The sequence below is a fragment of the Cebidichthys violaceus genome, unplaced genomic scaffold (assembly GCF_023349555.1).
Source record: "Cebidichthys violaceus isolate CVI_PGR_0920_01 unplaced genomic scaffold, fCebVio1.0.p SCAF_14, whole genome shotgun sequence".
NCBI lineage: Eukaryota > Metazoa > Chordata > Actinopteri > Perciformes > Stichaeidae > Cebidichthys > Cebidichthys violaceus.
The window spans coordinates 7,419,730-7,491,818 of record NW_027176307.1 but is presented as its reverse complement, the minus strand read 5'-3'; the positions used below and the strand labels follow the sequence as shown (position 1 = coordinate 7,491,818).

Sequence of the window (72,089 nt, the reverse complement as noted above, 5' to 3'; positions counted from 1 at the left end):
GACTTCAACAATGTCTACGTCTAAACCTTCTACCTGTCTCTTAGACCCTACACCGACTAGGCTGCTTAAAGAAGTGTTACCGTTAATTAGCACGCCTTTATTAGATATTATTAATCTGTCTTTACTAACAGGCCATGTACCTGTCTTTCAAAGTAGCTGTAATTAAACCTCTTCTTAAGAAGTCCACTCTCGATCCAGAGGTGTTGGCTAACTATAGACCGATCTCTAACCTTCCCTTCCTCTCTAAGATCCTTGAGAAAGCAGTTGTGAATCAGTTGTGTGACTTTCTGCAAAACAATAGTATATTTGAGGATTTTCAGTCAGGATTTAGAAAGCATCATAGCACAGAGACAGCTCTGGTGAATTTTATTCACCTCATATTTGCTTTCATCAGGCAATATTATCAGACAAAACTATATAAACTTTAATTGTTATACAGATGATACCCAATTATATCTTTTGATCAAGCCAGATGAAACCAACCAGTTCGCCAACTTCAAATAGCCTTGAGGACATAAAAACCTGGATGAACTGCAACTTCCTGATGTTAAACTCAGACAAAACTATATTGATTCTAGTAGGCCGAGAATACTTAATTGGTCTGGCACCATCATATCTTAAGGAGCTTATAGTACCCTAATAGATAGATATCACTCGAGAGGTGCTCTCCCTGAATGTGGGTTTACTTGTGGTGGAGTCTTAAAAAGTAGGATGGGAGCCAGAGCCTTCAGGTATATAGTTAGGGCTGGCTCAGGTTTATAGTAAGGGTTGGCTCAGGTTTATAGTAAGCTTTCTCTCCTCACAGGTTTCCATGGATCGTGGTTTTATCTGGACCCTGGTCCTGCCTCCTGCCATGGCCCTGCTGACACCCTGGTACTATCATTATTAGTAATAGTCACATTACTATTACTATTACCTATACCATTACTGCTTTTATTCAGTGTGGCTTTGTGGCACAAGGCCTGTGCCAAAGCACACTGACTGTAATCCTACGGGCTTATTCAGTGTGGTTTTGTAGCACAAGGCAGTAAAACTGCCTGTGTCAAAGCACACTGTATATAATCCATCGGGCTTAATCTTTAATGTTTATCCAGAAAGTTTGGCACGCTTCTCCTCACACAGCGTTGCCAACACCTGCGCAAAAAAACCCGCCAAAACGTGCGGCCTGATCGGGAATGGTGTGCAATGACTTTTCGCCCAGCGGTTTTCCCAAAAATCCCAAAAAACTGAGCAAAATTTCCCCATTGACTTGAATGGTGTTTTGTCATGAAGAGAGCTAAAAAAAACACTTAACTTTGGACCCATGTTGACCAGCCATACATTAACGTAGAAAAATTATTCAAAGTTTAAAACGTGGACATTTTGATAGCTAGCACAGTTTTCATGAAGTCACAGATTAAGTTTCAGGAAAATTTTGGGTCCGTTTCAGATTTTATAATGGGTGTGTATTGCGCAGCTCGTTAAGTGCTAGAGTGATGACATCACGGTCAGAGTGGAGCAGAGCAGGAAAATATTCTGTGATTTTTACTCTTTATACACCATTTTTGGCCAAAAAGCTTGGAAATGTGCTGGTCGCAGCCAAGTGTCTATGGAATCCAACGGACTTACACATTTGGCTCAAAGAGCCGCAGAGCGACATGAACTCCAACCGACTGCTCCATTAGACTCCATGTTAAGTAATTTGTCAAAGAAAGCAGACGGTACCAGTTTTGTAACTTGCGCTGGAGCTCACATTTTTAACACTACAGACACAATTTTCACAGGATCTGTTCTTCAAGTCATCCTTCCTCTCCAGTATTATTATCGGAGCAATAGGAACTATGGTTATGGGTTTTTTTAGGTTTTGTTTGACAGGTGTTTCCCAGTCTTTTCTCCTTGAAATGGCTGCAAGGACACAGGTGTAGCTAATTAGTGATGTTGATAACCCCCCCCCCCCCCTTCTGTCTCTCTCTCTGTGTCTGTCTGTCTGTCTGTCTCTCTCTCTCTCTCTCTCTCTCTCAAAGGTGTATATATCTCTAATACAGGTATGACACACACACACAAATAGATTTAACCATGGCTGCTAGCATGGCGTTAGCTTTGGTTAAACAGGACAAAATGGCTGACACATATTGTTTAAGATTTTACTCTGTGAGACAGGCAACCTTTAAGAATGTGCTTGTGTTGTGTGTGTGTGTGTGTGTGTGTGTGTGTGTGTGTGTGTGTGTGTGTGTGTGTGTGTGTGTGTGTGTGTGTGTGTGTTTGTGTGTGAGACACAGCTTCTCTGTAAAAGCAGTTTTTTTTTTTTTTTATTTCAGTTCGCTCTCTCTCACACACACGCACACACACACACACACACACACACACACACACACACACACACACACACACACACACACACACAAAGAGCCTGTCATTAAATAACTTCTGTTTGTGTGTGTCAAACATGATTCTGTCTACTCTCCCCCTCTCTCACCCACCCAGTCCCACCCTTTCAAAATAAAAGCCCCACAAATACAAGATTCAATCCAAGAGTATGAATCTAAAATGCAGAAACAAGAGAAGCGATATCTCAATCGAACCTCAACGATACTACCGGTAACATCAGCGTGTATATATTTATATATATATATATATATTGCGACGTCTTCGGGCATTAGAAGCCACACTGTCAAAATTTCTTGCAAAATGTTCTAGTTATCGTTATTATTCTACTATATATCTGCTGTTAATATTAGTCGTTTTTCCATCATTATTCTGCTTACTACTCTCATTATATGAATAATTTATGTCATATGCATTGAATGTGTTGTTACTTCTGTTCATTCTGTACACATGACATCTATCACACTTCTGTCCATCCTGATACAGGGATCCCTCCTCTGTTGTAAAGATTGTAAAGCCCTCTGAGGCAAATTTGGGATTTTGGGCTACACAAAATGTATGGAATTGAATTGAATGAGCACATTTCCATCCATACCTGAATCTACTGCTGTCATTTACTGCTGCTCACTATACTGTTGGGTCTCATTATCTCTGTTCTGTGTCACTGACCCTGGACCCGCTCGGTGCCTGGTGCTGCCAGGCTCTGTGACTCTTGGCCTTTGTTTGCCCCTCTCCCGTGATGCCCCTGTCCTGAGGCTCAGTGTGAGCCTCTAAACGTTGGCCTGCAGCAGCTCTGGCCCTGAGCTGAGCTCTAACCACAGCCTGGTGAGTTCACCTGCCCTCACCAGGCTACACCCACTCTATTATTCATCAGCCATCTCAGGTGACCTTCCATAAACATTCTGTTATCGTTTAGGATCCAATGTCTCATTAGCGGTCCATTCGGCTTCCTCAAATATTGCTTTTGTGACCGCTGCCCTCACCCGGCCGATTGATCCCTGGCCGTCTGTCATTTGCCAGCTGGCGCCGGCACTGGTGAGCCGTTGTCATTGGCCCCCGTCAGAGAGGCTGGTCCGGCGGAAACTAAAGACGCCTCTGCCACCAGTAGCAAGTTTCAACAGGCCGCTGCCGTCGTCTCGGGTTTTCATCTTCTAAGTCCCCCGTTGATGAAGTGCACTTCTTCTCCCCCCCCCCTTATGTGTGTACATACATTGCCCAGGAGAATGTAGAATAAAAGGATATTTTTAGTTCTACATCTCTGTGTGTTTAGCCTTTGACCCTCCATTAAATCTGAACTGGCTTCGCCGGCACAGACCTTTGTCCGCTTAGATTGGGCTCTCGACACTAAACACAGCAGCTCCATTACTTTCCATTTTGCCTTGAGCAGTGACATAACGTATGCTTTAAAGCTTTTGTAAAGCCTAGCCTAGTGTGTGTGTGTGTGTGTGTGTGTGTGTGTGTGTGTGTGTGTGTGTGTGTGTGTGTGTGTGTGTGTGTGTGTGTATGTGTGTGAAGACTATTCAAGAATTACATTGTGCTTGGCACTGGTTAAGACTAGAATAACTGCATCGCGGTTGTTTGCCTCTGTCAACCAGTCAAATTGCAGTTTACATTCCTGTCCAAAATAGTATCACTTTATTATTTTATCCTATTAGACATTTGTATTAATCTGACATAATCATCATATGAAATATTTCCTCAAATTCGAATCAGTTCATCCTTGAGATCTGACTTTCCTGAGATATCAGGGTCACAAGAATGGGATGGATGGTGCTGGCACAAAAACGGAAAAAGTATATTTTCCCCTCGCAAGAAGACTCAATATTCTCTCAGAAAAATAACAAAAACAGTGTGACATGTTTCTGACCTCTTCCTGTTCCTTTCCTTATGCTCCGTCTTTGCTGTATTGATTAGTTTTCCAGAACATTTCCAATTCTTGGTCCCATTAGGCCTCTGTGCCGGCGACAGCTGTGGCTGAAGGCATAATGCTTTCTGGTTGTCTGTCTGTCCAGTCCATTCTCATGAAGCAGATCTCAGGAACTAATGGAGAGAATTTCTTCACATTTCGCACAAACATCCACCTGGATTCACGGATGAACTGATTAGAATTTAGTGGTCAAACCTCACAAAACACTTTTGGTTATAATTTAAGAATGAATATGCTAATTATCGAATAGTATAAAATGATGAAGTGATAACATTTTGGACTGTGAGATGGTAATTCTAGTTCTTGTCTTAGTGTTTGACCATCGTATGTAAGGAGCTCCACTTGGAACCAGCCATTTACACATTAGCTTTGTCAGTCTGCTGCTTTATTGCCAGCAAACAATGATGTACTGTACAGACTACTGAGCACTACTCCTCTACACACTATACAGTAAATGCCAAACCACATGCGATGACTTCCCCCACCATTTTGATGTTGGATGGCCTTTAATTGTCTGGATGTTAGCTAGGACTGAGCCTTTACTAGATGCTCTACTCTCTGCCAGTGTTTTCAAAAAACAAGCAAGATAGGCTGCTAATTAATGGCCTGGCTGCTGTTTGTATTTAACGAAAGAATCCTCCTCATTAGTTTGCCAGGTAGTAATTAGAGAGAAATCAGAGGGGGGGGGGGGGGGGGGGGTGAGCAAGGAAAGGGATGAAGACTGACTCCACTCAGCACTAGGCACTGTACTGTACATCAGTGGGTGTTTAATGAACAAAGTATGGTGTTATGTATGGTGTATAATTGAGTAGAAAATGCTGCTCAACCTTTTGGATCAGGTAATATCAATAGATTGAATAGATTAGTTGTCTTTGACTACGAATGATACAACTGAGCATTAAATAACAACGAAACAGGGCAGTGTTACTAAAAAAAATAAAGACTCTAATAGATTGGAAGAGCTGAAATGATTAACGAGGTTTCCTTTTGTCTAGACAGTCAAACAGATAGAAGCTTTGACGTATGATGTATTTTTTAATAAATAAAAAGGAATAAATGAAATTGAATTAAAAACAGATATTTTCCTTTTGCAGAAAAAGTAATTTGAACAATTCAAACAGCAGCTCTACTTTGAAACTAACATGCATTTGAGGATCTCTATGAGCTGTTATAACCACATGGACAAGAAGGGCCCTCTCGTGTTCAGTTCTTCACTAATACTTTTTAAGATTTCAGTGGAGTTGTTCAGGGTCAGTCCAACCAGAGACACTTGTTTAATATGATGGGAACCACTTAGGGAGGCTTTAAATGCTGCCTTGTGTGATTGTTTTTAACCCCATTGACTTTTTACATTACATTTACATTAACTGCGTCTGTTTCCATTTGCTCGAACGATGTGAGAATGAGCCATGGTCTGACAGGCCTCCCAAGCTCACAATGACTCATACATTTCTCGAAATTCTTAACCATCGCTTTGAATCCTCGGCGAAGGATCATCAAAGGAGGATGATGGCATAACTATTTATATCAAGGTAATTCTCTGCTCTGAATCAGTCCCTGCTCATCTCTGTGGCAGGGGTAGATTTGTGTGTGGAGATGAAGAGATGGAATCATCTTCTTTTGGCTGGAGAAACCATACTCTCTCTGTTTCCAGTGGACAGAAGGCCTCAGCTGGCCAATGAGAGTGGACTGCCAGCCGCCCACCTGGTGACTAGGCCTCTGTGTGGGTGGACACGGCGGAGAGGACACTGCTGCTTTCCAGTCCTGTCTCTGTGGTTGCATGTACAGACACACATTTGCTTTCATATGCAGAAGACCTTAATACAATTCTGTGCTATTCAAAGCAAATAACTGGATTCGCCCGTCTTCATTTGTTAATGTGACATATTTGAAATTTGATGGGTAGACATTTCAAGTTCATTTTGACAAAACAATCAAGGTTGTATGCATTTTTTCACGTGTATTTGTTTTTCAGAATCAGGTTCAGTATCAAAATCAGCCTTTCACCTTTCTACAGTCAAAATTTACCTCCAATGGTAAAACCAGAGATTTTATAAAAATATTAATACTACATTAGTATTCATTCAGAATACATTCTCTGGGTCATTTGAATCTGTTTTAATGTCTTCAAAGCTGTTTTGAAGGGTTTTTGGGGCTACTTGGGAGCAGCAGTACAAGCTGTAAACACAACAAATATAAGTCCAAGTTGCTCTATGTTCCACTATGTTCACCAGTTAGTTGCTACATTTGTCTGTTTAATTATCCTGCTATCATATAAATCTACTAACTATTTTAACCTTTATACCTTCTTTTTAAAATCTTTATGTTCTGTGTAATTATTGTGGGGTTTCCACTTTCTTACATAACCTACACCTGTACAGTCCAATGCGATCCAATACAATAGCTATAAACCCTACATCTGTGAAATTTATAATGTTTAGTTTGTATTTACACAGTGTCAGAAAAGTAGTGATTTAACTCTATACATTTTATTAAAGAGTGTTTCTAGTAATTTATCCACACCATATACACGCAGGGCATAGAATACTGAAATTGTAACACTGTTTAGTATATTTTACCGTCCACAACCACCACAGTTTTATTTTATTTAAAACCTCGGAAAACACATTGAGGGAGAACCCTCATTTACTATGGTGCTGAGGTATACATGAAGTAAATGACACACAACTAAAATCAAATAGCAATAAAAATAAAGAATGCACCGCTATAACATTTAAAACAACAATAACTTTGAAGCATATTCCAAGTATATGGTGCACAGTAACAAAAATAAGATGTAATTCATGACACCTGCAGGGTGAGACTGAGCGGGTACAATGGTTACCAACGTTTTAAGAAAGCAGGGCTGAGAGCTGGGAGGGGGGGGCTTTTGTAGAACAGCTTCATGAATAAATGGGTACAAATGCTGCTCCCTGCTCACTGAAGTGAGGCAAGCCAGTTTTTGTTTCTATATAGTAGGCAATTGGGTGTCCCATAAGTATCTCCATCTAAGTGATCAATGTTGAGGCTCAACCCAATGCATGCCCTATACACTATGACATTTAAGGCTTTTTATGCAAACTATATATAACTTATTTATGACTTCTTTTGTGACATACTATACTATGATTTTTAATGACATACTATATTATACATTTTTAGGGATTCTTTAAAATGTATTACACTATGACATCTTTATTGACATTTTAATATACACTATGACTTTTACAATGATTTTTTTAGAACATACTAACCATGCTATGACTTTTTTAATGACTCCTTTATGACATATTATACTATGACTTTTTATGACATCGTTATGACATCGTTTTTACATTTGAATGATATACTATACTATGATTTTTTGACGTTTTAATTACATACTGTTTTATGGCATTTTTATGACACAAAGTATATTTAATTTGCCATTGTTCATGTTGTATAATGAACAATATCAGTTTAGGGGAATTACCTAATTTCATTGGTCTACTTGTGTTAATGCAAATGTGTTAATGCCTGTGTTATTGTCCCATTGAATGAACACGTGCAATGTAATTCAGTGCAACAAAACGCCAGCTTGTTCCATTGTCCAATGCCAATAACGCCACTAAGCTGTCCCATGTAAAACCCTTCACACGGGACTTGAAGGATTTCACATGGGATAGCTTAGTGGTGTTATTGTCATGACAACAGAGCCAGCAATAATGTCAAAATTCAAGGTAAATCAACTCTTTTTACAGTCAGACTCATCACACGTCTCATATACAGCCTGAAACATTCACCCAAACAGTTTAAGAAGCCTTTATTTCAATAAATAAATTGTTAATATAATGAATCATTACATACAAATAATTCAGTGTTTGCGCCCTTTGATAGTTTATTCACGTTCAATCGTGGGAAAGTGGCAGGAATATGACTTTATCACAATTATATTATGTTGATTATTTAGGAAATGTGTTTATGTATTTAATTTAGCTCTCCATAAATTGATCGCTGGAGCAAACACGTTTGAAAACGCACGTTTACTTTGAAGGCGAGCTGTCTCTGTCTCTGTTTCCAACTGTCCTTTAATCAACTTTCATTATTAAAGTTAGATAATAGAACAAGCTGATGTTTTGTTGCGCTGAAATGCATTGCACATGTTCATGCAATGCGACAATAACACAGACAAAGCGTTTACAGCTTTTAAGCAGACTTGACTTGAGCTTTATGATGCTGCTGCTGAATTTCTTTGAAGACACCAGTCAGAAAGGAATCTAACAGTAAGATTGCAAACAAGACTGTGTTTAATTTAGTTTTTAATTGTGCAACAGAGCTTTACTGGATTTATTCATTTTGAACCTAATTTTGCAAACTAATCTTGGATTAAATTGATTAATGATATGCTATAATATGACGTTTTTGATATTTCAATGACATAATAATCTGTGACTTTTTTATGACCTTTAATGAAACAGTTTAATTTTTTTTTATGCACTATACTATTACTTTTTCATGATATTTTCATGACATAATATACTATTACTTTTTAAGCTTTGAACTGCAACTTCCACCATACAGTACGTGTCAATGCTGAGAACCAATGCAAGTATGTGATAGTGCTTGCTGTTATATTTGTGGGGCCATAAATAAATAACATAATATTTTCTACAAATTATTTAGAATTTTCTCTTTGGATTGAGACTCAAGAACCATACAGGGTCATCTGAGCTTGTGGGCCTATTCAAACCTGCAAAGAGCCACCTCCCATTTCTGCTTCAGGCCTTAGGTTATATGTGGCACGTGTTCCTGCAGGGCCATGCTATTGTGCACAAACACCTTATTGTGGTTTTGAGAACAAGGCTTTTTCCCTTGTTGACAGTTGGCTCCCTGTCAATCAACACAGCTCTGCGCTGACGGCTGGCTGACCGCTCCATCCTGGGAATGAACGCTCTGCCCTTCCCACACTGTCGCCTGTCAGCACCTTTCACATACAATATTATACAAATGCAGAGCCTCTCCATTCCCATCACATTTTTCCCCGCTGTCTCTTCCAGCTACCCCTTGACAGCAGGTTTTTCTTTTTTTTACCCCCACAGCACAAAATGTGGCCCACGGCTCGTCACAGCAGGACAGAAAAGGTCTGAGTCGGCTAGTTGCTTCAGCTTTCTTGGCACTCTAATATACTGTCAATGCAGGGTGAACTGACAGAGAGGGAGAGGAAGATAGAGAGGTGGTTGGGGCTGAGGGGTTATACAAAGACGAGGAACAACGCATAAACCAGGCTGTCAAAACACGCTGTCTGGCTAATTGAATTGTTCTTGGCAGCCTTGAGAGAGCACAGACCCTTTTAAGTTTAGCTTTATTGAATTATTAAATCAGAAAAGGAGGACGTTAGCATTTAAGGGAACATTCTCCAGACTTGTCTGCTGAGGAAGAAGGGAATGGTGTTGTGACGCTCTGACTGTACGCCGTCTAACAAGACTTGAAACAAGATTACTTCCGAAAATTGTATTACTCCAAACTGCGTCAGCGTAGATTGCCTTGTCTACATTACCTAAACCCCGGCCTATTAGCAGTAATGACTTCTTTTGTGTCAGGGTACATTTGAGCCATTTGTGTTTTGTTCAGGCGGTGCGTATATTGGTAATGAATAATTGAGCAGTTCGGCATGTGTGTGTAGATGGTTGTAGATTGAGTGTGTGCATAAGATGATGAGAGTGTGTTTGTGTGTGTGTGTGTGTGTGTGTGTGTGTGTGTGTGTGTGTGTGTGTGTGTGTGTGCGTGCTTAGAGGAGGGAGGGGTGGAAGTTGGATTTGGATGTCGTGTCAAACTAATTTGTTGTGTGGGACTGCAGGAAAACCTCTGGCCATTCTCACTTACATTTGCAGCTACTATTGCACATTTCCATTGCGTACTAATATGTAATTCATAGTATACGTCCATCAAGGTCAAGGGTGCGTTTCAAGCGGAGTCCCTCGTGCCCATGGGGGCTTGGAGGAACAGCTTTCCCTTGGACGTCCTTGCCCTGTCTCATCTGCAATGCCTCCCCCAGCACCACTGCATTATGTTGCATTTGCATTGTATTGCCTCTGCATTGTCTGCCCCCCCCTCCCTTCCCCTTTCTTCTCTTGCCCTTTTATATCTCCTTCCTTTTTCCCCCTCGTCATCCCTCTCACCAGTGTCAGGTGGATGGGGTTTGGCAGTGAGCTGTTGTGCAGACAGGGCAGGATGGCTCAGTGGGTCCACAGCAGCAGCAGCAGCAGCAGCAGCAGCAGTGTTTGAAGTGATGGTAGTGGTGTGTAGCACTTGGGTATTGGCAAGGAGTACGCAATGAGCCCAGGAAAGATTACGTTGCGGTGGAAAAAAAAGAATGAGGGGGGGGGATACATCAGAGGAAGGAAATCCCTAGCAGGAGGATCCCAGCTCAGCTTTTCTCTCTGACAACCCCCCTCCCCCACCTCCTTCCATCCCTCTGCTTCGTTTTTTCCCTCCCTCCCCCTTTTTTCCTCATTCCCTCCTCTGCATCTCTTTCCTGTCTCTCTGTATTGGTCCCTCTGCATTGATCTCTCTCGCTTTTTCTCTCTCTCTTTTTCCTCCAGTTCAGTTTTTTTTCATAACCATTGGAAGAGCTGCTGATGCAATCCACTGCCACCAACTCTCCCCTCCACGCCTCACGCCTGTGCATGCAGTGTGTGTGTGTGTGTGTGTGTGTGTGCATACATGTGAGTGGGCGTATTTGCTTTTTGCATGCGTATGCATTTGTTGTGTGTGCATCAGAGGGCGAGGGATCTCCGGAGCACAAGCAGGGGAAATCTAAAGCTTCACTGGCCCTCTCTACATCACTTTGACAAAGTGAAAAAGGAGGGTTTGCACGACTGGATGTGAACTCCCATGCTGACGATTGTCCCCACAATGCTGATAATGGTGGGTGTTATGTAGATAAGCATCGCGGTGCAAGGGGGCCCCGTGTAGCAAACAGGTACATGGGTGCTGGGGCCCACCGATGATTTATGTGTGAGGTCTCTCTGACCAGAACCAGCTGACTGCCCTCCTGATACTCAATAGGGAGCAGGCTGTTCTGCCTGTCCGTTATTAAAGAGCTGTTTGTATTGCCTGCTGTTTTTTCATTAGCAGGAATCTTATATCTTCGCCTCTGAATATTGCATGAGGTTCAGGGAGGCTTGGTTGTCGTGACACCGCCGTAATATTTCACAACAGTCCAAGATGGATGAGCCCATTCTTCTAGGTAAATAGAGGGAGGCCTGGCACCGGTGAGGAGAAGCCTGAAGACAGTGACGGCGACACAGAAGCGCCGTAAGGAAGAAGAAGAAGAAGAAGAAGAAAAGAAAAAACTAGAAGAGTGATTGGAGTCCATACAAATTAAAATACACTGTAAGACAAATGCAGCAGGCAGAGACGAGAGAGCAGGGTAAATGAGGGGGAAGAGAGAGAGAGAGAGAGAGAGAGAGAGAGAGAGAGAGAGAGAGAGAGAGAGAGAGAGAGAGAGAGAGAGAGAGAGAGACAAGGGAGGGAGACAGAGCTAGAAATCAAGACGGTGGGAATGACGGAGCGAGGAGAATAAAAAAGCGAGAGATGGGGCTATTAGAGGTTGAGAGAAAGAGTTAGTGAGAGACCCACGCTGCTCCCAGTAATTGAAAAGGCACTGGGACTGATTTACAGTGGAGCTTAGCTGGGTTTGTTGGGATGGTGTTGGTGGTGGTGGGTGACACACTGCATTGCAGAGTACGAGGAGCGAGAACAGCCAAACCCCCTGCAGTGCTTTGCAACACCACCTCTATCGTCATCATTAGCAGGACGTGGTGAAAAGGACCCTCCACAGCCCATAATAAGCAGGGAGGCTGCAAAAACATTATGCTTGAATCCACACAGGTTGATTACTGCTGTACAGTGAAATAAGGAGTAAGAAAGGACGGCTTAAAAGGAAAAAATATAAAATCAAGTGATGAAGTGGGAGGAAAGTTCCTGTGTTGCCCCAAGTGAGGTCCATAATTACACTGAGATTTTCAAGTAGATTAGTGTGTGTGTGTGTGTGTGTGTGTGTGTGTGTGTGTGTGTGTGTGTGTGTGTGTGTGTGTGTGTGTGTGTGTGCTCAGGTGCGTGTGTGTGTGTGAGTGTGTAAAGATCAAGCTGCTTGTGACACTGTACCCCTTAACTTTAGCGGGAATTGGTCCATTCCTTTAAAATGTTTACATTTACAGAGACCAGTATGAATATGCTGGTTTAGCTCTCTCTATATATATATATGTCTATATCTATATATATATAGATAGATATACAGTATATATATATATATATATATATATATATATATATATATATACCCTGCTGTATGTCATGGGCCTGGCTCATACATGTGCCTGTTCTTTCCAGGGGCGCTGATACATGATACCTCTGCTCAGTCAATCTGTCTCGCATTACTGCCTCCACAGTGTGCTGGTTCATTTACAGTGAAATATTGATGTTCTTAATTTAACCCCCAGGGTGCTCAAGTGTCCTTTCCTCCCTGAGAGGAAGAGAGGCCTCTTTCAGGGAGCCCGCAGCCTCAACCAAGCCACACCCTCCCCGTCTCGGATTGGTTGGCAGGGTGCTTTAGGTTTTTTCCTCATTGGTTGATTAGAGCGGTAGCACAAACCTACCAGCACAATCCTAGTGGGTTTGTCCTCTGTGTGATGGCCCACCTGTTCTCTGTGTGTGTGCCTCTTATGTGATTGTATTGTGTATGCGTAATGTGAGTGAGTTAATGCTGTAGTTGTGGGGAGTTAAGTGCAACAACAAATATCTGAACTCTGGTATCTTCATCTCTGAGTTCCAGTAGCTCAGATAGTACTCTGATTATGGAAAATAGCCTTTTCCCCAGCATCTATATCCCTAAATTCAAGCCAAATTGATTTTGTTCTGTAAAAGAATATGGAACTTTAACTTTTTTCATGTATACCTCAGCACCATAGTAAATTAATTGCAAATGACACATTTTGAAATAAATAAGGTAATTAATATAAAATGAAACTAACATGTAAACATTTTTTGACATTGTATTTAATATATGTTTTTATTGATTTTAATTCAATAATAGAAATGTCACTTTCCAGGACGGGTGTCACTTGTTTCCGTACCTTCACCTTTCAGCCAATCACATGCCCCTGCCTAGCACATGGCACCAATTTTGACCAGCTGTAGCTAGCCATGGTTCGAGGGAGCAACAGCACTAAATAATTCCAAATAAACCAACTAGCTGCTGCTGAAAATAAAAGGAGTACAAAGACACAGTGAATTCTGCTTTTTCCTAGTTTAATGTAATAAAATAACTTATAGCATAGTAAGCCTTTCAAATTGTCTTAAAAGTCATAGTATAGTATGTAATCAAAATGGCAGAGGGCAGAAGACCTCAACTTCATGGGTCAAGAGGAACAATAAAGACGTGCTCTATCGTGTGGACACATTTCCTGTGTCCCCTGCTGTTTTTTTCTTGAATAGAGGGTTGTGTTTGTTAAACAGGTGTTTTGAAGTGGGGTTGTTTGAGGTAGGCTACTTATCCATATTCAGTGTATTACCTACATAAATGATAAATCCTGTAACTTCACTCCACTTCTCTGGCTTTGCTCTGTTGCATTTACAATGCTTTGTTTTCCCGGGCTTTTGCTACTGTGATTTCCATCTGCATTCTATGTCATACACTGAAGCATTTCACACACAAATGTTGTGTGTTATGCAGACTGAATCAAGAGCAAACATTGTTGTTGTTAGTCTAACCTATCCATTTATCAAAATGGCCCAGTACCGAGGAAAAATGTTGGTGGAAATGGCTTTGAGACGCAGATACCCAGACACAGGTAGGACATGCTGAAAATAGATAAGAAGATTATAGCAGAGATTAATAGCTAGTGAGCCAACGTACGGTTAGCTAAGAGGCAGAACTGGGAAACTGCTCCCATGCAATCAGAAATTAGTTCAGGTTCAACCAGGTTCTTATAGTATATCATATATTTTTCTCAACATGAGCTAACATTATGCCTGTCTGTCTAATTCCTACCATTGAGTACCACACAGTATTTTGCTTACTGTAATCAAGAACAAAGTATGGGACCAGTTGGAAGTTAAGGCCTTTTGCCTTGGAATGGCCCCTTTTTATTTTAGACAATGCAAAGGCAGACTACCTTAAAATGATGGTTGATAATGTTCTTTACAAACAGTTATTGTTCCCGACAGCAATCAATAAATCTAAAAAACTAAAACAAAAAAGAAAAAGAATGCGGTATCTGTGACTGTCACAAGACATAATAAGTCTGTCTCGGCACGAATGAAGTGATTGGACGGGCTACCTACCTGTCTTCCTGCCTACCTGTGTGTGTTCTGCCTGTGCACTCATTGCAAGTCTCGCACAGCTGCTATCTTGACAGCAGTGAGTACTAAAACAGTCATGTTCCCTGTTGAGGTTCATAATGATCATTTTGGGGGAGGGGCTTTGGAAGGGTGTCAGTGTTGCCGACTTGGCGCCTGTCTTGCTAGCATCTTTTGGAGCTAGTGCTGCTAGCTGCATTCATTGGAAAAGAGTTGACAGCACTGGGCTGGGTATAGGTTGGATGATTTTTTTTTTGATCTAGCTGACTCTAGCTAGTTTCTCAAAATTACCAATCCTGGCTTTGACTTCCGATTAAGGGTCAAAAGTCAAGTTTGAGCTAAGGTTGATAAATTCAACTTCATTAAAAAAAAAAAAAAAAAATGTCACATTTGGCCATGTGACTGGCTGAAGTTTGACTGTCATTAAAAGTTAATTAATGAAATAAAAGTGTCATTATGCCATAACTTTTAAAAAAGGACATTCTGATTAAAAAAAAAATCATAATGAATTAAAATTCAACTAAACCTAAAATTAAGATGAAGTAATGCTTCACACTAATCGATTTACTTCAATATTCAACTGAATTACTTCACAATTTATTGGTTAATTTATAAATTTCACTTTATTTATTCATGACTATTAATTTCATGTCTTATGCAATAATTATTTTTTAAATGTTGAAGACACTGGGGCTTGAAAAAGGAGCTCTGCTATTGTCCTACTAATATAAACGTCAAGGTTTGAGCACCTGAGTAGAGCAGTCAGTCCCAGCTGTGGATCAACTTCTCTGCGGTTCCTATTGGCTCGTCTGGTGCTGCAGGGCGGGGACAGCTGAGGGCTTTAGTTTAGTTAGTTAGTTTCCTTCAAAAATGAAACAGCATGGCTGTAATAAGGGGACGATAGACATAACAGGTATTGTTACTGGCAGCATTTGGGAGGGTTTACCCTACCTACCAACTACTTCCTTCACTGAGCCTTTGTTGATGTGATTCAAATCATGACATAAATCAATCCAATGGTATCTAATCTAGAACAAATCTACAGATAATGAGTGGATGAGAAATGCAGAGACTGTTCTGCATGTTTCCCCTGAAAGCAGAACCCCTCCCCAGCTGTGTAAAAGGAATAAGGTGTGTGTATCACTCTGTACAGGGCTATGATTAAGGGAAGTGCTGGCTTCATGCTGTAGGTGGGTGGAGAGCTGTCTCGGCTATCTTTGCTTCTTTCTGAACATGGTCATATTACAGTCCAAATATAGTAAAACAATGCAGCTCTTACTTGACTTTTAAGACATTTAGGTAGTGTTGTGTTAGAGGCATAGTGGAGACCTTTTTGTGCTGTACTCAAACTGTGTGTGTGTGTGTGTGTGTGTGCTGAATAAAAGTGCACATTGCAGTAGCGTTGTGGCCTGGTTTGCCTTACTAGGACAAGCCAACATGGAGTCATCAGCAGAAGCAGGAGGGTTTATTCAAACTCCCACTTGCCTTTTCAAAAAAAAACAACAAAAAAAAACATCCCAGTTACAGCATGTTCCTGTTGCCTAGCAACCAGTCAGGTCTTGAGAGAGAAGAGAGGCGTCATAGATGTGTATGTATATCCACCGCTGAGCACCAGAGCAAACACTCTGCTGCCTCTCCCTCCCCTGTGAGGAGCTCTCTCTCTACAGCTCTCTGCCATGTAATAGGAGTCCTACAGGGACGCTGCTCTTCATCGATTCATTATTGACACGTTTGTCTTGTCGGTGGACATCATACAACACTTGTTGTTGCCATCTGGATCATTTCCACACTCAAGCTTAAAAAAAAAACGACATGAGAAATGATAAAGTTCATGGTCTTTTATTTGAAAAAAAAAAATAAAGACTAGCATGTACAACTTGGAATGAATGTAAACTGAACTCAGACGAACAGTTGCGAAGACTGGTGTGCTGACACCCCTAATAGCATGCGCTGCGAACACAGAACACCCCTCACTACGCTGCTGTCTGAGTCGAGAAACAGAAGAAGAAAAAGAAAAGTGAAGGCCAGTGATTCTCTCTTGCAAGAAAAGAGGACAGACACTCCATCTCAGCGAAAAAGAAAAAGAAAAGAAAAAGAACAGAAAGCTCACCGTAAGACTCTTTAAGTCCCCCCTCCTTTAAAAAGGGCAGGACGCACAACTACTAAGATGGCCGTCCAAATAACATAACAAAAACAAAACATGCCAAACATTTGAAAATGTATTTTTTGTACATTGTTTTTTTTCTCTTTTTATCTAGCATACAATTAAGTCCCATTCCACTTTAACGCTAGAGTCAGAACCTGGTATACTTGCTCATCTTAACAGTACAGGGTTCCTCTCCAAATACAAAAAACTGTACCAAACCAACAAGAGGACAGCTTATAGTGGAATCAGCACGCTCTGGTAGCCCGGAGGAGGGATGGGGGGGCAGGGGGTTAGTGCTCCGGTCTCAAGCTGCATGCATGAAGAACAGAAAACAGACAGAGAAAGAAGAGATGGCAGCCCAGACATTTACCACTAGCAAATGGGACTGGAAGGAGTTCGCCAAATGCTTTAGCTTTAGTCTGAAGGTAGTAGTTACAGGGTTTGTTGTTATTATTATTTTTACTTGTTAAGTACTGATGCTAAACTGATCTCCGGGGGGAGGGGACAGGATCACTAACCATCATTTTCATGCAGATATTTTTGTATATTTTTATATTTTTCCTGTGTGGACAGAAGGATATTTTATTTCAACATTCAATTATTTTCTATACAGAAACAGTATGAATAAATGAACATTTTTTTTTTCCCAAGAGGTAAGTAAAACATTTTATTTTTTTTTCCTTTTTTTTTTCTTCTAAGAGGGGACAGGACGGGGTGGGCAAGCTTCACTTTGCAGTCATCATCTGTACAAACTCTGCAGAGGGAGAGAGGACAAAAGACAACAGGGACGTCAGGGTTAGGGCTTGCCTGTGAGAGCAGTCACCTGTTAAATGCTTTATTCATTTGTTTTAATCAACCTGAGCAGGTCCAGAACACACATCCTAATTAGTGTCCCCTTTCAAAACAGCTTCCATGTTCACCTCATTGAACCCAAAATGAATATAAATAAATAAGAGAAGGCTCTCATTGTCTGTTGAGTACATATTCTCCATTGTTCCTTGGTACAATGGGAGTATAGAAGCGGGGCACTTTTCAGCCAGAACTTATGGACTGTTCATAATATATCAACAGCCTTCTAGAAAATGAGCGCAGTCCCTCGTGTAATGTTCCAAGGGAGCGACAGTAGGGGGGAGGGAGCGAGGAGTGAAAAGGCTCCCGGCTCACTGATGATAATTCAGAAGGATGGCTTTCTCCCATCTCTGTTTCAGCAGCCTCCATCTAATAACTAATATTATGTGTGGCTGGCTTGTCTGGCGGTCACCCTCAGAGAAATACACAGCTTGGAAAATGAAGTGCTCTGGTCCCCCTGTTTAATAAAAGCTTACGCCATGGCCTGGAAACTAAAGCTATTTGTGCACCGTGGCGTTTGTGTGCTTCCTTTACTGCCGTCTTTCTCTTACCTTCATAGTTGACCTGTCCATCACCGTCGATGTCTGCTTCTCTGATCATCTCGTCCACCTCCTCGTCCGTTAGCTTCTCCCCCAGGTTCGTCATGACGTGACGGAGCTCTGCGGCGCTGATGTAGCCATTTCCATCCTGGAAACATCCGGCATTGGATCAAATGTGTTTAAACCAAATAAATCCCACAGGATAACAACTTGTGGAGCGAAGAATTCACACCAGATTGATAAATGAAGAGCCATGCTGACAGGTGTTAGGCGGGCAGTAAGTTGGAAAACTTAAACTTAAGTTATTTTTGACTCATTAGGCTTATTTAAACAGATTCCCAGATGACTTGACATCTTGCTCCACATACATTAAAAAGGTCAAAATGAAGCAAAAACGTTTGCCAAGCATGGTAACGATTCTCTAATTTCCTCGTTATACTTTGAAACCTTTATTTACCTTGTCAAATACCCGGAAAGCCTCGCGGATCTCCTCCTCACTGTCTGTGTCCTTCATTTTTCTGGCCATCATGGTCAGGAACTCCGGGAAGTCAATGGTTCCATTTCCTGGAATGGGTGATCAATGAGGCACATTTTAATCAGCAAAAAATTGCTGCAATTACTTAAAAGCAAACCGGGATAAGTAGAGATAATGTAACCCAGCATTTAGATGATGAGAAGCAACAGAGAAGTATGTATTTAGTCGTCTTTTGTGGTCTCTAGTTATGACACCAGCGTTTACATCCTACAGCTTCTCTCCAGAGGCGGACCTGGCACTGCAACTTGAGACGTGAGTAATCGCAGCCCTAAAATCATATAAATATAAACCTTCCTTCCTGTGATAAACACAGCTACTGCAGGCTGAGAGGGGGGAGGGGGGGTATCTGTGTGTGTGTGTGTTCCCTTTCTTCCTCAGGGAAAGCCTGGGAAGATGTTGCATATGTTATACACTAGGCAACAGGATAGCAGGGGGACCCGTGGCCAGTCATCCATAATGCAGACATATAGTACACTGTGTAGCTCGGCCTTCAAGCAGCCTGGATAAACCTAAGGCTCATTTCCTGGTGCCTCTGTCAGAGGCTCTGGCTGGAGGGGAAGGGAGAAGGCCAAAAAGAGGTTGGGGAGCTTCAACCCAGATCTATCCTTCATGTCCACTTATATCCACCCTTAAGTCCTCATTTGTCCCCCTTTCCCTTCTACATTCTGACACTGTGTTTTGGTGGGGCTACTGGCAGCTGCTGTGCTGCGACCGGATCAATATCCATGTAACTGTTGTCAAGACAGGATTACCAGGGGATCAGACCCTCTTGACAGAGGACAGATCTATGAGGAACTCAGCAGCACACCAACTGACACCACAGGAGGGAGGATGGGACGGCTGGAGAAGGATCTAATGGTGGTGAGCTCTGCCTATATGGAGACCTGGAGATGTTGGGAGTATGCGTGGCAGTGTATTGTAATTAAAAACTGACAAAAAAAATGTCAGGGGATTGAAGAGAAGGTCAGGGACACCGAGGGCAAAGCACCCGGGAGGATTAGCCACGGGGTGGGACGGATGGGGTGGAGGGATTGTACGCAGATTAACCAATGACAGAGCACGCCTCAGCGAGCCAACAAGAGAACGGAGAACCAGAATGGATGTGTGTGTGTGTGTGTGTAACGAAAAGGGATGCAGTAATGTGATGGGGCAGATGGTGATCTCATAGCCTGGGGTAACAATCTAAGGACCTGTTATCTAACACACAGAGGCAGCCAGCAGCACCGAGGGAACACATTCTGCCACTGAGGGGTTGGGAGCCGGGTTTGGAGAAGGGCAACTGGAAAACCATCATCTGAGGGGGACAACGACTGGAGAGGCAAGGCAGCCCTCCGGCCGTATCTGCTCAACTGCACCGCAAGCTGCTACACTGGAGGAGGGAGGGATGGAGGCAAGGAGGGATGAAGATAGGGAGCAAGAGAGAGAAAATGGTGGGAGGGAAAGAGAGAGAGAGAGAGAGAGAGAAAAAAGAGAGAAAGAGGGGGAGGGAGCGAGTGGGCGGTAGAGAGGGAGATGGAGATGAGGGAGCTGTGAAGAGGAGAGAATATAAGGAGTGAACCGAGTGGGAGACGGTGCGATTACACATAAGAGGTGCTGACGCAAACTATGGAAGGCTGAGGCATCTCAGCGCTCTTCAGTGTGTGCTCATTGCGCTTCCTGCATCATAAAGCCAACTTCCATCTCTGAGAGGAGAGCGAGATGCAGCGTTGTGTAATGATGACGAGTGATGTGCTGTGACTAAAGCTAATATTTATGTCATGCAGTTATTTGATCCCTATTTAAGTCGTTCCACCTTCTATTATACGTCAGGAATATGAAATCCTGTTTCCTGTAGCAGGTGCGCTGAGCTTGTTTCAGGATCTGTGTGCTTGTGAGATCAACAGCAGCTATTCCTTCTGATACTGTAACCCACACTGTGTAGCTTTCACAATCTAATAGCCAAGAGACTAGTTCTTTTTAACAGCTCTCTGTCCGTCTGAGGCCGTCTGTCCTCTCTTCCATTCATTCTACCTCTTTGCCGTAGCCTCCTTGTTTGGTAAATAAAGCACATTTTCAATAGGCCAGCTGACATCCCATGGCTGCTGCTGTGGGTACTGGATGTGCAAAGCGCAGAGAGACCTTATGTAACCACTTTTATTTTCCATTACTAGCTTCATTGCCGTCTGACCTAGATTGCATCAGCCAAGGGAGGCAGAGGCAGAACAAGGGGATGTTAGTGATGGTGTGTGTGTGTGTGTGTGTGTGTGTGTGCTTGCTCCTGAGTGTAACAGAGGGGGAGGGGGCCCTGAGGATGGTGGGAGGACGTTTCAATGAAGGGGCAGCCGTGCTGCGGTGCGATCGATTTCTCCTGATCAATGCGGCCCCATTTACAAAATCCTATAAGCTGACAGAGCAGCCCACTTACAGCTCACATCCTCCACTCTGCCGCCCCAAGGACGGTCAGCTCAGGTGCAAACCAACTTCTACGACTCCACTCTCTTTATACGTTTTTTTTTCTTTCATTCTCTCTATCACAGCACCTTTGGGAGACTCTGCAGTGGAGGATAAAGATCTGTGTTCATGCGGTGACTAGAGGAGTCTGCCTGAATCACGGTCCTGAGCTAACACTGACAGTCTTTTGACACTTGGCCCGCTCTACTCAGAAGCACTGAAAGTACGTCCTGCACACCCAGATCTCTGACACTATGATGGAGCTGAACACTCAGTGACTAAACTGCTGACACAGAGGGACACGTCATCTGAAAGTAACACCGGCCGGACAGTTGGCCTGGACAGTTGGCTGACAGTTGGTAGAAAAGGGAGGGAGGTGGGCAACAACACCGAGATGGGGCAGTAATGGATGCTGTACTTAATCCATCATGTAACAGAGCTTTTATCACCGAAGTCATGCAACAAAATGGTTATGTGGAATTATGGTCCTATTCCTCTGAAATGAACCAAAGGACTGCAGCACCTAGCACTGAGGTGAGGTTGGTCATTACACTGATGAAAACGGGGGTGTGAGCAGGAAAGGATCAGTTGAACTGCCGATGGGAACGGAATGGCATCACCTTATTAACCTAAATATTAAAACCCTTCCTACTTTGTAAAATGTGAGTGCAATTAACAAATTAACTGCTGATTATCCATCTTTCAAATACATTTTCCCAGTAAATGTAGACACAGAGTTTGTCCTGTGACATGTTTCAACTGCCTGGATGGAAAATTTCTAACAACCCATTATGAGTTAGTCCTCCCTTCTGTTTAACTTTAAATTCCTTGATTAATATAACAATAATAAAATCTAACAAACTGGTCTGATTCATATTTATTTTATAAATCTTAAAAACAAACAAATGTAACAAGATGACAGGCCGTATTGTCAGATGCCTGATCAGAAAAATAATAGTTGACATAAATTCAGAAGGACTGCTATCACACATTAATTAATAACTGTATGTCATTTTAACCCTTTCCCTGAACTGTCTGAAAAACGTTGACTCGTGGATTGTGGGTCAGGTCTTTTAGCAGCAGCTAGTTCTCTGGGGGAATGTTTATTTCAGCGAATCCTCTCAGCCCTTAAATCCAAGTGTGTATACTGACCGTCAGCGTCCACCTCATTGATCATGTCCTGCAGCTCTGCCTCTGTGGGGTTCTGGCCCAGCGACCTCATGACGGTGCCCAGCTCTTTGGTGGTGATGGTGCCGTCGCCGTCCTTGTCGAATAAGGAGAAAGCCTCCTTGAACTCTGCCGAGGTGGAGGTAAGAGTGGGAGGTTAGCGCACCGCTGCTATGCGGTTACAGAAATGTTAGGACGCTGCAGTCAGGTTGCAAACTTTAATCAATCCCTTGTGACTAAAGTTATACTGTGTTAACTAAGTTCATGCTTGTCTGTAAATTGGCCCTCATGAGTGTGGACAGGGGTGAAGTTGTAAATGTGCTGAGCTCTGAAAACCACACAGTGATCTTATGTCAGACTGTGAGAAGACAGAAGGATGCAGAATCCTGGAAGTGATAGCAGGCTTCTAAACTACGGGCCATAAAGAGCCATCCAGGGAAGTCCAGGAAATAGTGAGCATTAGCCTTGGAGCCTTAGCACAAGCTAATTAGCCACAAAGGGGGTTTGCCTGAGAAGAAACGGTACAGCCTCCAGTTTTAGTACAAAGGCCACATAATTTATTTATCAAGAATATCAAGGTGCCTCAGTGAATGAACCTGCTCATAAGCTCACCTGGAAAAATGTCTATTTAATGTTGCCTCATGGGTTTTACTCCTGGCCCATGAAAGGCTGTAAATGCTTCTTCCTGTTCCTTCCTGTTCAGTTTGAAAAGCTAATGATCTACCAAGTCCATCAATGTTCTATTTCACACCATGTTCAAGAGTGGTGGAGGCAACCAGAGCAGCTAATAAGGGATGTCAGCTTGCTAATGTGGCAGAGGAATGTTATTGAATAACACGGTGTGTAGCCAGTGTGTATGTGAGGAAAGGAGTAAAGGAGACATCTACCTGCAATCTGCTCCTCTGTTAGTTGGTCAGCCTGTGGTTGGAAAAAAAGAAGAAGAAGAAGAAGGGGGTTACAAACATTAAAAGTTTCTCAACAAGGCAACCATTCCAAACACCAAACTGTTGCATCACTACATTCCTCGCCGTCCTCGCCGTCCCCGCCCACCGATCACCACGTGGCTCAACACTGGCCACAGTGTTCAGGAGAGCTGGGAGTGTTGGGCCATCGCCAGAGGCCTCAGCTGGAATCTGCTCTCAGGACGGCTAACTTTTACCAATGACAACAATCCCACATGAACGACTAGCCTCATTAGCTAGCACCCAATGCACCAGGGATGGGAGCGCCAATCAGTTAGAGGACTTGTTTCAATATTAATAATTTAACTTTTCCTTTAAATTTCTGATCTAAATGGCATGTTCTTCTCTGAGTAGAACTGTACCATGCTACATTGATTTGGTCCCTGTCATAGCTTAATGCTGATTGGATCCCACCTTGACTGCAGTCTGATTCTGACTGTTATAAAGTTGATACTGATGCTTAAAATCAGTAATCAGACTTGGACGTTTTAAAGCTCTGATATAGAGAGCTCTACAAAAGGCACTGCACAAGATTTTGTTCCCAGCTGAGGAGTGGCTCCATAGGATCCAGTCACACCATGTTCAAAAAGTAGGCTACACCATGGCGGTCCACACAAGAGGGACCGCTTGGGCAAAGAGATGCTGCAATGAAACGGATGAAGTGCTGCCTCCAGACCAGGAGGGGTTGTTCCAGGACATATCAGCATGGTCAGACCAACAGGAAAGAAGGCCTGCTGGGTCCCATGCCTGCTCCCTCCTCTAGCTGGGGCTCTGTGATGGCTGATAGTGACTCACACATGCTAGAAGTGGTTTTTCAGGCGAGCGTCCAAAGCCAGGCCTTTTACATAGAAAGATACAGCTTCTTTGTGAAGGAGCTACTGTTTTCAAACACACACCCTCAGCAGCAAAGTGTGAATACAAAGCTTGAGGCGCAAATAACTCCCACATGTTCCCTTCCATCCCCGCTTCATATATATATAAAAAAGATTTTCTTTAATTATTATTGTTAACAGACCACACTGGCCTGGCAGCAAAGGAACACACACAGATAAAACAAGAGTAGTCACAGATGTGCACACTAACATATATGCGTGTGTACTCTTGCAAACACAAACACACACACTGAGTTCCTCTTAATGGCATTCTTCCTCATCACCAATACTTTCCATCCCCATGTTTCCTGTGAATTAGTCAGAGTAGCCAGTTCTGCCTCAAAGCGCATTCCTCCAGCCTGTCGGTGTTTGTTCAAGCAATCTAGCCGTGGATACCGCCAAGCAAACATCCAATAACAAAACCATCCTTAAGTCCCAAATTAGAGCCTTGTAAAGTCCATGTTTGGAGGTGGAGCTTCTTTATTTTGTAAAACTGAGCCAGTAAATTGAATTTGATTGAGTTGGACTGGACAAGATTCAGCAGATGACACACTGCGAGCTGACATTTGACTTTTCAGAAACAAGAGGCCTCTCTCCACGGCTTGAGTAGCAGCAGCCACAGGATGGATTGATCCAGCCTGCTTCATGGACAACATCGGCAGCGCTCGTACAATTAGCTGACATGATTCAATGCTTTTCCTCTCCCTCCCTCCGCGCCCTCTTCCTGTCTCCAGTTCCATTTATGAGAATCGGAAATGTCAAGAGACAAAACAGCTCTGCCGACCGCTAACGCGTCGCCCGCCTTCACCAATATTCTCTTTCTCATTTGTTTTTTTTCTGATGCCATCTTTCTTCTGTCCCTCTCATCTCTTCCTGTTAATTTATCACCCCCTCTCTGTCGAGAAGTTTGCATTCCTTTCTCTCCTTAGTCACCCTCTTTGTCATGCTGAGTCGCTACTGCGTCTCTTTCTGTCCCCTGCTGTCTCTCTAAGTGGACTGGGTGTGGGGTTTGGTGACTCAGTGCTATGGATCCTCCACTGGCTTAGGCCCAAGCTGTTGGAGCCTCACGGTGCTGCTGCACCACCAGGCCCATCCCTTCCTTTTCAACTCTTTCTCTGGCACTTGGACTTCAGCCAATACTAACTCCTCCTCCTTCTCCAGACCTTATCCCCTCTGTGCGTCTCTTCTCTCTCTCTATATGTGACATACAGTTCAGAGGAAACTCCCTGTGATTCACCCTCCACAGCGCTCTATAGACGGGCTTGTTCACTGCCAGGCCTCCAGCCTGATAACAGCTTGTAGAGGTGTGTTCGGGGATCGGGGCTCTGCTGGCACCAGTGGGTCAACCACTCCCTCCGTTGCCCGGGCAGCCGGCCCCAGCAATGTGCTCCAAACAAGACTGCGGGAGGCAGGAGGCAGTTCACTGGGCCAGCGAGGATGTCATATTACCCTTGTACAAACATACTGCATCGCTCACTGTTCACACTAGCTTTAACTTGATAGGGGATGCAAAATGGTGGAAGAGAACGGCAACGATTATCTTCGTCTTTAGCGACGCTGTAGGCACTTGTTGAAAACAATTCCTGAAGAAGCTCGCTTCTCTATATTCACCGAGTGAAAGACGCACAACCAACGCACAGTCACTTCGACAGATGGGTGTGACACACACACACACACACACACACACACACACACACACACACACACACACACACACACACACACACACACGCACACACACTTCCATTCATCCTAACACAAGCACAAACACAAAGAGTGAGTGTGGCAAACACACTTCCTTTCTATGGAGCGGAGCTCCACAGAGCGCTGAACGCCTCTTCTCTTTGAGGCTTGGACAAAAGACAGTGAGGCCCCGGGCTGTGTCTGAAGGGGAGGAGGGAGAGAGGATGGGTGTAAACAACACCAGCCTCTCCACGCCCTGTGGACAGGGCCGGTCCACCATATGGCCTGGTGGTACTCCTCCGCACCGCAGAGAGCACTTAGTGGCTCCTGGACACCGGGAACATGGGACATGGCTAGGTGTTGCCGCCAAGCATATCAATTATTCATCGCAGCGGATCAGATGTCCGTCAACTTACTAAACATGCATCAGCAAACAAGAGCGTAGCAGCAATAGGATAGGGCCTTAGCATGGTCCCACTACATATTCGATACTTCCAGCTCAATGGGGGAGGCTGTTTCCACTTCAATGGCGGCATTGATGCAGACAAGAGGCTTACGCCTGTGGATTTAACTTTTCAGAGATGCTGATACGCAGGCTAACTCCATAACAATTCCACTTTACACTCCAATTACTGCACTACTGTTGCAACATGAAACTGCATTGCAGCTCGATACCATACATGGGATATTTGATCAGAGGCACAGCTTCTTGACTCCCTCGGGGGCCATTAATGATCTATCAGGCTTGATAATCAATGGATTAGTTTGAAGGCCTCTTTTCCACATGCAGGTCATTTCCACCCGGTAACCTCTCCGTGTGTGACGTAGCAGGTTTCATTAGCTGGTTGCAGATGTCAGTGTGCATGTGAGAGTGTGTCTCCAACATCTGGCTAGAATGGCGTGGTAATGTGCATGTTAATGTATTTTGCAAAGTCACTGAGGCCTATTGAAACACTGTCTTTTCTCAGAATGTAAGTTGCACCAGCATACTACATAAGCTTTTAAAATATGTAAGTATTAAAGTGGCATCATGGTCTTGTGATATTCGAATTTGGTTTGGAGAAAGTCGACTAAACTCCACAGCTGTTGATGTTTTGTGGTGGCCAGAGCAGAGAGAGCTTCACGGACTACTCTCACGGGAGCAACATTTGCATGGCATCGAAAATTTGCAAAGAGGCAACCAAATAAGCCGACATAAGACCAGCAGATAGCATAGCCCGAGATAAAACCCCCGGAGCCGCAGTCAGGGCGGAACTGCGTCTCGTGCCGTTTGTAGTAGCCTTTACACTGTAGCTATAACCGTGTAATTACAGAATATGGTCCGTTTCCGTTGCGGAACACTGACGAGATACAACAGTGTCGTTACCCATCATGGCTCGGCTCGAGCAGCAAGATGGTGCAACAGAGAAAAAGGGAAGCCATACGCAGCCAGCTCGTTCTCCTCATGGGGGGGGGGGGGGGCGGACGGCGGAAACAGAGAATAAAACCTGTATCTCTCCAACAGACGAGTTGAAACATGTCGGCTCCGATAGAGAAAATGTCCACGTATGGTTCTGCCGTGTCTCTAGCAACGTTGGGTGGGCTCAACACGCCTGCGCTCTTAAGGCGGATTGTAAAATACACCCTAACGCATTTATGGCTGTAGAATTATCCTGTAATGACCCAGAATAGCTGGCTAGTTATTCCCATGCCACTCATTCTAGTCCAAGAATTAATTCGAGTTGCACCTTGCAGCCGCGAACCAGCTACTTGACCCGACGTAGACCAATACCAAATAATGCCGTATTGCGCAGTTATGAGGAAATACGGTCCCGTTTGGAAGGTGGACATTATTTCAGTCATTAACCCACAAAGACCATAGCAGAGCTGCTTTTCACCCCATGCACTAGCTAGAACATGTCAAATGCGGTTAGCGGGCGTTTTCCGTCTCCGTACGGATAGCTCCTATTGGAATCAACGACTGAATAGCAGATATGAAACATGCAGGAACGGAAAAGCATCCATCTACACCGCGTTATTATTTGTAGGAAACAGGCTGCGCTAGAATTAAAACGCATTTCCTCACCGCACAGAATGAATGACAATACATACCATGGCGGATGGGTTGTGTGCTTGTTGGTCTGTAGAGGCAGACTAGGAGTGTGCTCGTTCCTTAGATGGAGTTCCACTGGCGGGTTAGGAGTGTGTATATTGGCCGTGGCCAGAATGGGGATTGCCTGTGTATCCCTCCGCCGCACTAGCACTGATCACTCACTTCCTTATTTCGATTTGAGGGTTGCTGCAGCGGCGCAGGCCTCCAGCAGAAGACATGAAGACAAGCCAGTCATCGGGGCATCCTCACACTCACATGAAAGTACACAACTGGAGATGCACTGGATGTTTGGAGGATTATTGTTAACACTGTCTTTTCAATGTTTACATGGTGTACATTAAGAGTGTTGCCCATAAAACATCCCTGCATATACTAAACACTGATGATCAAACCTCCACAGTTAATATGTTGCTGTGCTGAGTTTGTCACTGGCCTCCATCACCAGAAACAAGGCCAACGTCCTGTAAGGTGAACCTGAATAAGTGTTTTTAGATGAAAATACTTTTATTGACATAGATATTTGTTCTATATATTCAGCAATCACCTTTTGATATGTTTCCTTTCGAGAAGCAGTATTTTATTGTTTTTTTTAAGGTAAGCCCCTTGGGAGCTTTCAGGCCAGGTTAGATTAAGTGGCAGTAAAGCTGCAAATTAAAGTTAAACCCAAATAGTTATTGAGGCGTTACCGGTTTACATAAACACTGGAATTAACTTTGAGTGGGCAAAAAAAACTACAGCTGAACTGAGCCACCATCTTTATCATCCCATATGTAAATGTACAGGGTACATGAAGGAGTTTTGGTAATTGTCACTTACTGTATCTAGAAATATATATTTTTTTAAATCGTCTTATCTGTGAATTTCTCCCACTTTTCACATTCTGATAACCATCACAAGTCATTGTAAAATAAGGATAGTCCCCATCATGGCAAAATAAATCAACAACCAAATTCGTGGAAGACAGTGGGCATTTGTAAAAATTACAATAATCATAAATATAATTTAGACAATTAAAGCCTATGGCTTCAATATACAGTCTAGCAAGTCTAATATGTCTTAATGCAATAAAGGTCAATTCATCAATAATTGTATTGCCATGTGTAGCAATTCTGATTACCGTAATCAAACTCATAGGCTTAAAAAAAATGCAGACTGTGCCTTTAAATTGTAGCATATAATTGTCATAACTCTCAACTTCACAGGATTTAACTGAAGATCAACTTCACTTTTGAAAAATCAAATCCCCAATAACACATTAGCTACCATCCATCCATCTGGCTTCTTATTAATCCAAAAAGAGAGTTAGATTTCCCTATCCAGAGTACTAGTTTTCAAGTGCGGAAGGATACTACTAGTGTAGGAAGCAGCCCGGTTGACACTGGAGAATTTGCCGTGACGGTGTGTGATGGCGTTTCTGATTGGCCGCTGCAGACCTGCAATATTATACTCCATGTGTCGGCCGCTTTGATTGGCTACACGGGACCTGCATTGCACCAGGCTGTGGCACTTGACGGAAATATAATAAATATAAATACAGGAAACGTAAAAACCAACGCACCATCCAGTGCCGCGTTTCCAGAGATTCATCAATGCGTGTAATTGTTTGGATTTGTTTGGTCGAGACGGGTGGAAAATGCGACAGGTTTCCATTGGTGCGGGCTAAATGTTTGATAGGCTCGATATGGGAAGTGCGCAGACTTACTATTGGCTACTACAAAGTGTGGTAGGGCTACGTGGAATTAACAATGAAGCGCAGCAGGGTCGGTGCCTCCGTATTTAAGCGGCACACAACTGTGGCGCGTTGCATTTCACGACCAAAACGAGCCTGTCGTGTCATTTACTGAAGCTAACATGTCTGCCTCCTCCTCAATGACACGCATTGACTTCGGTAGGTAGAATGACTCGGCAGAATAGAGCAGAGCAGTTGGTATCGTTGTGTTGTCATAATCCTCAAACACAAGTCCTCCAGTCTCTGTGTGGTGGATCTGACACAAGCTCCACCAAGCGGACAAAGTGTAGAAGTCATGAGCGGTTGTGTCCAGAAGCCAGGTTGCAACGCGGAAGGAGGAGCCGCCAAACCCTTCAACAGACCCGGATGTGTTCTGGCCGAAACACACACACACACACACGTCTAGAATTCACTGCAATGTGTTAGTGACGGGTGGGTTGCTTTAGTGTTCCCCACTCATTGCGTAGGTTCGGTCTTTCAATGTGTTTACAAGGCTGTACGAAGGGTTGTGTGCATCACTGTCCTTAACACGAAAACTAGACCGAGACAATGGATCACAATGGAGCTGTCCCACAGTGGGCCATTCAGCAGAGTAATTATTATTCATCAGAAACTCCCTGAATAGTGTTGCTTTAAAAAAAAAAAGTGATTTTCTTATGTAACAAAATGGGAATACAATCTTAAGTTTCACTGTGCAACCCTGTTGACAAATAAAACAACCTTGAACCTTGTTTTAGTTGAATAAAACAAGAATATAATAGGGAGGAATAATCTATATTGCATTTGTAGACTGCGTATATCACTGTAGTGTGTGTGCTGCAGTACTGCTGCTTATATTACAGACAGGCCCTGTAGCTTTTATTGCATTGTTTTATGTGCATGTGTATATGCACATGTACGTCATCAATCATAGGAACCATTTTCCCGTGGAAGCCAGCAAGAGTAGCTGCTAAACTGGTAAGAGCTCATGTGGATCCACTGAAGAAAAACCAACTTCTTCATTTTCCACATTAACTTGTGGAAGGTCTCCGTGAACATTTCAGCACTTTATTTGATCATCATAAATCCATCCTATACAAATAAACTATTTTGTTGTTAATATATCCAGCACAACGTTAGGTTCCGTCACATGTTCCTCATCCCCTCGTGTATTATGGAATTTATGATCATGAAAACAAGACATCAAGTAGAGCACAATGTGACCACACAGTGAATGGACGATAATTTGGATGTGACCTTTCAGAGAATGCCAACACCATGTTCATCCCTGTGCTGTATCATCCTCCATCAGTATCTGTGAGCTCAGGGGGGGTAGGGACACCCAACCCACAGTTTGCCTTTAGCTGACAGGACAAATGCCTCATTACATCACACACCCCTCTTCTTGTAACCCTCCCAGACTCTGGCCCAACTCGCCACGCTTGATTTAAATGTTTTTTTTCTCATCCATTTGCTGAATGCGCTCCGATGTAGGAGCTGCAGTTGAAATGCGTGACTGATTTAATAAGGAGTGTTTCCGAGGAGGGGGGCTGCAGCAGTGGCTCCGTTCTCCCAGAGATGGCCCTGCCAAGCGGCTCGATGCTGCTGCATGGGGCCACTTTCTGCTGAGCACCGAGTTACACGTTGCTCCACATCAAGAAGAATTAAATCAGTGCTGCTGCTCTCCGCATGTCAAGACTGCAGCAAGGGCAGCTTAGCTGGAGGGACTTAACCGCGCTGTAATAACGTAACAGCTCATTTGAATTGAAGACGGCAAAATGAAATCACAGGCTGCACTCATCCCGCTGCCACAGATGTATGAGCATGTGCAGAAGTCATGTTTTTCCTCTCTCTATTGCTCAGGCCATTTAAACATTTAGGAGTGAAGCATCAGTGCAAAGACACGCTGCTGCTCCTGGAGGCAACGTCAGAGTAAAATGCTAGTCAGGGTGTGTTCAGTCCGTCACTCAGATTTATATATGTGCACGGTCACAAGTGTGTGGGAGTCATATGGAATACTGAAGTAATTAAGAATGTTTCTACAAATGAGCAGATTGGCAATTCTTTCAAACATTTGTCTCGCCTCTGAGCTGTCAAAACATATCTTCCTCTGAAAGTAAGTTTGCATATTGTTATGATGGATTCTGTTTGTGACACCAGGGGAGACCACACAGAGGGGAGACCACACAGAGCCTGAACTAATAGAAAAATGAATGTGATTAATGATCTTTAGACATTACAGCACAGCGATGAACTCAACATACAGGAATCTGCTGCCTCTGTACAAACAAGAAGGCTCCACAAAATAAAACAAGATGTCTAACACACCACCATCATTTTTCTGTCCTTTTATTCACGTAACGGTAACAGGAGATTGGGATAAGCCAGACATGACATGCACAAAATATATCAAAACTCTCTCTGGAGAGACAGACAAGTCACTGCTGCCTCCCGTCTTTCACACGGCGATAGATAGAAGGGTGAGAGAAACATCAAAGGTGAAGGTTAGAGGTAGAGCCCCTCCGGCGTGCCCTCCTGCTTCTTGTACAGGACGTTTTCCTTGGACTTCTTGAAATCTTCGTTGGTGACTTTCATACGGCGCTCACGAAGCGCCATGAGGCCTGCTTCTGTGCAGATGGCCTGGAGGACACAGTGAGAGGAGAGGTGAACAACAGAATGACGGCTGCAGCTAATCATTTTATTCAAGTGATTATATCATTTTGGAAATTCTAACATTTTGTTTTCAGTTAATTTTTGGACTTCAAACGGCTCTGTCGGGAATTTTTATTATTGGAAATGTTTGTTCACACAAGTCTGAAACAAATCTACGTAGAAATACAAAGATACATTCTAGGTCAGCACGCTTCAAACTAATCCATAAGTCAAAGCGATTTAGGGAACAACTAACACGTCTGTCAGTGTGTAGTGAGCTGCTTGATACAGTTATTAATAAGAGGAGCAGCTGTGTTAGAAGCTATTTAGAAGCCACTAGTCCCACTTTACCGTTTCTTTACTGTAGGGAGACGACCACGGCTCTCAACTCCTATTATATAATAATAATAATAATAATAATAATAATAATAATAATAAACTCCTCCCTGCAGGAATGTTCTCAAATTTACATTTGTTGTTGGCATTGAAATAAAATAGTCAACAATAGTGAGTTATTTAAACATTTCTGCTGTTGCCGTTCAAGAGAGACTATTTGTTTACATATGAATATAAAGCAATGTTCATTGTTTCTTATTATTTGTCTTTTTCTTTCACTAAATAACCAAAAAGAACCGATAAGAGTACCGACGAGGAACCGAACAGATGAGCAGCATGGATAAGTTCCTACCGATAGCCCTCCCTACATAAGAGACACTCGTGCTCCCAGCCCGCGGTCGCTCACATGCTGGTTTGGGTTGTAGCATAGTACATCCTGCAGCCAATGAGCTGCTGCCCGTAGAAGCCCCGCCCCTGCTGCTCTACAGAGTGCTATTCACTTGTTTATTCATATTGAACGTGTCGAGTGTCCAGCGTGCACCTAACTCCACACAGCACTCCCTTGGTGCACAGCCATAGAGGGATGGTTACTGAGATATGTGAAGGACACACCAGCATACCCACAGACACATTCATCGCTTCATAGTTACAGACATTTATCACCAATAAACTAGAAATGGCTGTAGCAGGCTTTTATTCCATTATGACAACTTGTCACAATTACATTCATTCAAAGACACAGTCAGACGAGATTTAAACTGACCACAGGACAAATAAAAGATAAAAATACTGGAAACCATTTGAGTGGAATTCTGTCAGATCCCACATGAGGGCGGCAGAGTCGAGTCAGTGAGAAGTAAAGAGTTAAATGTATAGCACATTAAGGATTCCATCTTTTTGAATGGAGGACGAAACACAATTAAATTAAAAGTGTTGATACAATAATCATTTTGAAAATCAGCCCTTGTGTCTTCCCCTCATCTTGACTCCCTGTTTCTGCTGGGTGTGAACTGGCTCGCTGCCAACACCTGTTGAACTCACAGAATCTATACATGGCTGAGGCAGAACTCATCTCCAGTCACGATGCAGCCCTTACCAAACCCATGCTGCTTCAACCACTTCTATGTTAAAACACAGTGTTCTTACAGACACTTACTCTGTGGGAGTAAAGAAAGAACACAAAAAGAAAAAACCTCACTGGAGCAATTAGCTGTAGCCATCATGCAGTGTGTACATTTTGGTTTTATTTGCCTACCCGTTATTTGAATGATCCAGCTACTGTTATCAGAGAGAAAGCCAGTCTGCAGCTGCGAGCTCTTACCTTAATGTCTGCTCCTGATAGGTCATCCTTAGCCAGGATGAGCTCATCAAGGGTGACATCATCGGCTACTGTCATGCGGCTGGTGTGGATCTGGAAGATCCTCCTCTTGGTCTTCTCATCCGGCAGAGGAAATTCGATCTTACGGTCGATTCTCCCTGAGGAGGAGAGAAGAAAACCACGTGACAAACTGGTCAATGGACTTCTATAGAGAGCCTTCTAGTCTTCAGACCACTCCTTGTCTGTACACATGACATCTATCCTGATAGAGGGATCCCTCCTCTTTCTAAGGTTTCTTCTTCTTTTCTCCCAGTGAAAAAGGTGTTTTTGGGGGAGTTTTTCCTGTACTAATGTGAGGGTCCTAGGACAGAGGATGTGTACAGATTGTAAAGCCCTCTGAGGAAAATTTGTGATTTTGGGCTACACAAAATAAACTGAACTGAATGTCATAATCCACACATTCAATCACACATTCACACACTGATGGCACAGCCATCCACAGCGATTTGGAGTTCAGTATCTTGCCACAGGACACTTGGACATGTGGACTGGAGGAGCCGGATCATCTGCTGCTGTAAACAGCTTCTTACACATTTCATTCAGTAGACTAATGCCAATAACTGTCACTCAAACTACTGGATGAATAATAATAGCAGTGCTATTGAGCAAATGTTAGTTCATCAAATATGAATCATTTTACAAAGCAGTTCAGCAAGCTCCTTTGCGATGATGATTCTGCTCACACTTTACTTTTACAGTAAAGCATTTTAAAAGCAGATCTGATCGATGATCAGCTGACCATGTGGTCAACAGTCTCTTAAGTAATCAATAAATAACTGGCATCTTAACCAAATGAATAACTGATTTTTGAAATTAGCAAGACTTTCAAAAATATCATCACAACATTAATCAAGAGGAAACTTAATTAATAAAGTCTTTTCGCCATCTTGGATTTTTTTTTTTTTCAACCAGTGAACAGAGTGTCCATATCTGGACTGAGGAGGAGTGCTATAGAGATGCCGTGTACGTCTCTGGTAGAGACCTGTCAATCACCGTGTAGCCCCGCCCTAAAGCATACTCTGCTTTATGGTCTGTTTGACTCTAAATGGACCATAATGTACTAAATGAACATCATGCTGTATTGAAGACTTAAAACTAGAGATTGAGACCATAAAGTCATGTTTACTGAGGTAATAAATCAAGAAAGAAGTAGAGTCATTTTCTCATAGACTTCTATACAACCATCCAATCAGACTCCTACTGACCAGGTCTGATGAGGGCTGGATCCAGGGTCTCTATCCGATTGGTGGCCATGATAACCTTCACGTCTCCCCGGGAGTCAAACCCATCCAACTGATTGAGCAGCTCCAGCATGGTCCTCTGGATCTCCCTCTCACCTCCAGAGTTGGAGTCATACCTACACAACACAGACAGGACATATACATTCTTCTTCAGAATTTAAAGAATCCACTTCGCTGCCCTCAGATCTACATCCTCAGAGTCCAAGTGCATCCTACTTGCAGTCCTGTTGTCATTAATCCATTTAACTGCAATGTTTGCTGCCTTTTCTATGTGAGGCCGAGCCCGGCAACACCTATAAGCTCATTTATTATGCACGTCAACATCCAACCAGGCTCCTTCATGCAAGTCAGCCAATATCCGGCCTAACAATGTTTCTGTCTGTCGCCACTGGTCCTGTAACTGTCATACCCTTTCTCAAATAACAGATAGAAAAGCTACCGCTAGTGGTGTAACGGACCACGGTTGATCCGTTATCGGTACGCAAATATGTGATCAGGAAATTATTTATGCTTTTATAGTCGCTGATCTCTGATAACGTTCCAATGTAAACAACCACTCCGTGTTTAAATCATCAGGAGAATGGAGGTTCACTTCAGTTACATGATGATGCCTTCAGGCTCTGTTCAGTGAAAATGAGTACTAGCTGAAGGTACATTAGAACGATATCATGATGTGTTCACATGTAATCTGTAAAATGTAGTTTTGATGAGAAACTTGAATAAATCCACATAAATATAAAATAGATATTAGAGATGAATTATGAGCTGTTTAACTTCCTAACACTAGCTCTAAGAAGATTATTATACATTAAAATTAATAATGACTAGATTTGTTTTAATCCATAAAAATACATTATTATACATCTATTATTGAAGTAAGTAAAAGGATAACATTTAGAATTGTTTATGCTTTACAGACTTCAGAGTGGTTGAAATGATTTTTAGTCTGGAGCCTTGTAGACCAGCTGCTATATTCAAACAACAATATGGATCATCAATGATCGGCATTTGGTATCAGCGGCCAAAAAACCATGATCAGGGATCTCTAAAAGTTATATTTGCTCCTTTTCTTTGTGCTGATCCGATCTGTGATCCGATCTTAGAGTTTTATGATCCCTTGCACCACTAGCTGCAGCATTACATCATGCCCACTTGAAAAACAAATGTCATCCTCCTGTAGTTCAATGTGGTGTTAGGTATTGCTAAAAATAAAGCTGTAATATATCAAGGCGTAAACCAGTTACCACACTTACTAATCCAACACCTCAAAGGTGTAGGTTATCACTGCTCTGCTGCTCTAAAGTTCTCAGTCTGAAATACTTTTTGGAGACGTCTGTGTACCTCTTTGTGCCGATGGCATCGATCTCATCGATGAAGACGATGGAGGGCGCGTGCTCCTCTGCTACCCTGAAGAGCTCTCGGACCAGCTTGGGCCCGTCTCCCAAGTACTTCTGGATCAGCTCTGAGCCCACGACGCGCAGGAAGGTGGCTGATGTCTGATTGGCTACGGCCTTGGCGAGCAGCGTCTTACCTGGCACATGCATAACATGACATACATTCATTCTGTGCCACATGTTCAAGTATACTTTTAGCACGAGAACACAAAAAACTACAGAGCTGTAGCACTAAGCGAGAGTGGAAAGAGACAAGTTAGTTAAGAGGATCCCGACATGAACAGCTGAGCCCTCGTTCACTCCAGGTCTATGTTCTAGTTGCATAACATCCAGGTGGATATTAGTTATCAGCAGAGTAGAAGAGCACACCAACGCTGGACTTGTGAGATATTTAAATCTATCAGTAATGAATACATTTGTATCAAAATAATCACACATTCATCTAAAAGCCGGTATTAAAAGGTCACACACACACATCACATTGTTTCGTCATAAGTGATTAGAGCCCCCAAAGAAATCAATACATGCGCTATCTGCAATACTTAATATATGTTTTATGCAATAAGGAGGGCTTTACTTCATTTTGTATTATTATTGCCTGGTTAAAAGAACTAGTGGCATCTCTTGATATCAAAGACTATAAATGTCTCAGTGCATCTATTGTGTTACCCTTGATCAAAATAAAGAGTGATATTATATATTGTATCATTTCATAAACTAGCTTCATAAAAAGGTGATAAAGGTTTACAACAATGCAGAGTGCCACCAGCAGCACTGAATAAAGCCGGGCTCAGACGACAGGGTTTAAAATTGGCTTGCATCTCACACACACACACACACACACACGAAAAGCTTTTCTAATCTCAACATGCACACACTGCAATAGTTCTAAATAATAGCGCATCACACACTAGAGGATATCATTGACATGATCGTGCCAGAGGGAGAAACACACCAATTCAAGTGATCTTATGAGAAAGCAGGTGTAAACAGAAAGCAGGCCGACATGGTGCTATGACTTGCTATAGTGATGCTTTGCAGTGAGAAAAAAACAAAAACATTAGCTGAAGGCTAAATGAGTCCAGATGAAAAATACACATTATCTATGAAAATGTTGTTCTCTTCTCAAGGACAACAACAAAACAGTCACTGACATCCACAAAGATTAAGCCTTTAAAGACGATTTATCCACTTGCCTTTGTGCAGGAATTAAACTGTATTTCTAAGCTACTCTATTTGTAACAGCAATTATGTGTAACTACACATAGTTCTATAGAAATGCACTAGGCCCTTGTATTGAAATTCACCAATCTGAAATGTCTGTATTTTCTTTGTAAATGAGATATTGATCAATCAGCAGGTTTGATTTGTATATTTGTAGAAATGACTTTTTTACAAATGGCGTACACTGTGACAAAGGTTGAGTTCACACAACTAATCACAGAGGTCCATGGCTAATTATACTGCTATAATGAAACCCCCGCTAATAAACTGTTTTTTTTGTTGTTGTTTTTTTACAGATTTTCACATTTTGAATCATTACAACTGTGTGACACTGGCTGTAGAGCCCTTTTTTTCCCCACACAGCACAGAGGCTGGTGACAGTCTCTCACCTTCCCTGCTGTGGTGCCCTTTAAAAAAGTCCCTAATGACCCAACGGGATTTGCCTGTGACATCAATCTGGGGTAAATACACCTTTATCTCTGAATTTCACTTGATTAAACCGAAAACTTGAAGGTTAGGTAGTACCACATAATAGTGAAACATTATCAGTGCTTCATAAAGGGGGTACAATGAACTGGGTGGAAGGTAAAGTAGATTCATAAAATGTTACACTTTTGCTTCCTATAACTGCCTATGAGAGCCACTGTTGGTCCCATGTTTAATGAAGCACTCACCTGTGCCAGGAGGTCCATATAGGATGACACCTTTGGGAGGCTTTATGCCCATCTCTTCATAATACTCTGGATGTGTGAGAGGCAGCTCCACTGACTCCTATTAAAAAACAGAAACTGCACCGTCAACCACAAGGAAAATATGTTATATACATAAATAATTCAACCTTCAATTTGATGTAAACAGGTCACTGTGAAAGCTACAAAAAGCATTATCCATGCTGTGGTCAATATTTGTGTTTAGAGAACTAGTAATGAAGATGGGGAGTAGAGAAATGATTTATGCTTGGAGAGAATCTGCTTTGAGATGGACGAGCCGTTCGTGTAATATTTACTGTACCTTGATCTCCTGGATCTGATTGTCCAGCCCGCCGATGTCAGCGTAGGTTTCTTGTGGGGCCTTTTCCACTTTCATCACCGTCACCAAAGGATCAGTGTCATCCATCAGCACACCAATCACAGCATGAACCTGCAAGCGCCACACAAACACAAGACAAATGTGAATGGTATTACAGTTGAAGGAGGTGGCAGAGATTATAAAAGTGTTTTGGGGAAATGGCGGATACTTGTTGACCCTAGATTGACGAATAGTAGAGCAGTGTCATAGTTAAGTTATGTAGTTAGGAAGTTAACTGTAATTATTCCATGTTACTGTCTTGAATCGTACTCTTTCAAATAAAGGTATTTTGATAAAAATTAATGTATTTCTAAAACGGTAAACTTAAATAAGGATTCTCACTAAATATCACCTTGTGGTTGAGCAGGACAGAGCAGCCTGGTTCCAGCAGATCCTTATCCACAAAGGACAGGATGCTGACATAGTGCTCTGATCCCACTGAGGTGGAAACAATGGCGTGGTTGTCATCGATGATTTCCTCCAGAGTGCCGACAGACATGGGGGTCCCCCGCAGGTCGTCCACCTTTGACCTCTCCTCCTGCAAAAGAGATAAGACTAGGATTACTATAAAAGAAAAATAGTAGGAGAAGTTAAGATTTGGTCTGTTCTATAGTTTGACCAAAGTTCAATAAATTGTATATACATAAAAAAAAAAGAACAGGATTATTGTACCTAGATTTTACCGAAATATAACAGCGCAAAAGCAAGTTAGGCAAATGTATAACAAGGGCTGACCTCCTGTTTCTCCTCCAGAGGCTTCATCTGCTCCTGGTTTCTGATGAACTCCTCCTCCATCAACAGGTAATCCTTGATCCGCTCCTGCTTCAGCAGCTTCAGACGGCATTGAGTGTGAGGGGTGACTGGAAGACAAACACAGGCCAGTACATTTAGAGTGTACATTCAAAACTGACATAAACACAAACTTTGTGATCGCTCTATCAAATTCAATCATGCCAAAATAAAGTCAGTTGATTCTATTTACAAACTCTCTACCAGCTATGTCAGGGATAAATGCTTAACAGTATTCACAGTTGTATCCAGTGAGATAAAATAGAGCTCAGCAGGAGACCTAAGAACTGAGACAGGCTACCAGACAGATAAAACACGTCTTCACAAGACTCTGCTTTTTCAGTTCCTTACCTAATGGTAGTTTACTGGCAGCATCTGGTCCCTTGGTCTTCTTCTTTCTCTTGCCAACTCTGGTGGGAATTGGAGGCTCATATTTTTTCTTCTTATCCTTCGATTGGGACAAAGTGGGATGACACATGTCAGAGAAGGTAATAAAAAGAAACCCATCATATACAGTGTTTAAATACCTTGGCACAAACATCCTTACAAGATATGGTAAATGGACTGTACTTGTATAGCGCCTTTCTAGTCTTCCGACCACTCAAAGCGCTTTAACACTACATGTCATCACTCACCCATTCACACCCATTCATACACTGATGGCAGGAGCTACCATGTAAGGTGCCACCTGCCCCTCAGGATATTCGCCTACATTTAGTACAGAAGCGTTTAATACTTTTCACCTAAGCTTTTGAATAAAGCCAGTGGTCTACACCGGACCACAGTGTTTAGCAAACAACATGTGTGGCTGGCTGGACAGATAGTAAGAAGAAAAGAAGCAACACAAAAAAAGTCTTACAATACTATATTGAGTAGATAGATATCAGGCAATTACCTTCAGTTTGACCACATATTTCAGGTCTAATTGTGATTTAAACCAACCTAATTATTAGTTAAATCATCACAAAAGAATAATATTTGGCTATCATAACAGTTTCAGACGTTAGCTAGCAGAAGCTGTGTCATTCTCACCTTGTCGTCCTTCTTGCCTCCTCCCGGACCGTGGCCTCCACTCTGGCTTTGACCCTAAAATAATATCAGACATGCGTGAATAAAGATGAGAGGAAACGCATCTATCAGTGCATTGTGACCTTCAACGATAACATTCGCTATTTCTCTTTCTAAATAGCTCATTAGCTGAGCTGTTTATAGTAAAGTTAACGTTAGCTTACTTCGCCGTTAACCATACCTGTCAGAATAGCTAAATTCAACACGCTACATTGTATTACTGGAGAGACTTCAACATTGTCATCAACGATATAACGTCGCTCACTTAGAAAAAGGGAAAAAGCTACCTTTCTAACATGAATGACTATGCTAGTTAAGTTACAGCTAGGACAACGACTATTGCCAAACGATAGAAATATTAATGTAGCTAACGTTAGCCTTCGGCTAGTAGGCTCTAACCTACTTTTAATTCCGTTGTTACATCACAAATAAGACATAAAGCCACCTGAAACAATATGGCAGCACAAATGTTAACGTTTCAAGTACTATGAGCAATGCTGTATCAACGAATAAAACGTTTAAGAAAAATAAAAATACGAGCCGCAGAGAAAACTGCTTGCTCACTTACCATTGTTACTTGTCGCACTAAAGTGACGTCAGAGGGTAAGGCAACACCAAGGGACAAAAATTAAGAGGAAAAAAAACTCCTGTGGCAGGACCTCTATATGCTGGAAGAGTCTAATGTGAAGCCACCAGATAAAGATACTTTTACAGGCCTACAACAATACTATCCAGTTCAGGTTTGAGTACCATTATAAAAAATATTGTGTGTGCATATATATATATATATATATATATTCATTAGAATAACACACTGTGTGGTTGTTTTTCTTTTAACTTTATTAAACTAATCTATCACATCTCATGTGTTGTCATGGTGAAATTTCAATTATTGCACATTGTGCGTGAGTATTTATGAAGGTAGATTTGTGTCTTTATTACGCAAACAAAAAAATATGTTTTGAAAGCAAATTTCTGCAATCAAAAATCAAGTTTGTAAGTGAAAATATATAAACTGAGAATAAATGATTTGTTAGTTTTGCTTATGAAACTATAATGTTTGGTTGCAAAACAAAAACCTTTGCTTTCAAAACGAAAAGCTACGGTTTCAAAACCAAAAGCTACGGTTTCAAAACCAAAACCAAAACGTAAAGCTACGAGTTGAGTTTGGACGTAGTGGGCGGGGCATACGCTGCTGAATGAGCCAGGAGTTTCTATTGGTGGGTTCGACTTACGTTACATGCACGCAGAAAGTGAAGCTTCATGTCAACAACACCTCATGTCGTTCTTTAAAAAAAGAGACCCTACGACACTAACAACATGAAAACAAAGTGAAGTGCTAACAGAGCAATATAATGTCAATTTACCTCCATGCCGCTCATCACAGTAACCTCTACAGTGGAAGTAGATGCCGGAATCCAAGTCGAACCCACCAATAGAAACTCCTGGCTCATTCAGCAGCGTATGCCCCGCCCACTACGTCCAAACTCAACTCGTAACTTTACGTTTTGGTTTTGGTTTTGAAACCGTAGTTTTTGGTTTTGAAACCGTAGCTTTTGGTTTTGAAACCGTAGCTTTTCGTTTTGAAACCGTATCTTTTCGTTTTGAAAGCAAAGGTTTTTGTTTTGCAACCAAAAATTATAGTTTCATAAGCAAAACTAACAAATAATTTATTCTCAGTTTATATATTTTCACTTACAAACTTGATTTTTGATTGCAGTGCGAGAAATTTGCTTTCAAAACATATTTTTTTGTTTGCGTAATAAAGACACAAATCTACCTTCATAAGTATTGGTGATTCCTGAGCAGTTAAAGAAGCGCACTATCAGTTGATTCCTGTATTTTATTAAGACTTCATGGCATTTATTGTTTGCCATGAAGTTCAGCAAATGAACCAGAAAGGTTAATGCCATCTAGAACATATTAACACTGAAAGATTCAAACTTAACCAAACAGGGTTGAGTTTCATGTTTATCTTTAATGACAGCATCCTCAGTATTGCACAATGTCTCAAACATGGGTGCTCAACAAGAGGATGGACTAAAGCTGCAGAAATAATATTGTCTATTTTATTTGGAACAAATGCAGTGTTCACTGTGCATATTTTGGATAAGCACCATGTGCCACCTGGATCTCACAGCCTTGGTTTTGTCAAACACTATTTAATTGGTTTGCGTGCTATTTACCGTCCCCAGTCACACTCATGCACATGATCAATAATTATACACACAACATTGACAATGCATTCCACCCATCCTTATTAAGTCATTACGATAATTAGCTAATTGCGCAGGGCTGTCACTATTTATGTGCTACAGCTAATGCCTCTGGTCAGACATGGCTGAGCTGAACTGGGCTTAACAGATATAACATTGCATCTTACAATTTATATGTAGTATATAGTCATAATTAGAAAATATGTCCACTTTCATTTATTCTCAGAATTGCACATTGGGGTCACACATGCATCTTTACTCAGGTACAGTGTTTTCACACCTTCTGTGAAAATAATAATGAAGTGTATTACCGCTGAGCCATGAATGGCGGTGTAAACTGAGACCCCATCTGCAGCACAGCAGAATAAAACCACACTGTCAAATCCCACACGACCGTTCCATTAGAATGTGTTTCAAAATGACTCCAACGCAGTGGGAAGGACAGCAGTAATTCTTTGGGAGTTGCGGTGACTCAGAAAAGAGCTTCAACAAAGAGTCTTTGTATGTCTGCATCTGTCCGAGTCCGTCCTGTCCCACACACATGCACTTGTGCACACACGTTCACAAACAGACAGTAACAAACAGGCATTTGTTCAAAGCTACAAGTGTAGCGACAGCTTCTCGGACATATTCTCTCTATTTGGCTATCTTGTGTGTGTGTTTGTGTGTGGGAAGCGTGCATGTGCATGGCAATGACAAAGCAACATCTTTGCAGTTTGTGTGTCAGATTCTGATTCTGAGTCTGAGTCTGAGTCTGAAGCGGAGATCGTCTCCATGACAAAGAGTGGAGGCTCCTAGATTCAAGTTATTTTTGTCAGTTTTATTATATAAGTATAAGATATTGGAGTTCAGTGTTTGAGGATTTGTCCGGCAAGCTAGCTAACTGGGCTAAATGTAAGCTCAATGAGTAATGTTTGAAAAGGCTTTCTCTGGCTGACTTTGTTTACAGCAGACAATGAAAAAAAAGAACCTTGTATTAGATTCTACTTCAAGACTAGCCTACATGATATTGTGCAAAAAGACTGAGGCTAAAGCTGCATGCATGGCTAAAATTGAAACTTCCTTAGATTGTGTTTCTTTCTTTTTATACAAATATATTCTTCACTCTGCATATGTTTCATTAATGCCGTGTGCAATCGTCTGAATCGCACTTCCTTCTTCTCAGTTTGTGCTGTGAACTGAAAAACATTTCGCAACAGATGTCTCACAGATATAGTATTCCCACAACAATTGGAAGTCATCCTGAAAAAAAAAATCCATGCCGACTCTTTACAAAAATATTATGGCACATTCTTTCTTTGCAGGTTATCTCTCTGCTCTTGTTCTCTGGAAATCAGACCCTCTTAAGTCGGATCTACCAAAGCTCAGCTGGTGACATCAGAGGTGGAGCCTGCAGGATTCTCACCCTGTAATTTCCTTTCAGACAGAGAGAATGAAGATGTCAATACAATCTCACTAAATCAAGCATAATGTAGTGTCCACTAGTGCTCCTCCTGCTTGGCTGCTTGCAGGTTCCACCAAAGGCAGTCCCTCCGCCGGCATGTTATGAACAATGTCTGTCTTTTGTCCTTTTGTGTACTGCACCTGCGGTGAATCCAGACTACAGGTAAAAGATAAACCTAATGCCACTGAGCTAAAATCAAATAAGCCCCGGAGCGACTTGTATCACTGCATTTATCAACACCAACGGCCCAAAGGCCTGAACAGCAATGTTAACATAATGTTCAGCAAATGCCAAAGTTAACAGGTGTCATCTCAGACCCTGAACACCACCAATACAGCCAGAGATAGGTTTGTTTTGTCTTCTGTTTGTCCTGGTAATGAATGAAAGCAATGCCAAGAGGGAGGCTATTGAATGGCAAATAATATGGATGTGAATCATGTGTGTCTGAGTCACGGATGATGCGAATGAGATGGCCATTGATATATTTATATTTTGCCATTTGAAATTTGATAATTGTAAAATGAGGTGTTCTGCATTAAAGGTAAACATCCAACCAGCTTTATGTAATAACTAGACATGAAACCAAACAGTCATTTGAATAAAGCTATTTTTATATCAGACGCGGTTTGGAAGTGGGTAAACCCGTGAGTATTGTGAAGTACGATGGATGAGTGGAAGTTGAGCTGTGAAGTAGCATGTACTGCATCATGTTTTTAAGGCTTGGATACAAGGGCTCTAGGCAGGCTTTTTTTTATTACCATGGAAACTGACTTCCTCACGGGAGAACATTCCGGCACACTGAGCCTGGTCCAGATGTGAGACTCCAGCAAACTATCATGCATCATTCATGTAGCCATGTTCTCGACAGGGAAGTGGGTTGCTGCTGGAGGCCAGCTTGCTTGTCGATGGAAAATATGAATTAGTCATAAATTCAATCTTGTACACCACCCAAGTCTTCTGTTTTCCAGGAAGTGTCAATTTGTCCCTACATGTCTTATTCTGTCCTCCTTTTGTAACTTTTAAAAAGGATTCAGGCTGTTTCTCTATCTGTCAACGCTAGTCTCTGCCAGCCGGTTGTTCATGATGCCAAGGGCGCCCACCCCTCCTGAGAACCCGTTCTGGCGTGAACTGGAGCTGGACTGGCGAGGGTGCCCGATGGCCATCTCCGAAAGCTGCTTCTGCATAATGGCCAGATTCACCTGCAGGAGGAGAAAGAGATAAAGAAATTAACAGAGGAGAAAATATTTGCTGTCTCTGTTTGGAAGTCAAGTGTGCAACCTGTGAAGCCTTGCGAAACAATGATGAATACAATGCGTTTGTGGCAGGCACATCTGATTTCACAGGTATGATATGAGGCTACCAGATGGTGTGTTTTTGCTCTCCTTTGGTGTGTCGATTTATATGAATAAAGATGACAAGTACTGAACAAGTGTAACTGACAGAAACCAGATATTCACTCTCCCACACACCAACCTTTCTGTTTAATTTTTCACTCTACAAAGCAATATGTAGAGAATGTACATAGCTCTGCTCTTTTACATGTGTTTAGTCAATATTAAATCAAATGTAAAGGAGCTGTTTTATACAATTATGTGTATTTTTACTAACGCTTACTACGCAGCATGTCAATGTTATTAGATTGAATATGTACAGACATACAAAGCCAGTGGGCGAAGCCTATACTTACTTTGGTGATCCCCTGACTTTTACTCTGGCACTATTTTGAGATTAACGCTTTACATTTTTTGTGAAATGTCTCAACAAACATTGGATGGAATGCCATGACATGTGTTAAAGACCCTCAGGATGAATTTTAATAACTCTAGTGATCCACCTGATTATTCATCTGACACCATGAGGTCAAAATCTAAATTTGTCCAATACTTTGGTTTATTACCACCATTAAAAAAAAAACACCAGCAAAAATAAATTTGCATGCTAAATTTAGCATTAAGCTCAAAGCACAGCTGCGCAATACTGTTGGCATTGCTGTAGACTCTTAATTCTGTTTTAACTAAAACAATGAGCCTTAAGGCCTTTACACTCCACGGGCGTGACAAATAAAACGGCACAGAAATGCAAAATACTTGCCTGTGAATATTTTATATTTGATATGTGAGTTTGCAACAGAAGCACTTTTTTCAAAATTGATTTGAAAAGATTTGCTCAGAAGACCAACCTGTAAAGGACTCTTATGAGGTTCTGTTATATGTAAGGTGAATATTTCCAAAAAACCCTTTTCTTTGTTACCTAAGTTAATCACTTCCTGCTAGCCTTTATTTTGTAAGTGCCCTTTCTATGTTTTGGGTCCTTTTATTTTGAAGTCCTTCTGGCAAAACCGGAAGTAGATCCAACTCGTCAGAGTATAGTAGTTTGACTTGGATTTGGATAAAAAGATTGACGGTGCAGACGAAAATATGTTATAAATATTCCTCTGCAATATTAATTTATTAATTAACGGTTAAGCACCTAGCTGGAACGGGAACAAGGTATTGTGTGTTTGTTGTATTTCTGTTTCAATCAGATGCTAATGTTAGCTTAAGAGGGTTAGCTAAATGACTAAGCTGTAATTTTAAGCTAATGCTACATTTCGTTTTTTACATGTGCTTTTGAAATGTATATATATTAGAGAAAATGTTTAATTAATGCTCCCATGTATATTTAACTGTATTTAAGGAATGTTTAAACTCGTAAGAGCTCATTTATGTTGTATCTGTTCCGTAGCTCTTACGGTGTTTTCTGGAGATTGGTTTAAATCAAGAAAAAATAAATAAAGGCCTCTGGAAACATCAGTACGCTTCACCATTGTCCGGCTGGGGTCCGCTACAGTAAGAGCTTGGCCCTCACCGATCCGACAACTTGCTGCCTCCATGACGGGCCGTGACGGAGGGTCTCCACGGCTACCTGCTGCTGCTACGTCGCCACATGCTGTCCACATGGATTCATCTAGCGCCACATTTGCCTGGGTGCCAGCACGAGATCCACTTCGGCTATTCTGGTAGTGTTCTCATGGATTCGGTGCAATGGTCAAGTACGGTCACATTCAGTGACATTGCTGCCCCCCCCCTTTTATTACCCACAGTCTACAGTACTGCAAATAAGGAAATAAGGTGAGCTCCCCATGAACAGCCTTTAGACAGAACCAGTGAACATTTCATACAGACCTGCTCATCTACAGCAAAGGAAAGACACTGTTGTTTACATTCATATGGACTCTTATTACTTACAAACATTTTACTTCTTTGGACGCTTCCAATTACTTTGAGAATTGTGTTAACACGGTACTTACCTGAATATTTACAGTAATCTGAGCATATGCACACAAACGCAACTGTGTTACTGTCTACTGTTGATCTGATACTATAAGTTCATGCTGTTTATTGCAATGGTTTTATAAAAGGTTTCTCTACTGACTAAATAATTTAAGAAATTTAGTTTATGATGTCAGAGTCAGGTAGCGTTAAGGAGACTAAGGAACTTCCAGATTTGCAGAGTGAGCTCCTCTCACTGACAGATGTATCTGAGAGACCCTGTCTGAAAGATAATCTTCACAAAAATGATGACCAACCCGAAGGTCCTCGACGCTCTGAACGTGCACGGAAGTCTACAGAGAAAATGCTTGCGCTGCAAGGTGAAGAAGCCCAGAGAAAGGAAAAAAGGCTGCTCTCAATGTATGAGAAATGGAAGCTCAATGTACGTAAGGCAAGAGATCAGCTGAAGACGTACATGTCAGAGAGCGAGCTCTGGCCTCTCATTGAAGAGCTGAAGAAAAGTAAGGATAACATAATGAACATGTATTTCGAGATTCGAGATCTCGCTACACCTTCCACTGACGTGAGAAGACGAGTAGACGTATGTGAATCAGTTACCACGGAAATTGTCAGTATCGCCTATAGTAGAGCAATTGACATAGAAGAAACAGCAGATCCGTAGACAGACTTCTCATTAAACTCACCTTCTTCAAGTCACAGCTAATCTGAACACCACTCCATAACTTCGTCCACGGCAGCTACGCGTGTGGATGCAGCTGCTGAACTTGCAGTGAAGGAAGCAAATTATAAGATGATGGTAGCAGAAGAAAGGCAAAGGGAAGTGATCCGTGAGTTAGAGGAACAGCAACGGAAGGCTCTAGAGGCACAAAAACAGGAGTTGGAGCGATTGCAGGCAGAAAAGGAAGTGCGGGCGGCTCAAGCCAAACTTAAGGTGTACGATGAAGAGATGGAACGTGAAGCCGCTGACTGCCTTAACAACGAAAGGAACAAGGACTCAAAGAATGAGCCTGTAACCACAGTCCCTCATTCACATGCTGCAACACCCTCTCATCCAGACATTTCCTCTCTTGCTCAGGTCTTTCAAGACAGCATAGTCTTAAATAGGCTCCCTCTTCCAGAGCCATCCATCTTCAGTGGTGATGCAATACAATTCATTGAATGGAAAGCAGCATTTACCTCACTCATCGACCAAAGGGCTATTGCTCCAGCTGAAAAACTCTACTATCTGAAGAAATACATTGGTGGTCCAGCACGTCAGGTGCTAGATGGCACTTTCTTCCGAAACGATGATGAGGCCTATCAGGATGCCTGGAACAAGCTAAATCGTCGCTTTGGCCAGCCATTCACCATTCAGAGAGCATTCAGAGAGAAGCTCACCAATTGGCCAAGGATTCAAGCTAAGGCTGCTCAAGGACTCAGAAGCTTCTTAGATTTTCTGAGTGCCTGTCAGGATGCCATGCCTCATGTCAAGGGTCTCGACATATTAAATGACTGTGAGGAAAACCAGAAGCTCACCCGTAAACTACCAGACTGGGCAGCTTCAAGCTGGAACCGACAAGTCACACATAGCCTAAACGAGAAACAAGAATTTCCAAGTTTCAAGGACTTTGCAATGTTTGTGTCAACTGAAGCAGAGATTGCTTGCAATCCAATTACATCTTTCCATGCTCTTCATTCATCAGACTCTAACACTGAAAAGAGAAATCTCATCGACACAAAGAGAGACAGGGCCAGTGTTCTCACCACTCACACAGCTACAGACAATTCAAACCAAAGGTCAGATCAGAGACAGGTTAAGGCGCCCTGTATTCTCTGTCAGGATAATGGACACCAGCTACATGCATGTCCCAAATTCATGGAGATGCTGTTGGCAGAGCGACGGAACTACGTAAGGGAGAAGAAACTTTGCTATGGATGCCTAAAATCTGGCCACAGTGCAAAAGACTGTCGTCACCGTCACTTCTGTGACAACTGCAAAGAAAAGCATCCGACAGTCCTCCATGACTACAACTATGGAAAGGAAAGGTCTTCATCAGAAACGGGAACAAATCAAGGTGCCACTGCAACATCACTCAGTGTAGCAGGTGAAGGCTCATCCTACACATCAATGGTAATGCCTGTGTGGGTGTCATCTAAACACAACCCTACGGTTGAGAAGCTTGTCTACGCTCTACTCGACACTCAAAGCGATACCACATTCATCGACCAAGAAGTGAGTGACAGTTTAGTTGCTGACAAGTATCCAGTGAAGTTGAAGTTGACCACCATGACTGGAAAGAACACAGTGCTCCCAAGTGAGTGTGTTTCTGGCCTTTGTGTAAGAGGATACAGTTCATCCATTCATGTTGAACTTCCAGTTGCCTACACAAAAGACTGCATACCTATAAACCGTCTGCACATTCCCACTTGTGAGAAGGCTAAACAATGGAGCCACCTCAGAGAAATAGCTGACAAAATCCAACCGCTAAAGGACTGTGAAGTAGGACTTCTGATAGGCTACAACTGTTCCAGAGCAATGGTACCAAGACAAGTAATTCTAGGAGGAGATGAGGAACCCTATGCTGTACGGACAGATCTAGGATGGTCTATTGTGGGGCGCTCCACTCAAAGCCATGATTCGCTGAGCACAAGTGGCTTGTGTCACAGAATCACAGTTAAAGAGCTACCTCTGGTAACACCTGCAGATGCTATTCGAATTCTAGAATCTGACTTCAAGGATGGCAGTGAAGACTGTAAAACAGTGTCACAAGACGACATCACCTTTCTCAACAAGCTAGATGAGAGCATACGGAAAAATACACATGGCCACTACGAAATGCCTCTGCCTTTCAAAAGCAGACCCAGCTTACCTGATAACAAAGATTCAGCCATGATACGCCTCAACCACCTGAAAAGGAAATTGCAACGGAACGAAGGGTATAAGGAGCGGTATGTCAAATTCATGGAGGAGGTCATCGAAAGAGGAGACGCAGAGCAGATCGCAGATGGTGGGAGTGAAGGTGAGAGATGGTACATTCCACATCACGACGTTTATCATGCAAGAAAGCCAGATAAACTTCGCGTAGTGTTCAATTGCTCTGCCAGGTACAAAGGAACCACCTTCAACGACCACCTCCTCTCTGGGCCTGACATGTTGAACAACTTGAGTGGAGTTCTCATTCACTTTCGACGGCACCCTGTTGCACTGATGAGTGAGATTGAAAAAATGTTCCATCAATTTCATGTGGATGAGGCTGATCGCAACTATCTGCGCTTTCTCTGGTGGAATCAAGGAGTCTTGAACTCACCACCCAGCGAATTCAGGATGAAGGTGCATCTGTTTGGTGCGGCCTTCTCCCCTGGATGCGCAAACTATGGATTGAAGCATCTAGCTAAGGAAAATGTAGTAGAAGAATGTCAGTAGAGAAACCTCTACTGACAAAGACGGACTAGTGAGGAGAGTTAAGGTTCGCCTCGGTGACAAGAAGCTTGGGGAAAGGGGAGAGCGTCTTCACAAGATATCTGAGGTTGAGCGACCAGTCCAGAAGCTAGTCCTGCTGCTGGAAAATGATTAAAGCTGCTCACTCTAATATGGTTCAAAATACTTTCTCTAAAAGGGTTGTGAGCTCACTTAGTTTATGAAGGTTTTTTACTTTCTTATTTGTATATGGAAGGTCATTTTCAGTTAAAAATCATTCGTGCCTAATGTAAATTGTATACAGTTACATTATTTACTCATGATTGGTGGGAGTGTAAAGGACTCTTATGAGGTTCTGTTATATGTAAGGTGAATATTTCCAACAAACCCTTTTCTTTGTTACCTAAGTTAATCACTTCCTGCTAGCCTTTATTTTGTAAGTGCCCTTTCTATGTTTTGGGTCCTTTTATTTTGAAGTCCTTCTGGCGAAACCGGAAGTAGATCCAACTCGTCAGAGTATAGTAGTTTGACTTGGATTTGGATAAAAAGATTGACGGTGCAGACGAAAATATGTTATAAATATTCCTCTGCAATATTAGTTTATTAATTAACGGTTAAGCACCTAGCTGGAACGGAAACAAGGTATTGTGTGTTTGTTGTATTTCTGTTTCAATCAGATGCTAATGTTAGCTTAAGAGGGTTAGCTAAATGACTAAGCTGTAATTTTAAGCTAATGCTATATTTCGTTTTTTACATGTGCTTTTGAAATGTATATATATTAGAGAAAATGTTTAATTAATGCTCCCATGTATATTTAACTGTATTTAAGGAATGTTTAAACTCGTAAGAGCTCATTTATGTCGTATCTGTTCCGTAGCTCTTACTGGAGATTGGTTTAAATCAAGAAAAAATAAATAAAGGCCTCTGGAAACATCAGTACACTTCACCATTGTCCGGCTGGGGTCCGCTACACAACCATCAGGATCATATTGGCTCCACAACAGCATCTGGCAGTCTGTCTTAGATAAACTGTTATCCTGTATATCCTAAACTTCTGCAAGCTATTTTATTGAGTAGTGCTCTGAGTGAAACTGAGTTATCTTTGGTTAACAGGATATATGTCTAGGGCTTTTATTGTGAAAGGTAAGAACTGAGGAAGTAGATCTGGTATGCGCTGCCTTTGTCAAGGTTGAGAGGAGTGGACTGTGCGTTCTAATACCTGATACCCGTTAAGTATGTCAGAAAAAGATTTATTATGACACAATACTATGAAGGCAAATCACTGTCAAAATCCGAGAGTGCAAATGAGATCCACGCGCGCGCGCAAATCAAACAGCCGCGCGCGTATTTTACGTTGACGAGCGCTTTTACATCACTCTGCGAACAAAATTCCCTCTCAATTTTACCCTGCTCGCTCGCGAGTAGTTTTTCTTTTTGACAGTAAGTAGTAGTGATGTGTCGGTCGCGAACGAAACGGCTCTGAGAGCCGGCTCTTTGACATGAACGATGGGAGCCGGCTCCTGTTTGGGAGCCGATTTTTTTTTTTTTTTTTTTTGTTTCTCTCTCTCTCTCTCTCTCTCTCTCTCTCTCTCTCTCTCTCTCTCTCTCTCTCTCTCTCTCTCTCTCGCTCTCGCTCTCTGGGGGAGGGGCGGGAGTTACACACACAGCACAAAGCAAGCACACGAACAGGAGGGAGGGAGACGACGAGTCACGAGAGAGAAAGAGAGCAACGGACTGGAAGGGTAAAAAAAAAAAAGTTGAAAAAATGAGAGTCAACAGGAAACGCAGCAAAATCTGGACACATTTCAATTACATTGACCAAACTAAGGCAGAACGTAGAGTCTGCAAGACTAAAATGTTATATCGAGCTGGCTCCACAAACAACCTGCACAGGCACATGACAACTGTTCATCCATCAGTGCAATTGGAAGAACAAAGACAAGCAAGTGAACCTGATATTAATAGTTAAAAGTAAGTTAATTTGTAAATAGTTAAACGTTTGTTTTTGCACTTTCTAATTTATTTTTTTTATCACTCTGTAGAGTGTATAAATAAAAGTGTATTTATATAAGAAACATTTGATATAGTGCATGTTTTTTTTACATTAGTAATTCATATTGCGCATAATTTTACATTATTGTTGGTAATAAATTAATTTAAGCACCAAAAAATCTGAAGAGCCATTTGGGAGCTGAAAGAGCCGGCTCTTTTTAGTGAGCCGAGCCAAAAGAGCCGGTTCTCTAAAAAGAGCCGGAATTCCCATCACTAGTAAGTAGGCGGACGCAGGCTCCATTGTATCTCTACATCTAATTGGTTACAATCCTCGTCTTTGGATGGACCGGATATCACTCTGACAGACGCTAGGGGGGGATTTTCAGATTGCACTACAGGTCAGGGGCAAATAATGTACATCTTACTGCACGGGCACTTTTACTTTCTGCACGTAAAGTACATGTTCCTGATAATAACATACTTGACTAAGGTTTTGAATGCAGGTATTTACTCGTAGTGGATTGTTTCATCAGTCTGGTATTAGTACGTTTACTGCAGTGAAGGATCTGAATACCTTTCATCCACTAATTACTTGTCAGTGATTTAAGTTGGGCAAACAGTTAATATACAAAGAGTGGTCACTAATCTTGGCTACAGATCCTTGAGCCGGTCCAAATTGTTGCTCATATTATATACATTATAGCTCTTCTGTAAACACAACAGTATGATTAAATATGATGACATCATGTTTCATCATTTGTATTTCATCAGCCTCTACAGTCTGAAAAGTTTACAAAACCTGTCAGACAAATGTAGAACATTCTGCGATGTAGTGGAGTAGTGTTTAGTGGCGGAGTGTCACAGTGATATCCGGCCAGTCCAAAGACGAGGATTGTAACCAATTAGATGTAGAGATAGAATGGAGACTGGGTCCTCCTACTTACTGTCAAAAAGAAAAACTACTCAAGAGCGAGCAGGTTAAAGTTTCGCAAGCGAATTTTGCTCGCGCAAGAGTGAATTTTGCTCGCAGAGTGATGTAAAGGCGCTCGTCAAAGTAAAATACGCGCGCGGCTGTTTGATTTGCGTGCGCGCGTGGATCTCATTTGCACTCTCGGATTTTGACAGTGATTTGCCAATATAATTTGCCTTCATAGGTCCTACTGCATCCAGTCACAATTTGCAGTATAAAAGCCTATATGCTTTTCTGGCTATTCTGACCCTCAATCCATCCAGTGGCTATATGAGCTAGATGGTCAAAGCTCTAGGTGCCATATTATGACAAAGTAGTATGTCTCAATTGAATGCATACTGCCTGCAACATTATGCACTTTGTGAGGGCAGTTGCAGTTCTACTAAAAGTAAAATATATGCGATTTGCAATGCAGTGCATGTTTGCAGTGTAGGTTGGGACCCAATCCCACAGGAAGAGCACCCGGGCTTTGAAGCAAACTTTACACCATGGTCAAACTGTGGAATTACTATTTCCAGGTTCATCATGTGATGCCAGCCCTAACGCTTATAGTTATAGTAAGGCTCAGGTTTGCCTTGGACCAGCCCTAGATATGCTAGATAGGCCTAGACTGCCGGGGGACTTCATAGGATACACTGAGCTCCTCTTCTCTATCTATTTCTGTATGAATTCATGTCCCATTAACGCTCATTACTGACTTTGCTTCTTCCCCGGAGTCTTTGTGCTTTCTCTCCTCACAGGTTTCCATGGATCGTGGTTTTATCTGGACCCTGGTCCTGCCTCCTGCCGTGGTCTGACACCTACTGCTACTATCATCATTATTAGTAGTCGCATTGCTTGCTATTGCTGATACCATTACTGCTTTTGTTATCATTGTTATTCTACTATATTCACTGCTGCTGTTATTATTAGTAGTCGTAATATTTCCATCATTATTATACTTACTACTCACATTATATGAATCATTTCTGTCATATGCATTGAATGTGTTGTAACTCTGTTATGTTCATTCTGTACACATGACATCTATTGTACTTCTGTCCATCCTGATAGAGGGAACCTTCCTCTGTTGCTCTTCCTAAGGTTTCTTCCTTTTTTTCTCACCGTCCTACAAGTTTAACCTGTACCTATGTGATGGAAATTTTGTTACTGAATAGTCCTTTAGAAATGTTGGAAATAAACATATTTGTACCAGAGTTGCCATGTTTAAATAAGCTGCTCATGGTTTCTAATAATCAGGTGCTATGTCAGTGTTAGAGCACTGTTTTTTAACACTTTACCAAAACGTGTTCTCAAGTGCAACTCCCCAAATTTGGCATGAAAACCTTCAGAGATGTGACGGGGATATTTGAATGTGGAATAACCTTAACCTCTCTTTAAATTATCTTAATTCTTAAGCCTGAAATGATCACCAAGTAATTCAAATGCATAAAGATGTTACGTCATTGTGCTGAGGACAACCCTGAACCTCATGTAAATGTCAAATCTTTTTAAAACTAATGTCTCCAAATAATGTTATGGTACTGACAATGTGATAATAACACACTCTTGGTCTATATTTATGGGATTCAGAGCATTAATATAGCATCACAGAGTTATTTGTTATGCCAAGACATAGAGGAGTGGGGTGGCTAAGTGAAGAGCAGGGCCGCCTTTCAATCAGAGGGTCAACGGTTCGATCCCCGGCTCCTGCTCTGCTAGTCTTATGTCAATGTGTCCTTGAGCAAGACACTTAACCCCAAAATTGCTCCCGTACGATAGATACTGAATTGTTGCTAAATGACTGTAGTGTAGTCAGTGTGTGTGTGTGTGTTATCAGAGCTTCTCCTTGACTTGTTGATATAGCCAGTCTTGCTGGCTTGTAGTACATGTACATGAAAGCTGATAACGCCGTCCCGACCGACGGCATCGTTGCGGAAGTGTAGCACCTACCCTCCAGTTCCCACGGTTGCAGTGTTCGCACCATTAGCTGCTAGCCGCCAGCTCAGCATCACCATGTTGGAAGTCGTGTGGAGTCACTAAAATGCTCTGTATTCTGTATTTACCATCTTTAAGATATTGTATACTGTGTTAGTAGTCTATAACATGTTTCCACATCTTAATGATGACTTTTGTTTGAATGGTTTTACCATTATCAGTTCATTCACATCCTTCCAGCAGTACACCATTTAGTCTTCTAATTACTCTGAGATTGAGATTTAGTTTTTCCAGTTCAGAATGATCCTGCAGTGAATGAGCACAGTTTTGACATTCAACAGCTCACACTGCTCATTCGTCTCGTCTGAAAAGAGGGCTAGCAGTTATGTAAATGTTTGGACAATTGACACCTCAGAGTGGCTTTGAGGGCTGTTGAAGGGGCGATAGCAGTGGAGTAAGGCCATTGGTATTCAGATATATTTTACACATAATACAAATGTAGCCTAGAAAACAGCAGAAAAAAACAAACATTTCTGCTGACTGGAAGTCCTTATCGAAATATTAATCACAATATGTAACCATAGTTAAACTATTGATCTTGCATATTTTCATTCTATTTAGACAGTAACTAATATCATTTAACATTGGTGTCAATAATTAAATAATAAGTACGGACAGGCAGTGATATGTAACGTGATATATTACATTCTGCATTAACAGCCCTGCAGGGAAGCTGCGATTGAGCATTGAACATTTAATGCAGCTTATGATGAGGGAGATGACTGAGAGGAGGGTGAATAAGCAGTTAATGACTACAGGGAAACCATTATTGACTGAATATCCTTTCTGCTACTCTTGTGAGCAGTTTAATCACTCTAATTACTCTGGGAGATAACTGAATGTCTTGCATGTAATAACACATGTGATTATATTAGATGGGTTGAATGTCACACCAGCTGTCAGCCACAACCTGCTCCAGCCCTGAAGCTCTCACCTTGTTGACTGCCAGGAAATCCCTCATCGAGATCATCTCCCCAGACATCCTGCGCCCAGTGTCAGTCTCGCTTTCGTTGATGGCGTCTGTCTCGATGGAGGGGTCCCTGCGGGCGCGTAGGTGACCCGGGGCCACCACGTTCCGCCGGGGTCGCCGGTGGGGGTGGTCACCCCTACTGGGCAAACAGCAGTGGCAAGGAGCCTCCAGCCTCCTCAGCAGCCAGTTGAGGACCTGCTTGATGACAATGGAGATGACGTTGAAGAGGGAGTAGATGCAGCAGACGCCGGTCAGGATGAAGAAGAAGTTGCCCAGCCGATATGCGGCTGTGGTGTGGCCCTCGTAGACGACCCGCTGGCTGCTCACCATGTCTCCAAAACCGATGGTGCTGAAGGCCACAAAGCAGAAGTAGAGTGAGTCCAGGTAGCCCCAGCCCTCTGCTGCCGAATACATGAGCGAGGCACAGCAGGACACCAAGATGGCTGCCGCTCCAAGAATAAGCATGACGCAGTAGACCGAAGGCTTCCAGCCAGCCAGATCCTGTTTTTTTCCTCCTCCACTTCCCCCAGTTCCGCCTGCTCTGTTTCCCCCAGAGACCCGCTGGCCATTTGGAGGCCGCATAGCTTTGTTATGGCGTCGTTCGTGACAGGACTTGAGGACCACGGCGATGACGGTGATGACGCGCTCCAGGAAGAGGTTGAAGAAGAGGATGGTGGCTGCACAGCCGAGTAGGCCGTAGAACATCAGGAAGACTTTTCCTCCGATGGTGGCAGGAGTGGTCATCCCAAACCCTGAGATACACACAAAAACACTACGCACTAAGTGGAAATCTACATCCAGATAAAATATAATGAACACTTAGAGTACTTGAAGTACTTGAAGGTCTCTGAATAAAGAATAAACAAATAATTTTACTAAAAAATATTACCATCTCTTGAAAAACATATTTAGTGCCCCTATTTTATTTAAACTCACACACACTTACAAATTAGTAAATTAATGGGTCATTTGTAGAGAAGATGTGTGTGTCCATTGCTTCCAGCTGCTTTGACCTGCATTTTAAACCAAACTTACATCCTCTCTGTCATTAAAAAAAAATGGCTGATCTCCTACTCTTCCACGGGAAAATTATAATCACACAACTACTTTGATCGACTGGGTTGCCATTAATGACACCATCTTCTTCTCTCTCCGTCTCTTTGTAACTCACTTAAAGAGCTGAGGTGTTTTCAGTCCAAGCATATCACAGCAATTAGTCCCAAAGTGTGGGTTAATCTAACATTTCACTGTAGTCCCTCCAGTCATTTGCAGTGTAAAAGACCCACTGGGGCCCATTCACATCTCAATTTGATAATTTTCTCGTATTCTTATAGGTAAGAAGAACCCATTAAGCTGTTTTTACTCTGAGACACTGCTAGAGTGTGACTTCTTAGTCTCTTGTGAAAAGACAGATGAACAGAATGGGAGTCAAACTGAGAGGTCTTTCCATCGACTGAACTAGTCTCAGTGATCCTTGTCTCCTTTTCATCCCTCATTTAACAGTGAAAGCTCAATAAAGCACCGTCTGTCTCTCTGTCTGTTCATAGCATTGTTGAAAATGTTAACACATACTGTTATTTGTAAGGCTATTTATTACACAGTCACATGCACATTGTTCTGTGGTGTGCAGCGGCAGCTGTGAACTCTTAAAACATGAGAGCTCTTTTCACTAGAAAACAAGATAAATGTTACTGCATCTTGTGTCATGAAAAACATACTCTGAGGATTTGATTGCCTCTGCATTCAGATTTGTTCTCACGGGGCTAATTGAGGTGGTTTTCTTCACGACAATCAATTACAATTAAGCCAAATGGGATGGTTTTTTTTGGGGGGGTTATACACAGTCCTGACTTCTACCTTCCAAACGCAACCTCACTCACTCACTCAAGAAAACAATAGTTTGTCTTTTTAGAAGGTATGCTGGAAGTATATCTGTCTGTTAAACATCAAGCCACAACAAGCAACCAGTTAGCTTAGCTTAGCACGGAGACTGGAGATGGGAAGAGGGCAAGATTGTGTATACAGTATACATACAGTATATGATTGGCTGATGACTGAATGACTGATGACATCATTCACATGTTTTTTTCCAGGGAAAGTGTGTATTTTTTGTGCAATAGGCTTTCAGAACAATGGGTGTTTGTTTTCAGGATAACGAGCTGTTGAACAAATGGGCTTTCGGTCCAATGGGACATTTTTTGGAGTGGAACAATGGCGTGGCACCATCCGAGATATCTCTTCCCACTTCGCAACTCTACAAACTACAGGTTTACCGGATGCATGAGAGTGGTAAAGATCCTCTTATCTTCTCATCTCAGAATGAGCGCATTAACCAACATTTAAAACTATTGGCTTAAATTAGAAAGTAAACCAATCTATGCACAGTGCTATCATAATATCGTAATTTAGCCAAAACAAGTTTTATTATTTCAATTAAAATTGTCGCTATTCACTGAAGCATCTACATCAGTGGAACTCTAAACATGAGGACTAACACTATATGTGCATATGCTCTGACCACGCATATATAAAAGATGCCACAGTCTGATGCATACAGTTCTCTTCTTGAGGATAGGAAATATTGATGTGTTTGTAAAACTGAGAGATGAAAGTGAAAAGATGAAAATTATGAAGAGTTATTGCTTTGATTAATGAGAGTTAAATAATAGAAAATCTCTGTGATTGTAAACTTCAGTTAACAGATGAGAAAGTGTGGTACAGCATACAGTATCTCTACAGGAGGTTGCATCAATGATGACGTGTGATTTTATGACGATGCAACGTCATGTATAAGATCTGAGATAAGATGCAATCTTGTTACAGTTATTGATCAGCAGGTCCATTACTTACTGGACCTTGTAGAGATGTAGTACTACATGAATGCTACTTGATGAAATATGTGATGAAGTTTGTGGTTATCTCTGCTACTCTTTCAGAGGTCTCAGGAAAGTGCAGAAGTGCAGAGGAAAACAATGTGTTTGATTTGAAAATATGTATTTTCATCTTGAAAATCGTCAGTGACTTTAGGAATCATGGGAGGATAATGGCATCACTGTAATGATCACCTCTTTTTATGCCCCCATCAATCACAGTGTGTGAAGTGAAGAACTTGATACGGTCTGGTCCTTATCAACATAACTCTCATTTAAATGGTGATGCCCATCTAGTCAGAAGGCCTGTCAAACTGTCAATCATCATGAATCAACTCACACCAGTCACAGATGTTGAAACAGCACTACCCATCAGGTACTGAGGGGACAAAGCAGAGTGAGCATGTACAAATCAGAAGTATGGACAACAAAAGGTCAACAGTGCTGTTGCTAAGAGGGATGTCTCTGTATCTCAGTCCTGAAGTTTCTTTTTTTCTCAGTTTGGTCGAACGCACTGACTGAAATCGCAGGTCTTAATTCACAACTAAGAGATGTTGCACACTTTAAAAATTACTTGACGTGGATCTCTTAACAGATATGTGGAAAGTGGAGGTCTTACTTGAATTAAAAAAAACAGCCGCGATAGTCACACTGGTATTGTTTTCCCCTTGTGTGTCTGAGTCATCATGACAAAATGTGGAGACACCTTCTGTAGCAGGAACTACCTCTGAGGAGGTTTTGAGTACTTTGCCAGGTGTTAATATGTCTACCTGTCTACAGGTGTGTAGTTGAGTGTGAAAGATGGGTGTGGTCCAAGCAAGGGCGGTGAAGTATGGTGGTAGGAAAACACACACACACACACACACACACACACACACACACACACACACACACACACACACTTTACTCCCTGGCCCGATTTGGCATCGCAGCTGGTCTGAAGATGGTCTCTAGTTATGCTTCAGTTCATTCAGGTGAGCCAGTTCCATGGCTAGTGTGTGTGTGTGTGTGTGTGTGTGTGTGTGTGTGTGTGTGTGTGTTGACACACTGCATGGCTGACCAGTACATCTAAATGGACCAGAGCCACCATTAACGCTGCTATGACAAGTCAACCATCACATTTGTAAAATTGACTCACATTATGGGGAAATGAAATAAGTTGTAATAACATGCAAACGCACACAAGCACATAGTTCATAAGTGATGATGGTCTCAAAGACATATTCACTGGTGGATTTTAAAATGTTGATAAAAAGATGATAGAGCTGACGGAGAACACTGCGTTTGACACTCGTATTAAACGCCATCTCACCAATGGTTGATACTACAGTTCCCACGAAGTAAAAAGCGCCGGTGAAGTCCCATCGAGGTCTGACTGTGTCCACACGGATACCCGCCACGTTCGCCTCCTCGTAGTTCCTGAGGAAGTTATTCAGGTCTTTCTTACTCAGGTTGAACCTCTGACTGAAATGCTCGAACCTCTGCGTCCAGCGATCCTTCGCCTCGCGCTCCTTTGGCTGCTCCAGCGCGGAGAAGACTGCGGCTCCACAAAAGAGATAGAAGATGATGAACAATGCCAGCAGCAGGAACCTCGCGTTATCCTCGTTTATTGGACCGCAACAGCAACCGCTCCTACATGCCATTATGTTGCTGTTGTCACGGCGATGCAGCTGCTGCGAGGGACCTGTGGCATGGTGGTCTCGAAAACAACGCAGAGTCCCCGGAAGAAACGTTGACAAGATATTCTACGACAGAAAAGTCCTGTGCAATACAATTAAATTGTTGTTCAGGCAGGTTATGATCGAATTTTCCAAAGGCTGTGGATTTAGCATTTTGCTCACGAGATTCTATGTGCAGTCCAAGTCCGAGTCTAACGACTCCTCAGTTTATCTCCACCGGCTTGGGTCTGGTTGCTATGATGCTCAGAGAGGAGAGAGCCAAGCGGCAACCTGTGGATGCAGAGAGTCGTCCTGTGCTCTGTGGCCCTGCCTCTCCAAACAAGTCCCCACCCCCGAGCGCGCGTTTTACGCACCACGAAATGACCGCCAACACATGGATGAACAGCCTCTGTCGATTCATCACTTCATGCCAAGTATATTTTGTTTGATCTGCTAAATTCCTGTGGCAATTTGCCCATTTCAGCTCTTAAAATGCATAACAAGAGCCGAATCGGAGAGTGAGTTCTGGCCTGAAAATGTCCGACCTCAACCCAACTTTGGAGGTTTGATTCCGACAATATGCAGCGAGTTTGCATAGTGAGATCAATATGACTTGACCTTTGCGGGCTCTGATGAGGGATTCATGCTCCTGCCCCCATGCTTACCCGGGGACGATGTGAGCAAATGTCACGACGGAACGGCGGTTTGAGATACATTATTCAGAATCACAGGGACAACAAAAGAGCTATTTCTGTAAAAGTGGGAATTTAACAACACGATGAGACATCCAAGGCCATTTCAGAACCATGGACAGAGCAGCAGCCTTTCTAGGTCACACTTTAAGTGGTCTTGACGTAAACCTGCAGCTTAACATTATTATAAGAGTGATGACTGTTAAGTGCTTTAGATGATGTAATGGTCTCTTTTTTGGAAATTAAGTATTTATTTTGCTATAACTACTTCAAATAAAAGTGTTACTTGTACCAATTATTAGCATTTATTTAATGTCACACACACAGAAACCAGCAGTCTTTCAAAGTGAGAGGTAATAAAATATCTGTGCGTCATAGTACTTGTGGTTAGAACTTGTGGTTGCCAATCCTTTGTCATATTAGATTCATACATACAACACTAAATCAAAACGGCAATGGAACAAAAAGGAAAAGTAATGGGGTAGTTTTATTATATGAAGCATGTTCATGACAAACTAGACAACACAAGACAAAAGTATTAATAGAAAGGTGATCTTTTTCCTGAACAATTGAGAGCATTAAGGGTAATAGAAAAAAGTAATTGTCAGAGTTTAATCAGTGCAAGTTAAGAGTCATTATAGTCATTGAAGAGGAGGAAGCAATTGATAAGTACAAGAAATACTTGATTAAATAAAACATCAGTGCAGTAAATATTGTACTAAAATGTTAACTATGTACATGACTCACTCCTTGATTACAGGACTTTATAGACTAGGCCAAATCCATACCACACGGCAACATATTGGTATTTCACTGGCAGTTATTTTGAGATTAGTGTTGATTGGAGTGTTGTCTCATCTCGCTTAGTAACTGCCATGTGTCTGGAGTGGCTGTTAAAGCAATCAAAGAATGCTGAATAAACCCCAAGTATGCAGGACACCGAGACAAATTGGGAATAGTATTGATTTTCTCTGGTATCTCGCATCACGCTTAACAGCAATGATAATTCTGTTGTGTTTTCAGTAATTCGGGATTTCATGTTGGTGAAATGTAGTATACTAATATTATAATTTACTGTATTGTACTAATTCATACTACCTTATTTTACTATTACTATACCTACCATACCATACCACGTGATCCATAGTATACTATAATATACTATAATAAACTAGACTACACATACCTGTCAGGATTTAAGACCAAAACGGTAATAGGGGACAGACCCAAATGCAATTATGAAAATGTTCAAATCAAAACTTGTAGAGCAGAGGAATCAAAAAATGTGTAACAAAAAAAGTCCAGGAAAACAAAACCACTAAACAGGAAACAGAAAAGAGCAGGAATCAAATCAGGGACATTCCAGGAATCATTGTCGAAAAAAACAGGGAGCAAAGCAGAGCAGGAATCACAACTAACCAGGAAACACAACAGACAAACCGACAATGAGACAGGGGACACACAGGGTTTAAATACACTGGGAAGGTGCAGGTGATTAGACACAGGAGGGTTCAATTAAGGGCGGGGCAGACAATCACCAAGGTGGGAAATAGACAAGGACAGGAAGTGAAGTGAACACAGGACACAAAAGGCAGGGAAAGTCAGGCTTTGCTGTACTATACTATACCATACTATACTATACTATTCTGTACCATACATATCATGCTATATTACACTATACTATATTATACTATGCTATTCTATATCATACATACCAGGCTAAACTATACTATATACTACTATACTGTACTATACTATACTTTAACATACCATACCGTACCATACATACTACACTGTACTTTACTATACTCAACTATACTATACTATACCATAGTATAATGACTATGTAATCACTTTATGTAATTTACTGTTTTATTTTTCTCGTAGACATCTGTTTCCATGGAAATACATTGGGAATATTTAAATAAGGGTTATTCATGAGCTGAGTGTCAAGACATTTTGTAATCAAAGTAGCAGACCTGCTGTAACCTAATAACAATCTTTGCATGCGTGTATTATCTAGAAGTCCCAGGATTCTCTTTGCACTGTTGCGGCTGCACTACGGATTGATGCCAACAATCAAAAATGCTTGTTGGAATCAGGGCAGTAAACTCTATCACTAATTCAGATCGTAACACAAAAGATCACATTGGGAAATCCTTGTCTGCAGCTCGACTATCTCACCTAACGTTGTACTATTACCTCACACATAAACAATGTAGTTCACACTTGATCAGTCCAGATTAAATGATTGAACCTCAGCTATCAGTTGTATAAGTCACTCATTCCTTTCCAAGATGGCGGTAATGTGAGCTGCCGAGTACCAATTCCAGTATGCTTTCATGCTACATTGGTTCTTGAAAATGGACCGAGCAAAGTTATCATTTATCTGGCAAGCAATGTGCTTTCCTAAACATTGACTAGAATGTGTGGATGGAGCATTACGTTTTAAGTTCACTCATTTAGTGGCTGGCTAATTTGCTAGCTAGCTTGCTAATTCTACTTTCATTCAACACTGGTTACAGAAAATGAGCGCACATGGGAGAAGTCTCATTAGAAAACCAATTTGGTTAGGTCTAGGAAAAGATCACAGCACAGTGGTACTATATATATACTATATAGGTACTATATAGGCTTTTCTGTTTATACAAACAAATTGACAATTACTGTAATTCAGGTCTAGTCTAATTTTCTTCCCTCCTTTGATCAATTAGTCAGTCAGTTCTGATAAAATAATTTACCACCATCACTTGAACCAGTTCATGACATAGTTCCATAATAACCCAATTTAGCCTGTTTCTACCTCTTTGGTCTAGGCTGAATCAATAACTATTGGATGGATTGCCATGAAATGTGGTAGAGACATTCACTGTCCGCAGAGGATTGAGGCAACTGTGAAAAGTTAAACCATGATGTTTCCTCTTGTACCACAATGATATTTTCTATTCAAAGTGGGCTGGTACTCACTTCTACATTCTGCTCTTCGCCATACCGTGACTTTTTCTAGGGCACCGGGAACGTTTTTCACATCAGCAACGGCACTACATTTTGTGTTCCCGTACCCTCCTCAGCCCTCTATAGATCAGATTCTGTGAGTCATACATGCAGCGACACCGTTTTTGCCGTATGAAAATGAAAACAGTGCAGGGAAGGGGGGTTGAAAAGGATGCTTGTTATTTATCGATACAATGTTCAATAAATAATATAGTTTGTCATACATTTTTTTAATTTGAGAACAAATATAATCAATGATATGATATTTAGAAATTTTCTGAATCTGCTCTTTTGATTTATAGAATATGATTCTATAGGACAAACATTTCCAGAAGAATTAAATGTTTAGACGATTGCTGTGATGATGATGAAATAATTACAAAACAGGGTTTGAAGTAGGACCCCCAAACCTAATATCTCCTTGTAGCTTCAGACTCTTTATTCTGCTGTACAATATGTAGGAACATCCTGACTAGGGTACTGCTCCTAAAACCGGAATGAACAGCTCACACTCCTCAGCTCTACATGCATACCTCTCAGTCCGACTGGCTGCTGTTGATTCCAGACTCTAGGCATCCTATAATATATCATAGATTTAGAATAGAAGATACATAGTCCAAGTATAATAAAACCACAACTGCTTATGTCTGACACAGTACAACATGCTTAAAGAAATAATAGATAAATAGGAATCATTAGAAAGATAGTACGACATTGCCGATAGCTGACAACACACATGCCTGTTAATAAGTGGAGAACTGGTGAGTGTTGTGAGCATTGTCATTCTGATCATGTCTAATCATGTACAGCCTCACAGAGCCGCTAGCATAGCTTAGCCTCTTGGCCTTACATCACATCAACCATGTTGACAGTCTCAATAGCTTGCAGAGATCCACATGCAACAATGTAGAGGAGTAAATACCATCATATCATTCATACAGTGCTCGAACAATAGCCATCTTTTTCTTTGATCTAATACCATCCTTCCATGGCAGACAAAGATTTCTGACTCATTAAACACAGTGTTTTATTCTGGCTATGAAGTATGAACATCTGAACAATATCACTATCCCAATTTAGCTAGAAATTGAGCTATTCAGCACCACTGCTACGTTTATTTCTTTTAAACTGAACAACAGCAGACCAAATCTAATTCCTGTTGAACTAAATCACAATATTCCGAGTGATTTCACGATTCTCTCTCTCTCTCTCTTTCATGTATCCACTGAGCATGGGGTAACCATAGTAACTAGAAACTAGGTTATAAAGTACTGTATATAAACAACAGTAAAGTGCACATGAGCGTACAGTCCACTGTCTCAGACAATATTCTATGAACAAGATGCTCCTGAGAAGGATTTTGATTATCATGAATATCAAAATCTTTGTTGTTTCATGCGGGTCTGTGTCTGTCTGTCTTCTGTTTCTGACTCTCTCTCTCCATCTTCTTTCTTATTTTCATTCAATGGGATTCACATTGTATCATAAAGCTGTTATGTCATTCCTGAAGCATTCTGTGTGTGTTTTACAGAACACTCAGCGCCAAACAGTCTGAGACATGAGGACTGCATTAGATTCTACAGGTGGTGATGATACTCTTTCCACAACTTAGGTGACCAATGTGCTAGTACTACTCTAGTGCTTCAGTGAAATATTATCTTATTATGTTCTGATGTACAATGTACTCACATTGATGAGTCTGATGTTTTGTTCCCCTATCGTTAACAAATCCTATGAATGCCCACCGAAACAACAAAGAATGGTATTAACAATTATTAGCGATGAAGAAAAAGTGGGCTTATTGCTCCTCTATCAGTTGCTATAGATACAATTAAATAAATCAACCATTTTTCTCCAATAAGTCCTCAACGTCATTGTCAATCAGGATAGTTCATTGGAGTCGATTTGTGATTGGATGTTAAGTCTGAGAAAGCAACCAGCCAATCATATTTCTTGCTTTATCCTATTTGTCTTGACTGACAGACAAATAATTATCTGTTGAATATTCAACACTTTGGGTCTCCATATTATAGCACCATTGTTGTCCAAAACCTAAGAATTAAGAATAACATTTATTGGTCAATCAGTTCAAAGACTGTAAGGTGAGACTTAAACCGCAAAAGGTTAGTATGTATGTGACAATGATTCCAACCTGTGAGAGGCTGCCGAATGTCCAAAAGAAGAAGAAGTACTTACATTTGTCTCAGACTAAGAGACAGTTGGCCCTTCTCATGCCTCAATTTTGTGCCTCCTCGACTCCTTTCCTCGCCTCCTCACCTCCTTGTCTCACATCTTAGTCCCGTTCACATGAGATGTGAGCAGAGGAGGCGAGTATATATATATATTATTTTTGGATATATATTTATACTTATGTTGTACATAGTTGTTAAATGTTTATACCTACATCTGTTGTACTTTTTTTTGTTGCCCTTGTTTTATTTTTTTATACATATTTTTTCTTGTTTATTGTAAACTTGTGTATGTAAAGTGAGAGCGAAGAGGAAACCGGAGTCAAATTCCATGTATGTGTACGCATACATGGCCAATAAAGCTGATTCTGATTCTGATGTGATGCGAGGAAAGAGGAGTCGAAGCAGTAGACATTTAACAAATGAGTCATCTTCTCCTCAGAGATGTCTTTTAAAGCGACGTCAGGTAAATATGAGGTATGGCACAGCTGTATCAGCTGTCCATTGTTGTCAAATGTTGTTGTGTTTTCTGAAATGTTGTGTTTTCTAGAATTTCATTATGTTTTGTGAAATGTTGTGTCTTCTGAAAAGTTGTCGTGTTTGTCCAGTTTTGTTGATGTGTCTTGTGAAATATTGTGTTAATTGAAATATTGTGTTATCTGAATTTCTTTTGTGTTTTCTGAATTTCTTTTGTGTTTTGTGATATGTTTTTGTGTTTTTTGAAACGCTGTTGAGTTTTATGAAACGTTGTTTTGTTTTGGCTGTCAGGACCACCGTAGCCATGGCTTCAGGTGATGACTTGAATTTTTCTCAGAAGCACACTCTCCTCTAGTTTCACCTTCCCTCATTTTAATGTCTAAATGTGTTGCTCTATAAGGGACTCAGTCCTCCCTACCTAATCCTTTGTGTTGGACTATAAGCAGCAGGCTTTCTCTCTATTGCATAAGGGTTGCCGACATATTGGGATTAGTTTTCAGCCAATTAACTGCTGTAGGCGCTATTGCTGCAATCATATGTGCGATTCTCTGGGGGAAAGCACATGTGCACACGTGGTTCTGTTCATGTCTTTACATATTCATGGGTTTGTGCATCACAGCTTTTTCCTTTATTTTGTGAAACATATGGCGATGGGGGTCACTGTAGCCCTTCACTATCCAACGCCAGTAGACACACTGCGGCCTCTAAGTCCTTTATAATTGGCCCGGGGAGGAATAATTTGCTTGTTCCATTTGAAGAAGAGCAATCGGCCGCAGAAACAGAATAGTCATAATAACATAGCTAAATTGGTCAGACCTGTCCTTCATTCTAGCCTCATGCTATCAGTGATGTCAAAGAAAGGATTTGTCCTCTCCTGGAAGGTGATCACAGCTGATGTGGGGTCAGCCACATCTCCTACTTCTGCTGGAGGGTTCACTTTTTCTTATCTGAAATTCTGAATCAAGGAAAGAGATCTGTTCAACATCTTGAGTGAGTCAGTATCCCAAATATGACCAGTATGCTTTGAGGAGGACCCCATTACTACAGTATTATGAGCTAATGGCAGTCCGTCGTTCAGGTGGTCCACCTCTTTGGTCCAGACTGAAATAGCTCCACATTTATTGGATGGATTGGGTTGACATTCAGTATAGATATCCATGGTGGCCAGAGGATGAATATCCAATGACTGTGGTGATCCCCTGACTGTTCCTCTGGCCTCATCCTGAAGTTGATACTTTTTTATTTGAAAACTTAAAAATATTCATAATTTTAAATGAAATGTCTGCACAACTATTGGATTACAATTAAATTCGGTACAGACATTCATGCCCTCTTCAGGATTAATCCCAATGACTTGATTCTAATGACTTTTCCTCTAGTGCATCATCACATCAACGTTTTGATTTGTCAAGTACTTCCTGCAAGGTTTCCTAAATACCTGCAGGACTTCACCTGGAAGAATCCTTGATGAGGTCTACAAACTACGTTTTGTGACAAAAACATTTGGGAGAAGTGACACGGGCGAAGTGTAGTCATGCTTGTTGATGTTGTCACTGGCACATGTACCGTATTTTTCGGACTATAAAGCGCACCGGATTATAAGGCGCACTGTGAATTAACGTGTTTATGTTCACACATAAACCGCACCGGATTATAAGGCGCATTAAGCAAAACAACACAGTCCGGTAAATCAAACTTTATTCAACTCAGTTGTAACAACAAATACCGGTACAGAAAAATACACTCACTTATCGATTCATTCCTCTTCCACAAATCCATCGAATTCTTCATCTTCAGTGTCTGAGTGAAACAGCTGTGCGATTTCGGCATCAAGAATGCCCGAATCCCTCTCGTCATTTTCCGAGTCAGTCTTGTTGCTGTTATCGGTACTTGGCTGTTCAGTGATGATTCCAGCTTTCGTGAAAGCTCGGACGACAGTTGCGACCGATGGTTACTTGTTGTGCTTATTGATCGATTTTGACTTTTAGTTTAGACATTACATTCCTGTTACGGGGCCGATCAGGTAGTGACACAGCGTACCGTAATGCTTCGAATATCCATTGAGCGGAGCGGCTTCGTTGCTTACCAAAGTCGTACTTACATATTTCGACAGATTTTTGAGCGCATTGTACCACATAAAATCGATCAATAAGCACAACAAGTAACCATACATAAGGCGTGCTGGATTATAAGGCGCACTGTCAATTTTTGAGAAAATGTAAGGATTTTAAGTGCGCCTTATAGTCCGAAAAATACGGTATTCAAATAATAGCCTTTTCCCACTTGTCTTTACTATTTCCCCATGTAGATCATATTATTATATATTATTCATGCAAACATCCAACATCCTAGGTGCAACGACTTCAACTTTGGTCCATGTTGCAAATTCCACACATAGCACACACAGGTAGGCTACAGGCAAGGGGACCCCTCCACCAGATTTCCCATCAACTCATTTCCCATGCTCTCCCTGACAGGTCTCGATATTTATCATGCCAGATATCTGGAATGTGTCTGCGATGCACCGGCGAGTCTCTCGGCTCGTGTCTTTGAACAGTTCACTCATAGAGTGTGAGGAATTTAAGTTTAGAAGTACAATAGTATGATTTAAAGCACACCTAAAGAAAGTATAAAATATATGTTCACAAAATATTCACTTATGTAATGTATAATAGGTTTACAGTATATTCACTTGTAAAGGATAGTATAAGTGTAGCATATATTACTTACAAAAGTGTTAAACCACACAATCTTAATCAATTGAATGTATTAGACTAGATGTATAGTAGTTGACTGTTTAGAGTAGAGAGAGGGCAAGGAGAGGAAGGGCGAGAGTTTCAGAGTTTTTCATGACCATATATGGAGATGAGATGAGTCGGAGGTGAATCGGCGCCGCGGGAGACAGGACGGTGGTCAAGTGGGGGGTCGATGGACGGAGCTTTTACGAGGAGGTGGACCAACGGACATTATCAGGATCATCATATGGACCAATGGAGAGCATTGTCTGAGGCCAGGAGGAGACAGTTGAATTTTAGCCAGCCACTGAAGTTGTTACTAGATTTTGAATGTAAACTACTGACTTTTGGGTATAAAAACATTGTTCGGAGAGACGTTATTCAGTTCTTGGCGATCTTCTTTACTGTAAACTGGCGTTTGTTGGCCGGTTGGGGGGGAGAGTGTTTGAACTCTTTTTCGCGATTCCTTGCTGTCGACAGTGTAATTCAGTTTGTAATTGTTTTTTTAGCATTTGTGAATTATTAAATACTTTTTCATTGTAAGCCGGATCCAGCAGATTTTTCTTGGCGTGACTTCGTTGCTCAAACAACAGAGAAAGAGCGAGAGGTCCGCGGCCTCCTGCGAGCAGAGGTCTCACTCCACCACAAGAGCTTGAGAGATGATATGCGAGTGCCGATCCAATGTGGATTTGCCTCTGAACTGGGGGCTTTCATCCAGGAGCTCCCAAAGACTGTAGACGTGCGGACAATTAGGGCTAAAGTTGTGCAGTGTGAACTTGGCATAACACTCAGCAAGTGTTCTAAAAGAATGTGTGTAACCCAGCGTCGCTCTGTATCGCACAGTAGATGTAAGAGTTACTGAGGGGAATATAATGGAAGTGCAATATGGCCTGCAGCATTGGACCTATCAGCGGATGAAACTCAACATATATAAACCAAAACCTATTGTATACCAGGTATCTACGGTGGGACTCCCATTTACCGCTTGCATCGACTATAAATCCAGTTTCAGTCATATTCTCGTCTCCTTTAGCATTTTATGGGAATCAGTTGATAAATGATGCCATCAAAGAAAAGTCCTTAGGTGCTTTCCTTCTAAACTATAGGGAAAGATAACAATGTTCATCTGTCAAACACTTCATCCCAATGTAAGAACTTGTTTCAAAGAAATCACGCTGAGCTTTTTACGTCTTTTAATATCCTCTTCAAAATGGGTTCTTCAATTGCTCCTGCTTCCAGGTTGAATCGTTGTTGCCCTCAGGGATTTTTGCAGTAGATTGTCTTCAGTGTGAGTGTGAGCAATGCCATCAAAATCTGGCATTGTTATTGACAAGTTCACCTTTTAACACGTGGAGAACTGCCGCATCTCATTATATGCTGATGAGCACATAATGAAGCAATTACATTGTGGATTTTTTTTCAATCAGTGATTGCTGCAGTGGCAAGCAGTGCAGTGCACAGACAATATGAG

At 41.8% G+C, this 72,089-nt stretch overlaps 3 protein-coding genes across 4 annotated transcripts; all 3 read right to left on the bottom strand.

The window, feature by feature from the left end:
* Positions 1–16,455: 16,455 nt before the first annotated feature.
* Positions 16,456–28,014, bottom strand: LOC137871073 (calmodulin-1). The gene is made up of 6 exons (XM_068708656.1): positions 27,907–28,014; positions 23,186–23,216; positions 22,284–22,427; positions 18,624–18,730; positions 18,179–18,314; positions 16,456–17,532 (listed from the first exon to the last, which is right to left on the bottom strand). The coding sequence occupies exons 1-6, from the start codon at positions 27,907–27,909 to the stop codon at positions 17,504–17,506; spliced, it is 450 nt and encodes a 149-aa protein (XP_068564757.1). The 5' UTR covers positions 27,910–28,014; the 3' UTR covers positions 16,456–17,503.
* A 3,934-nt stretch (positions 28,015–31,948) lies between these two features.
* On the bottom strand, positions 31,949–41,357 carry LOC137871072 (26S proteasome regulatory subunit 4). The gene is made up of 11 exons (XM_068708655.1): positions 41,334–41,357; positions 40,730–40,783; positions 40,049–40,145; positions 39,644–39,768; positions 39,261–39,446; positions 38,852–38,980; positions 38,515–38,611; positions 36,564–36,753; positions 35,187–35,338; positions 33,925–34,079; positions 31,949–32,255 (listed from the first exon to the last, which is right to left on the bottom strand). Exons 1-11 carry the CDS (start codon positions 41,334–41,336, stop codon positions 32,121–32,123), a joined length of 1,323 nt encoding a protein of 440 aa, XP_068564756.1. The 5' UTR covers positions 41,337–41,357; the 3' UTR covers positions 31,949–32,120.
* A 1,414-nt stretch (positions 41,358–42,771) lies between these two features.
* On the bottom strand, positions 42,772–61,806 carry kcnk13b (potassium channel, subfamily K, member 13b). 2 transcript variants are annotated; one of them, XM_068708654.1, is made up of 4 exons: positions 61,186–61,806; positions 57,331–57,755; positions 56,968–57,198; positions 42,772–45,624 (listed from the first exon to the last, which is right to left on the bottom strand). In XM_068708654.1, the coding sequence occupies exons 1-4, from the start codon at positions 61,514–61,516 to the stop codon at positions 45,469–45,471; spliced, it is 1,143 nt and encodes a 380-aa protein (XP_068564755.1). In that variant the 5' UTR covers positions 61,517–61,806; the 3' UTR covers positions 42,772–45,468. The 2 variants fall into 2 exon arrangements, with proteins under 2 accessions (XP_068564755.1, XP_068564754.1); XM_068708653.1 differs by having other exon boundaries at positions 56,968–57,755.
* Between the last annotated feature and the right edge of the window lie 10,283 nt (positions 61,807–72,089).

Coding starts and splice junctions, on each gene's coding strand:
- LOC137871073 (XM_068708656.1), bottom strand. Junction 22,428..23,185: donor AACAGAGGAGCAGATTGCAG/GTAGATGTCTCC, acceptor CCACCTCGGCAG/AGTTCAAGGAGGCTTTCTCC. Junction 18,315..18,623: donor CTTTCCGGGTATTTGACAAG/GTAAATAAAGGT, acceptor GGATGTTTCCAG/GATGGAAATGGCTACATCAG.
- LOC137871072 (XM_068708655.1), bottom strand. Junction 36,754..38,514: donor ATATGGACCTCCTGGCACAG/GTGAGTGCTTCA, acceptor TGCATGTGCCAG/GTAAGACGCTGCTCGCCAAG. Junction 35,339..36,563: donor GATGCCATCGGCACAAAGAG/GTACACAGACGT, acceptor TGTGTTGTGTAG/GTATGACTCCAACTCTGGAG.
- kcnk13b (XM_068708653.1), bottom strand. CDS start 61,516: ATGGCATGTAGGAGCGGTTGCTGTTGCGGTCCAATAAACGAGGATAAC. Junction 57,756..61,185: donor AACTGTAGTATCAACCATTG/GTGAGATGGCGT, acceptor TGTGTATCTCAG/GGTTTGGGATGACCACTCCT. Junction 45,625..56,967: donor ATTTCCTGGCAGTCAACAAG/GTGAGAGCTTCA, acceptor CTCCTCCTGCAG/GTGAATCTGGCCATTATGCA.